This window comes from Salminus brasiliensis, chromosome 3 (assembly GCF_030463535.1).
Source record: "Salminus brasiliensis chromosome 3, fSalBra1.hap2, whole genome shotgun sequence".
NCBI lineage: Eukaryota > Metazoa > Chordata > Actinopteri > Characiformes > Bryconidae > Salminus > Salminus brasiliensis.
This window is the reverse complement of record NC_132880.1, coordinates 345,711-416,355: the sequence shown is the minus strand read 5'-3', so window position 1 is coordinate 416,355 and position 70,645 is coordinate 345,711. Positions and strand designations below refer to the sequence as shown.

Below are 70,645 nucleotides of genomic sequence, written 5' to 3'. Positions count from 1 at the left end.
TGACAAGATCCAGACTGTGATGTTCTAGATAACTGGGTCAGAACATCCCCAAAACATCAGGCAGGTCTTGTGGGGTGTTCCCTGTATGCAGTGGTCAGTACTTACCGTAAAGGTTCCAAGGAAGGACAACCGGTGTACTGGCGCCTAGGTGCCCAACACTCACTGATGCTCATGTAGGCCCCGCCCACCTCACAACCTACAGGACGTAAAGGATCTGCGGCTAACGTCTAGGTGCCAGATACCACAGAGCACCTCGAGTCAGAGCTGTTTTGACCACTTGAGGGGGATCTATATAGTATTAGACAGGTGGTTTTAATGTTATGGCTGATCAGTGTAAACAATCACTCCGCAGCACCAGAGCAGCTCAGAGGAAACAGAGCTGTAAATGGAAAAGCACTGACTCCAGTATTATGTGTTCCAGTGTGTGAGGAGCTGAGGGTGGTTCTGCTGGGGAAGAACGGCCTGAACAGCAGAGTGGGGAACTTCATCCTGGGCCGGGACGCTTTTTATACTGAAGCTCCGCCTCCTTCAGTGGAGCAGCACAGTGAGAGAGCTGGAGGAACGGTGGAGGGCAGATACATCACCCTCATCAACACACCTCACCTGTTTGACCCTCAGCTCTCACTGGATCAGATCACAGCACAGATTAAAAAGTGCATGACTCTGTGTTTTCCTGGACCTCATGTTCTGGTGCTGGTTCTACAGCCAGACGACTTCTCTGAGACAGACAGACACAGACTGGATCACATATTTTCTCTGTCTGAGGAGCCTCATAGACACACCCTGGTGGTGACAACACAGACACTGCAGCCAGGCATCAGTGTAGACCCATTTCAGGCAAACCTCATGAAGAAGGTCCTTGATGAGTGCAGCAGCAGGCATTTTCAGATAGACAGGGGGTGCAGTCGCACTGCTCTTATGGAGCTCATGCAAAGGATGGTTGAAGAGAATGGAGGGAATCACCTTGTCTGGGAAACATATGAAGCAGCTCCTCTTGCAAAAGACGAGCCAAAGTCTTACCAAGCAGAGCATGGAGGAGAAAAACCAAAGCAGGAGACTGTCCAGGGCTTTGGGACACGTTTTCCTGGTGAGCACTAATGTCTATTTTAAATGTCTCTCATATTTGACACACTGATGGCTTGCACTTCACACAGATTTGCACACCAGCTACTCAAGACTTGCTCCAGACTTGTTCTCTAGAGATCTGACTTGTAGACCAGTAACTCAGGAGTTGTTCCAGACCTAGAACTGAACAGAGACTTGGGACTTGACCAAAACTGGTACCCTGGAAACGTGCATTAGAAACGCACCCCAGATATGTAGGACCCAGATTTGTAGTCTAGATACTTGACTTGGAATCGCACACCCAGACTTGTACTCCAGAGACTCTCAAGTCAGAGATTCTGATTTCGCTATAGACTTAAGAGTTGGAATTGGACCCGCCTCAGAGACTTATTACTCATAGCTTGTGAGACTTGAGACACAACCCACCAGAAACCCATCAGAAACTTGGGATTCGACTTGGACTTGATGAAGCAGTGCTTGTCAGTGTATTACAGCAAGACAGTAACTAACTGCATTCTGCAGTAGCATGATCTTTTACTGAATATGTAAATGAGGAGTAATTCACTGATTGAGTAGGCTGGTCAGTTTTGAAGCCAAATTAAAAATTCAGAAAGACAGTCTAGAAAAGCTAAGACTGATTAATACTGTCTAATGCACACGTTAAGTACACCATGCTTACCGAGTTAAATAGTATAAAGAATAAACATTTACACCAATAAGCCATAACATTAATACCACTTGTTATAATGACACCTGTCAAGAGGTAGGAAATATTAGGATACTTGGGTTAAAAAAATTGGTTAACATAAAACCTGAGACACTTTGACAAGAACCGGACAATGATGTTCTAGACAACTGGGTCAGAACATCTCCAAAACATCAGGCAGGTCTTTTGGGGTGTTCCCTGTATGCAGTGGTCAGTACCTACCGTAAAGGATCAAAGGAAGAAGTGCTAAAAGTTTGTGTCACTATGGTAATGTCAGATTAATTACATTTGCATATTTTTCATCTTTTAGAGTCTAAGGTGTCTGCCTCCACTTCTAAGACCCTGACATCACAACTGACCCTGTTGCTGTGTGGGAGGAACAGAGAAGTAAAGGCCTTGTTATTAGACCTCTTGCTGGACAGAAAGACCATTAAATCTCAGCTTGGTCAGAGAGAGCTCAGTCCAGAGTCCAGCTCAGTGTGTGTGAGGAGGGAGGGAGAAGTATGTGGACACCTGATCACCCTGGTGGAGCTTCCAGCTCTCTACAACTCCCAGCTCTCAGAGAAGGAGGTGATAAAGGAGACTCATCACAGAGTTCCTGGAGTTCATGCTTTTCTCCTCATCGTTCCCACTGGGCCTCTTACCGATGAAGATAAAGGAGAACTGGAGAAGTTCCAGAGAACCTTTGGCTCGAGAATGAAGGATCACACCATTGTTATTTTTGTAACTGAGCACAGCACTGATAAAAGTGCAGCAGCTGCATGGTTAGAGCAAAACTCCCAAACCTTGCAGCTTCTCAGGAGGTGTGGAGGCAGATACAAACTCTTGGAGAAACTGGAAAACGGAAACCTCCAACCAGTGCCAGCTCTACTGGATGAATTAGTGAGCATGGTAACCAGCAACAGGCCTGCTGGACCTGCTGACTCAGAGGCTCTGAGAATAGTCCTGATTGGGAAAACGGGGAACGGGAAGAGCGCAACGGGAAACGCTATTTTAGGAAGACAAGCATTCAGGTCCAGCGCGAGCATGACTGGTGTGACCACAAAGTGTCAGAAGGGTTTCAGTAAAGTTCTGGGAAGGTCTGTCGCTGTTGTTGACACTCCAGGACTCTTTGACACCACTCTCACTAATGAAGAAGTTACGGAGGAAATTGCGAAGTGTATCTCACTGTTGGCGCCCGGACCCCACGCTTTCATCATAGTGCTGAGTGTTGGAAGGTTTACAAAGGAGGAGATGGACACGGTGGAGCTCATCAAGGACATTTTTGGGCCAGAGGCTGTTAGGTTCAGCATAGTTCTGTTCACCAGAGGTGATGAGCTGGGAGGTGAGACGATTGAGGCGTACGTCGAACGGAGCAACCACGCGGACGTGAACCAACTGATCACGGACTGTGGAGGTCGAGTTCAAATGTTTAATAACAAGGACAACAACAGCACCCAAGTGAGGGACCTTCTTAGAAAGATTGAAGACATGATTGAGTTCGACAGGAACAACTACTTCACTAATGAAGTGCTGGAGTTAGCAGAGAGGTCCATACAGCAGAGAAAAGAGGAGATTCTGAGACAGAGGGAGAAGGAAATAAAGACCAAATACAATAAAGAAGTGGAGAAGAAGGAGTTGCGTCTGAAGAGAGACAGACAGCGAGTAAAAGAGGAGCGACAGCAAAGGGAAAAGGGGAGAGAAGGACATCAACGGGAGTTTGATGAGACACAAAAAGCTCTGAGACCAGTACACAAGACAAAAGAAGTGGAGAGAGGTGGATGGAAATCTGGGACAGCACATTTTCTAGAAAAGAAAAGGGAGGAAGGAGAGAGAGAACCCCGAACCAGCCCGAGACCTGCTGCTGAAGAAGTGAGAACATCTAAAGGAAACCTGAAAAAAATCATAGAAATGTTTGAAAGAAACACAAAGCAGGACAGACATCCACAGCAGTCTGAGACCGAACACAGGAGAAAGGTAGAGAGAGACCCGAGGAGGAGAGAGAGCGAGGAGAGCACATTACAAACCACGAACGAGCTCGAGGGCGAAGGAGAGGAGAGAAAAGTCTGTGTGGAGGAGAAGGAGGAGGAGGAGAGAAAAGTCTGTGTGGAGGAGAAGGAGGAGGAGGAGAGAAAAGTCTGTGTGGAGGAGAAGGAGGAGGAGGAGAGAAAAGTCTGTGTGGAGGAGAAGGAGGAGGAAGAGAGAAAAGTCTGTGTGGAGGAGAAGGAGGAGGAGGAGAGAAAAGTGCTGGAGAAGCTGGAGCTGGAGAGAGAATGGCAGGAGGTGCTGAGGAGGAGAGCGAGAGAAGAAGAGCGATTGAGGAGAGAGAGAGAGGAGATGCAGAAGCATCTTGAGAAAAGCCTAAACGACCTGAAGAGCAAGTATGAGGCGGAGGCAAGAGAGCAGGCCGAGCTGTTCAGTGACGTGACAACTCTTCTGGAAAGCGAAGTATCAGAACTGGTGAAGAACCACAGAGAGAGGAGGACAGGATCACCAAGAGGTGGACGAGCTGGTGGTAGGAAAGGTCAGTGTGCTTTCCTCTGAAGGCCTCAGAGCAGAGAGCATGTAAACAGGAGACTTTCAGGACTGATAGGATTCTACTATTAACGACACGTTAACGTTTATCTAGACTTTAGACTTTGTTGTCATTCTTCATATTTTCTAAATTAAAAAAGTTACCTTCCACTCAAGGGTATCTCTTATTGTGTATACTGATGTCTATTCCTGGTGCTTCATTCACATACTGCCTGATACGCCTAACATACAGTAGATGGCGCTGATAATGCTTAATTAATATTTATTTCTTCTATCATTTATGGCAATTTATTTTTTGTTTTTTATTATTATTTATTAATTTTATTATTGTTTATTGATCACTTCCGATATATGGCAAGACAACATTTTATCACTCATTTAAAACTGTCATGGCAACAGTAATTATAATAAGTTGTTAAATAATACAATGTTTATTATCAATAATACATGAAATTACAGGAGCTGAATCAAACACAAAGGCAGATCAAATTCTGAATCCAGAACACTGCAGCCATTTTGGAGTCAACCCTGAATGGTTCTAAGTGATTGGAATGAGTTGAGTCGGTTCCAAGAGACGAGGCCACATAATTTGTTAAAAAAACATAAAGATACAGAGAAGAAGATCCAGCAAAATAAAGGTGCTATTTTTATAAGGGATCACATCATTCTCCAATCCAGCCAAACTGTAAAATAATTCAGGAGGGATGTTCTGTTGTGAAGCTACACCCCCCGTACTCCTCTACTACTGACTTACACAGGGTCCTGAGTAACATCCACCATCTGTGTGCTCTCAACTCAATCAGTGACGCTAGGAAATCAATGCGTGTTGGGATACAGTGCTCGTCAGAAGGGCTGGGGACCTCACAATTCCCAGGAGGGCACTATGAGTGTGGAAGAAGGAGAGAACCGTAGCCGTCAGTGGCCGATCACGCAAATGCTGACGTTATGAGGGACACAGGGAGAGATGGGGGCCACCTCCTGAAAGGGTGGAGAGGCTCTGAAGTGTTCTGAAGTGCTGAAGGGTTTTAGGCCTGCCATCGAGTTTCGGGTTCAGCTTTCCAGTCCTCAGTTTCTATCCGCTCTGTGGAGTGTGTGACACACTCTCAGTGACAGTGAGCTCAGCCACACCTGTATGTGGAATGTGTTCTGCTCAGTTTCTGAAGGAATGTAGACGAACATCACACACAAACAGGTGAAGCGAAACAGTTTACAGAATTCATTTGATCTGAAAAAAAAAACTCTTCCCCAACACACACACACACACAATCACACACACACACACACACACACAGAAGGTGATTTTGTGGCCAGACACACTGCTGATGTCATGTGAGTACAATGTTCTCCGGCTGGTTTTCTGTTTGTAAGGGAAGAGCAGAGGATCAGTCCGGAAAGAGAAGGGCTGAGTAATACAGGTGTGTGATGTGGGGTGATACAGTGCAATGGCGGACTGTCAGAGGACTGGAAGAGAGCTGTAGCTCTGGCTCTCCTGATTACAGCGAACCTGAACTTTTCTAAGTGAAGACTCTGAGGACGGAGACAGGGGAAACAGGTAAGACTGCACTGGAGGGGAATGGGGGTAGGACATAGGAGGAGAAGGTTTAGAGCTTTCTTCTTCTTCTCCTCTGGATTTAATGTTTACTTGATAGATCCTGATAAAGTGTGTTTGATTTAGAAACAGACATCCAGAACCAGGCTGAGGTCTTCAGGGTTGGGTCAGTGGGTGGATTGGTAAAGTAGGAGATATTTTGTAGCTCAGTGGGAAGAACTTTATCTCCATTTACCTTAAGATTGGAATCATGGCTTTTGTGCAACAACACAACAAACACAGGGTTTGTTCAGATGCAGAGGCTTTTAGATGAGAACACTGTGAACATTAAAGCAGACTACTGACAGCTACTGAACCCATAGAACTACAGGTGAAGCTACTGACCCTGCAGAACTACAGGTGAAGCTACTGACCCCATAGAACTACAGGTGAAGCTACTGAACCCATAGAACTACAGGTGAAGCTACTGAACCCATAGAACTACAGGTGAAGCTACTGACCCCATAGAACTACAGGTGAAGCTACTGAACCCATAGAACTACAGGTGAAGCTACTGAACCCATAGAACTACAGGTGAAGCTACTGACCCCATAGAACTACAGGTGAAGCTACTGAACCCATAGAACTACAGGTGAAGCTACTGAACCCATAGAACTACAGGTGAAGCTACTGACCCCATAGAACTACAGGTGAAGCTACTGAGCTATGATGTGATGCGATATGATATGATATGTTATTATATGGTGTGATATGATGTGATGTTATGATATTATGTGATGTTATGATATGATGTGATACAATATGATGGGATGTTATGATATGATTTGATATCATATGATGTGATGTTATGATATGATGTGATATAATATGATGTGATGTGATATAATATGATGTGATGTTATGATATGATGTGATGTTATGATATGATGTGATATGATGTGATATGATGTGATGTTATGATAAGATAAGATAAGATAAGATAAGATAAGATAAGATAAGATAAGATAAGATTTCTTTATTAGTCCCGCAGTGGGGAAATTCCCAGAGAGTAGGAGAGCTGTCGTCTTTAAACAGCAGAGAGCTCTTTGACGTGTTTGGAAGATTCTGACCAATCATATCATGATATAATATGATGTGATGTTATGATATGATGTGATATAATATGATATGATGTTATGATATGATGTGATATGATGTTATGATGTGATGTGATGTGATATGATATGATATGATATGTAATGATATGATATGATATGATGTGATGTGATATGATGTGATGTGATATGACAGGATTTTCACTTTTCTTTCAGGGATGGAGTTTCTCAGTTTGACGCTGCTGATTTTCTCCTGGTTTATCACAGCAGGTATGTTCTCTGGACAGTGCTGTGGGAGGGTATGCTTGATAAGGCCCTCCACCTCATTTCCTCATCCTCAAATGAGTAACACTCTGTTCATAATAACTAAAATAATTACTTTATACCCTACAGTAGTTTAACTGTTAAATAATGTATAATAATAATAAATGAATACTGGTGTTTTAAAATACTATTAGGGTTCAATCAGTTAAAAGGACATTCTTACACATATTTATAGATTATCTGTTGGTGTATTAAAATAAAGACAATACACAGATTTACAGCTAAAAGAAATGATGAACAATGAATCAACCAAACAGCTTCGTCTGCTGAAAATGAGATTGTGCTTATTGGAAAAATATATAATAATCATAAAAATATCATATTTCTGGTACTTTCTATAAATATGATCATAGACAAAATGGTCATAGATTTAATGGCCACAGACTAAATGGTCATATGTTGAATGGTCATAGACTGATTGGTCATAGACTGAATGGTCATACTGAACAGTTGCTATCTCTGGATACTTATGTCACGTTGGAGAGGAAGGTAAAGCCTGTCTGGTTGATAGGAGGTTGTGTTATCATTGCAGAGCACTCTAAGGTGGTCGGCTCAGCTGCTCCTCTGGTTGTTAAAGTTGGTGAAGATCTGGTTCTACCCTGTTCCATACAACCCAACGTCAGTGCTGTGGATCTGACCGTGGAATGGATCAGAACAGACCGGACTGATACCGACAGACTAGTGCATCTGTATGAAGGCCGTAAAGACAGGAACGAGAAGCAGGTTAAGTCTTACAGAGGGAGGACAGCCCTGTTTAAAGAAGAGCTGCAGAGAGGAAACGCCTCGCTGAAGCTCTCAGCTGTGCGGCCGTTTGATCAAGGGGGTTACCAGTGTTTAATTGAGGACAGATCAACACCCTTGTATGAAATCACTCTTCATGTGGTGGTTAAAGGTGAGAACCATCCATTTCAGTTATAATTAACTTCACTATGAACTAAATTGTTACAGAGAATTGGTCTATTACAAGCTTAATAAAGCAGCAGTGTTATTATACACTATGTGTTTATGAACATGTGTATAGAATAGATATAAAAAAGTAACATTTAAACCTACTACATGTCCAAATGTTTGTGGACACCCCTTTTCCCCTGCTTTCAGCTACTTTAGGTTGCATCCATTGTTAAGACAGATGTGCAAATGCACCCCAGCTTGTCTAGTTCCTGTAGAGAAGTACTGCCAATAGAATAGGACTCTCTGGAGAAGATCAACATGACCCTATTAGCCATATGCTGCCTAATGCCAGGCGTGGGCTAGAGGGTTATAAAGCCCCCCAGCATTTAGCTGTGGAGCAGTGGAAGAACTGCGTTCTCTGGGAAAAGTCAAGGAGTTGGGGATGAAGCAGGGTGGTGATCATGATCCAACATCCTGACCTCAGTAATGCTCTTTTTGCTAAATGCAATCAAATCCTCACAGCAATGCTCCTCCTCCAAAATCTAGTACAAACCTTCTTCTCTGGACAGTAGAGATTGTCCAGAAGAAGCAGTGAATAAGCAGATGTCCCAATACTTTTAGGACATTAGGACATAACTGTTTTGTATTTGAGATTTTTTTTCTTCTAAATCCAGGGAGTTTAAAGGTTGTTGGTCCAGCCGCTCCTCTGGTAGTTGAAGCTGGTGAAGATCTGGTCCTGCCCTGTTCTATCCAACCCAAAGTCAGTGTTGAGGACATGAAAGTAGAGTGGTCCAGGACGTATCTGACGGAAGCAAACACACTGGTGCATCTGTATGAAGATTATGAAGATAGGAATGGGCAGCAGATGGAGTCCTACAGAGGGAGGACAGCTCTGTTTACAGAAGAGCTGCAGAAAGGAAACACCTCACTGAGACTTTCAGCAGCCCGACCTTCTGATGAAGGAGCTTATAACTGTGTTGTTGAGCTGTCATCCTGGTATGACGACACAACTGTGCACATTCAAGTCAAAGGTAAGAATGTGAAGTTATCATTGTTAGTTATATAAGCAAAGGATTAGCAGTAGTGAATATAGTTGTATTTGTGTATAATTTAATAACCTTTGGTTAAAAATGCTGTACGCTTTAGAACCATGGCTCTAGATGAGTTCACAAGAAGACAAAGTTTTTGGAAACAACAGAAAGACGTATATAGAGAAAAAGAACATTATTTTACACGTAAAAAGCTTTGGAACCTTGTTAGGATACATGTCATCATGATTAGCATTTCCATCAGTACAGTAAATCAGAACAGTGTGGCACAACAGATAACACCACTGCCTGCCAGTGAGCTACTACACCACGTGGGAGACTGGGGTTTGATTCCCGGTCTGGGTGACTATCCTGCGCTACACCAATAAGAGTCCTTGGGCAAGACTCCTAACACTACATAGCCCCTCCTCTGTAATACGAGTAATCGCTCTGGATAAGAGCGTCAGCTAAATGCCATAAATGTCTTCAAGTTAACTTCAAGTTTGGGGTCAGTGGTTTGACCCAGTCAGGTCATAGGAATCTGCCGTAAACATTTGTCTGATTTTTGTTTCAGGAAAAGGTTTCCATGCCTGGAAGATTGTGATCATCTGCATTTCAGTTTCAGTTGTTATTTTAGCTGCATTTACAGTGTGGATCCTAAAAGGTACATTTTAATCATTTAGTCATTTCCAGAAACATCTTCCAATACTGTGCTTTTTTCCATTAAATTATAGATTTACATTGAAAAAACACAATACAGTACAGCTTATTTGTCACGACAGCAACAATATTGTACTATTGTGGTATTGACAAATTGCCCCCCCCCATTTCTTTATTTAAAAATCTTAATAAAAATATAAACTCACTGGAAACCTGTAAACATCTGAAACACATAAATATTGTTATAAACTAAAGCCGACTTCTTCCATAGAGGTAACACCCTGACACCATTTACTTTGGGGAGCATTCAGATCAATCATTTGGTCAGAAGGTTACAGTGACTGGACGACAGCAGCATCTGAAGATCTTCCACTGATTCTCTCTGATTCCAGAAAGATTCTCCAGAAAGGAACTCTCACCTGCACAGTGCTCAGCCATCGCCTACCTGCAGCTCCAATCAGAGACCCCAAGGAAAGAAATGGACCTGAAGAAATACAACACATCAGAAGAGGGTTACAGGAGACTCCTCCCTGCCGTCACAAACTACAGCAAGGCTCGGTGAGTGTTCACTGAATATTAATGAATCTATGTTAAAACAGAGGAATGCATTACACATGCATGCCACACACACTGTAAAGACAGGCCAAAAGAGTGTGTGCTATCCCATTCACGGAGCTGAACATTTTTCTTAGCCTGCATGCCTCTGGTGATCCAGAATACGACTCCTACCCAAAGTTCAAATACACTCAAGTACATTGATGAAGCAGTCAAAGATCCACTGTGCCGCTGGTCCCCAAATGATCCCTGGTTCGAGTCTGACCTTCAATAAGCCAACTGGTATTTTATATAATATATATAATATAGTGTCTTTTTGCTCCACTTTTTAAGCACAGCAGAGCATAGTTAGCTGGATATCATGTTATATATGTTTGCATGTTTTGTACTGGCAGCGTTTGCTCTTCATTTTTAGGTTTGCTGGCTGCAATCTCTCTGAACAGTCCATCACAACTTTGAGCACAGCTTTACAGTCAGAAAACTCTTCCCTGAAAGAAATGGACCTCAGCCTCAACGACCTCCAGGATTCAGGATTAGAGAAGTTCTCTGATGGACTGAAGAGGCCACACTGCAAACTGCAGACACTGAAGTGAGTATTCATGTTTATGCTATGTCTAATTATTTATAATAACAATATTAGATTATAGAATATATCTGTTACACCTAACTCAATTAAAACGTCTGCATTTGTGGATTTTGTGAGATCTGTTGCTGTTTATCTCCGTTTATAGACTGACTTTGTGTAAACTTGGTAATCAGTCCTGTGAGACTCTGAGATCAGCCCTGCAGTCAGAACACTCCTCTCTGAGAGAGCTGGACCTCTGTAAAAATGACCTGCAGGATTCAGGAGTGGAGCTTCTCTGTGCTGGCCTGAGGAGCTCCCACTGTAAACTGGAGACGCTCAGGTGAGAGTTCTGTGTGGTGTATTCAGTGACACACTGTGCAGTGCAATGTAATGTTGTAATAACCAGCATAAATATGTTGTATTTTATATATATAGTTTTTTACAGTGGAGGATTTAAAAGGCTGAGAGCTGCTGAGCTTTCTGTGGGATTTGATTAAACAGTATTCTGTGTTTCTCCTCTCTGTTCTGCAGATTAGCCGCCTGTAACCTCACTGTGAAGTCTTGTGGATTTCTCACATCAGCTCTACAATCAGAAAACTCCCCTCTGAAAGAACTGGACCTCACTCACAATGACCTGCAGGATTCAGGAGTGGAGAAGCTCTCTGAAGGACTGAAGAGTCCTCACTGTAAACTGGAGACACTCAGGTAAATCTTCTGTGAATTCATTCATTCATTTGAAGCTGTGAAGGTCCTGAAAAGCAATTTGACAAAGACCAGCACTTCTGGACTTCCAGAAAAAATGATTCTGTAGCTTTGTTTAGTAGATAAACTCTATATCTTCAGAAGGACACAGATAGGTGATGACCACTAGATGCTTATTGGAGAACCTAAACCCTAAATCTAACCAAAAACCTATCCCCAGCCTTACTGATACCAACCCTAACCCTAATCCTAACCCTGAACATAATCCTAATTCTAATCCTGAACGTAATCCTAGTCCTAATCCTAACCATGTGGTGTGACCTTTTCTATAACCATCAAGTCCCCAAGATCATACTCTGTAGTTGTGTTGATTTAAGCATGATAGAAATGAACGGTATGTCTTCCAGTAAGAGCTGTAGGTGAACTGTAGGGTCTGATGGGTTTCCTCTCTCTTTGCAGACTCGCTCTGTGTAATTTTGGGGAAAAGTCATGTGAAAGTCTGGGCTCAGTTTTAAAGCTGGAAAACTCTCTGAGAAAGCTGGACCTCAGTATCAATGACCTACGGGATTCAGGAGTTGAAAAGCTCTCTGAGGGACTGAAGAGCTCACACTGTAGACTGGAGACGCTCAGGTAAATCTTCTGTGAATTCATTCCTGAAAGGAAAATGTTCATCTTTTAAATTCAGTGATTCTGTAATTTTAAGTTCAGTTTCTTACACTTTTCCTTCCATACTTTTTATAGCAGACTCCCAAAACCTCACTAGACATTAAAGAGACTTCATTGTTTCTTTGTAGACTGTGTGACTAGTGTAGACTGTATGACTAGTGTAGACTGTGTGACTAGTATAGACTGTGTGACTAGAGTACACTGTATGACTAGTGTAGACTGTGTGACTAGAGTAGACTGTATGACGAGTGTAGACTGTGTGACTAGTGTAGTCTGTATGACTAGTGTAGACTGTGTGACTAGTGTAGACTGTGTGACTAGTATAGACTGTATGACTAGTGTAGACTGTGTGACTTGTGTAGACTGTATGACTAGTATAGACTGTATGACTAGTGTAGACTGTGTGACCTGTGTAGACTGTATGACTAGTGTAGACTGTATGACTAGTGTAGTCTGTATGACTAGTGTAGACTGTGTGACTAGTATAGACTGTATGACTAGTGTAGACTGTGTGACTTGTGTAGACTGTATGACTAGTATAGACTGTATGACTAGTGTAGACTGTGTGACTTGTGTTGACTGTATGACTAGTATAGACTGTATGACTAGTGTAGACTGTGTGACTTGTGTAGACTGTATGACTAGTGTAGACTGTATGACTAGTGTAGACTGTATGACTTCAGTATAACACTCTTGTATGACATCCACATACACCAAAATACATACTGCTTGACCATCACATACCATATGTCATGCAGGATCTGAACACAAGTAGCTGTAGCTATAGATGATATGACACATGATAAGTAGTTTGCTAATTCATCATCAGTCTCTCTGATTTCCCTCATTCTGCAGATTATCTGGTTGCTTAGTGACAGAGGAGGGCTGTTCCTCTCTGGCTTCAGCTCTGAAATCAAATCTTTCCCACCTGAAAGAACTGGATCTGAGCTGTAATGACCCAGGAGAGTGTGGAGAGAAGCTGCTCACTGACACACTGCAGAGCTCACACTGCACCCTCAGGTGAGGAGACACAGAGAGAACGGTCAGAGAACACTGACCACTTTCACAGTTCGAAAGACCATCAATGTGTTTTTCTTTCAGGGTGGGAAACACAGGGAGGATGTGGATTAAACCAAGTCTGAGGAAATGTAAGGTCACACACACACACACACACACACACACACACACACACACAGTCACAATTTTTTGTATGTTTATAAATGAGTATTTTAATGTGTTTGTTTGTGTAGATCTGTGTTGATGTTGTGTTTAGACAGTAGTTTACTGTGTGTGTGTGTGTGTGTGTGTGTGTATTAATTGTGTGTTTACTGTGTGTGTGTTTAGATGTGTGTGATGTCACACTGGACCCAAACACAGCAAACCCGTTCCTGTCTCTGAGCGAGGGGAACAGGAAGGTGAAGACCACAGAAGAGGTTCAGCCATACCCAGACCATCCAGACAGATTTGAGTACTATGGTCAGGTTCTGAGCGCGGACAGTTTAACTGGACGCTGCTACTGGGAGGCTGAGTGGAGCGGTAGGGCTGCTGTAGCCATGTCTTACAGATCCATCAGGAGAAAAGGAGGTGGTGAGGACGGCAGGCTTGGGTTCAATAAACAGTCATGGAGGCTGGAGTGCACCAGTAACAGCTACGCTGTCAGACACAATAATAAGAGAACCCCCCTGCCCCCCCACCTCCCCCAGAGTAAGAGAGTAGGGGTGTATCTGGACAGTCCGGCTGGAACGCTGTCCTTCTACAGCATCTCCCCTGATACACACACACTAACACACCTACACACATTCCACTCCACATTCACTGAACCGCTCTACGCTGGGTTTAACCTCAACCCTGACTCCTCATGCTGTGTGTGTGTTGTAGAGTAAGGGTGTATATGCATGTAGACCATGTCCATCTGGGAGGTTGGGTGTGCATGGCTGGAGCAGAGGTGGAGTTTGGACAGTTCAAAGTCCTGCTGGAACCAGCTAAATCCTTTTGGACCATTCGAAAGAAATCTGGCAATTTGTCATTGTACAGAAGCAGGGACTCACACATCCCCTCCATCCATCACCTGCCTGTGCCAACCTATTCTCGCTTCTATTGGTTGACGAGCCTCCACGTCAGGACCCGTTGTAGCTAAAGTTGATATGGTTTGAGCTTTTTCAAAGTTACAGAGCCAGGCAACCACCTACCCACTGAAATACATTGGGGGTCTGCATTTCTGACGCATTGTCAGCCTCTAGTGTGTAGGCCCCCCAATCTCTCTCTCTCACTCACTCTCTCACTCACTCACTCACTCTCTCACTCACTCACTCACTCACTCACTCTCTCACTCACTTTCTGTTTGGCAGTGATGTAGAATAAGTGTGTTGTTTGTAATAAACTCCATATTAAAAAATCATGCTTGACTTTTGTTTGTTTATGTTTGGTTAATATGTAATGAGGAGATATTAGGAGATGTTTATATGTAATATGATATGATTGCAGTGGCTGCGTTCCAGTTGCATACTGTTAATACCATATGGTAAATGCTACATACTTACCCTAATTGTGTCATAGCGAGCTTGTAAGTTTAGTACATTAAATAATGACATACTACATTAAAAACATTAACATACTAACTCCTTTTGAGTGATGGAGGGTTGCTATGCCAACATGCATCACTGCAAGTTCTGATGCCACAGTTGCTGCTGCACTTCATCATTGTTAAAAATTATATTTATTATATTTATTTATCTAATTATTTATTTCAGTTTTTCCAGATGTGATTTGCTCCTTTCTTTCCATTTTGAACTGACCAATTCTAAGTATGTGCCTTGGAGTCTTGAGTGCAGCACCTATTACAACACCAGAATGCCAACTTCCAAACCAGAGCCTGGAAACAGAAGTAGCATAATTTTTAATTATGTCAAAAACAGAAGCAGAAATGAACATTTATCACATTGTAACTCTGATTAGACAGTTCCCCCACTATCACCAGACTACAACCCATATTCAAATGACATGTAGTCAGTTATTAATTATAAGCACATTATTGACGTATGAGATTACTGAGGTCTTTATTTCAGGACACACATTGAGCAAAGTCTTCTTTGTCTAGGAAAAACTACAGAGATATTGATGAGATATTGATGGGATCTCCTTTCTGTTTTTGTTCTCTCTGCTTGGTTGGTTGGTTCTGAGTTCTTTTATTTTAAGGGTCTGGTCAGTTTGTTAATTAAGTTTCTTTGGTCAAGTTTGCTTTTTGTGCCATTTGTAAGAAAGGCCTTGTTTAAAAGGAGTGACCACAACATGGCCCCTTTTTCAAAGAATAAACAGCAAATCATTGAAAACTGCATGAAATTGTAGATAAAACAGATGATTCAGGATCTTATACAGATAACACAGTTTATGCAGTTTACCACAGGTCTAATTACAACAGGCTCATTCCATGCACTATTCATATTTTGTGATTAGTGCACAGACTTCCAAAATTTGTATTTTCATTTTTGTATTTCTTCCTATTGATGAACAACATTGTCAACTGTTTTGGGATATATATATATATATATATATATTTTTTTTTTTTCCATTTCTGCATTTCCATCTTCTGACGTATTTTTCCGTTCATTTTAGTTTTTTCAATTAAAAAAAAAGTTTGGGTGTAAAATCTTTGTATTAAACCTGATAACATAATCTATGGTCCTAAATTTGGAAGCCTGTGTTCTCCTTTAATTCACATACAATAAAATAAAAATACAAACTCTGTTCTGCTGTGAACTGAACTGTAGTTGAACATAAATTATTTCTGTTCATATTTGTATTGTGTGAGAAAATGATTATATAATGTTGGTCAGATCAAAACTGACCCAATAAATAACAGTTGTTTCAGAGGACTGGATGCAGCAGATTTGGACTGTTGTAGTCTAAACCAGTGGTTTCCAACCCTGCTCCTGACGACAACCTGCCCTGTACATTTTAAATGAGCTGATCAACTGCACAGGGGGGCTCCAGGACCGGGGTTGCATCCACTAGACCACAACAAATTAATGAGCACAGTATTAAAAAGCTGCACTCTGAAGCACCTTTTGTTAGGTACCGGTCGGGGTAGCCCGATAACAGGGTACTTTGCCATCATGCAGATGTTGGATCTGGAGGTTCCTCATGCTCCCTAAGGTTAAACCCATGTTTTTCTAGTTTGTAAGCCTGACTAATCAATTAAAAGGAACAGGGCAAAGTAGGAAAGGAGTCAGAGGACGGGAGCAGTAGAACTGCCTGATTACTGATGAAGAACCGGATTCTGGGTGAAATCTGTCTTCTCCTAACATGGTGTTCCCTGCAGAGCTAGCTCTTTCCTACTCCAGACTAAGACAGTCTAGAGAGCAATTGGCCAATGCAAGCTTAAAAATGTAAAATATGGGTCGAGGCAGGCTGCATGTGCATAGAGGTCTACAGCAATGCTCATTCTGTAACAGTGGCTTCACAAAGAGCACTTAAAGCTGAGGCGCTGTGGAAGAGCCCTAATCAGTCCAATCATGACCTGGAGACCAGGTCTCAGGTGAAGGAAAATTGGGCACATGATCTGTGCATGATCTCCCCACTGAGGCCAGCAGAGGATGTTACAGAGAATATCACACTCAGCAAACGAGTGGAAATGAGAATCCTTGAAGAACATGTTTCTTACTAATGTTTCTAAGAATTTCTAATAAAGAGTTTTAGGAAATAATGTTAATGAATGCAGCAGTTTAGAGTAAAACCCTGATCTTCCCTGTTGAGTTCTGGCCTACTTCCACACTGGGCGTGTCTGACCCTCTCACTGACCGTCAGTGTGATGGTGGTGAAGTAGTAAGTTAGTATGAGTAACAGAAACAGACAGTAAGGTAATGTGAACATGCAAGGTTGCAGAAGCTCAACAATTAAGACTCTTAAGGCGATTTAAGATGAAAATAAATTAATTGCGTTTTTAATGTATTTTACTTTTAAATTCGCCCCAACATCTTGGAAACGTGCTTACCACCTGCAGAGACGCAGCCGTCTTGTGATTGTAATTCCAATAATAAAGACGTTATTGATCATTAATCCGAGGTAAAACACGACAACCCCCCAATCAGCAGCCTGTCCCTGATCATGTGTGCTGTGAGGGGTTTCCTGGTGCACGTCTGCGGAGGGCTCTCTGCTGGTCTGGACTGAGCTCGAGCGCGACAGAACTCACTGTGGCCGTGGACCTGTGGGAGAGAACATGTCGATTCCAGGTAGACTAATATAATCTAATGTCTGTAATCTAAACTCACACTTACAGCAACTTTCTATACCTCATATTCACTAATGTGGGAAAAGCGACGCTGCAGTTTTACTTTCGATTTCAGCTGGTGACGAACAACCTAACCCAGGTTTCTGAAAAGATCTGAAATAGTGTTGAGCTTCTGGTCTCCTCAGCTGTCAGAATAATAAAGCTGGGTATTGGGTGTTGGGTAGAACAGAGCAGCCAATCTAATCAGTCCAAGTTTTGAGAGTATTGTGGTCTCTTATGTACAGGACGGACATCAAACGCAGTCCTACAGAACCACACACACCCCAAATACCAGTTACATGTATGGATGTTTGTTCTTTATTATAGAAGAAAACTGTTAATATAGAACATTTTCTGCTCAGAGAGTCGCGTGCATGATCACCCCTTACTGTTTTAGATCTGAAAAGTTCTGCGTTTTCTTTTCCTTCAGTAAAGGATAAAGGCTCAGAGGTGCAGCCATCTGGGAGACACAGTCCTGAAGGGATTAGACCAGACTGTAAGTGACCCTACTTTATCAACCACACACACACACACACACACACACCCACACACACACATTGGGGCTCATTTCCTACATGTTTTCTATTTTTGTTGCCTTCCATTTAATAACCGTCCCTTTATATAACAGTTAATATCTTTTATTATTATTGATGTGCAAACTTTACAGCACCGTGTCTCTGTGTTACCTGAGATAGGCCTGTCCTTAAGAGTTCATGGTGCTTATGATGTTTTCACTGTCGCTACTTTTTACTTTTCTAGCCCACAGTCTGCATTGGGCATAATGACTGTAAGGTCAAATGCATATGGCTGCTGTGGAGTTTGGACATTGTGCGATTGTGGAGTACGGCCTCTCTTTAGAATGAGAGTGAGGCCCAACAGTCAAGGATGTCACCAGATTAACTAATCAATGATTATAAATAATTATCATAAATAATTAGTGTTAGAATCTGTGTCAGTGCATACCTATGATTGTGGGATAGACATGGGATTTGTATGACACGTAGGCCGTAGCTTGTGCTTCATATGATCTGGCCAGAGCTTTTAGTGACGTAGATGAACAAGTCTCCAATTTATCTGTTGCTTAGACCCGTCGACCCAAGATGTCATGACCATCCTTGGGGCTCAGAACATATTATCTATTATCTATATTATCCCATCACATGATTACGTACTGCCTATGTGTGCCTCTCCTCTTCTCTATGTACAGTGAGGAAAATAAGCATTTGAACACCCTTCTCCCACATAGAAATCATGGAGGGGTCTGAAATTCTCATCTTAGGTGCATGTCCACTGTAAGAGACATAATCTAAAAATTTTTTTAAATAATTTATTTGTGTGTTACTGCTGCAAATAAAGTATTTGAACACCTGCCAATCAGCAAAAATTCTGGCCCTCAAAGACCTGTTAGTCCGCCTCTAAAAAGTCCACCTCCACTTATTACTCTAAATTAGAAGCACCTGTTTGAGGTCGTTAGCTGCATACAGACACCTGTCCACCCACACAATCAGTAAGACTCCAACTACTAACATGGCTAAGACCAAAGAGCTGTCCAAAGACACCAGAGACAAAACTGTAGACCTCCACAAGGCTGGAAAGGGCTACGGGGCGATTGCCAAGCAGCTTGGTGAAAAAAGATCAGCTTTTATTTATCACAATTTATCCTCCTGTTTCTCCAGTGTCTCTGAGGATGGTGTTGGTGGGGAAGACTGGAGCTGGGAAAGGTTCTTCAGGAAATACCATCCTGGGTGAGCAAGTCTTCAGAGCTTCTAAAAGTGGATCATCTATCACCAAAGAGTGCGGGAAGGAGACCGGAGAGGTGGCTGGAAGAAAGATCACACTGGTGGACACTCCGGGTCTGTTTGACACAGATCTCTCAGAAACAGAACTGAAACAGAGGATCAGTAAGTGCATTAACATGACGGCTCCAGGACCCCACGCCATCGTCCTGGTCATACAGCTCGGACCCTTCACCAAAGAAGAGGGTTTGGCTGTGGAGAAGATCAGAGCCATTTTTGGAGAGGAAGCAGACAAATACACCATCATCCTCTTCACACACGGAGACGACCTAAACAGTACAATCGAAGAATACCTGAGTGAAGCAAACACGGAGCTGAGAGATCTCATCACTCGATGTGGGGAGAGATATCACGTTTTTAATAATAAAGAAATCCAGGACCGTCTGCAGGTTCTGGAGTTCCTGGAAAAAGTTGACAGCCTGGTTTCTGCAAATGAAGATAAATATTACACAAATAAGATTTACCAAGATGTGGAGAGTACACTGAGAACACAGGAGGAGAAGCTGAGGAAGTCCTACGAGAAGAAGCTGCAGGAGAAGGAGAGAGAGCTGGAGTCTAAGTTCCAGGAAGAAAAGAGAAAACTGCAGGAGAAAATTGAAGCTCTAAGAGAATCTAATGAAGAAAAAGAAAGGAAAATCAGAGAGCTACAACATCTGGATTTACTGAATAAGACCAGGCTTATTGAGTATAAGCGCTACTATGAGGCCAGACTAAAGGCAGTGAGACAGGAGGCAGAGCAAACCAGAGTTAGTGAGGAAGTGCTGAAGCAGATTATGAGCAAGTTAGAAAACTTCAGCATCTAAAGATAATGTGCATTCCTATATCATTTAATCAAAAAATATTCTCCTTCATAACAATTAAATAACATCTGCCAAAAGCGATTTTATGGAGAGCATAGTAACATCTGCACTGATTTCAAACTAAAAGTTTTTGTATCTAAGTTTGGAAACGTTCTTTATGTGGTGATTTGTTTGATCTTTTTCTATTATGTGCCTATTTTTATACTTTTTAATAGTTTTGAATAGTCTTTTGAATACATAACCATCCACTCCCTATGACTATGCGGACGGTGCGTATGTAGAATATATTTTAAATTACACAATAATGCAGTAGTTTGTTTAGTGCAGTAGGTAAACTGAGGGTTGATTCTCTAATTGTGCATTACAATTAATGTGCTGTCTTAACACTACATATATAAAGACCAGACAGTAAAAAGTCCCATGCCATTTTAGGATGACTTTCATCAGAAAATACATTGTTTGATACACATTTTAATTAGATTACAACATATTTGTAAAGCAAGTCATTCATTATTGAATTTGTAATTATGATTTCATAATGACTTAAATTTCATTTTTTCTTATTACACACAAAGCACACAAAGGCTAAAGAGGGGACTTTGATGAGGTAGGATGTTTGGAGAGTGATCAAAGAAGTAGAGAAAAGTGGGTGGTGGGTGCTTTTTAGGATGTCTGTCCAGGAGAAGATTTTTTAATAGTCAAGGTTGGAGGTTTTTTTTCAGAAATGAAACCAGTGATAAGTGGTGTTCCACAGGACAGTGTTGTGGGTTCTTTGTTGTTCTGATTGTATATTAAAAATATAATGATCTTACGTCACTGTGAGGTTCTTCTTTATGCTGATGATTCTGCATTACTGATTTCAGATAGGAATAAGGGAATATTTAGGTAGAGGGATTTTGGACAATATGCTAAAAGCATAAAAGTAAAACAGAGACCATTCTATTTGATTAAAAGGCCTGAATGTTACTAATAACATTAATAATAAGATAAACTAATAGGTAAGGTAGGAGAATATTTTATAACACCTTGAGCCTCTGTAAATTATCCTAAATGTTTTCTGCTAAATATTTTAAGTTGAGTAAGCATGGCAATGACTGAAACATTACATACCAAGCCAAAGCACCTGGCTAACCAAGCACAGTTGGTCAGTTGGTCAATGATTGTCTGCTGCTGTTGGCTTTAAGCTTAATTTCATAAGAAAGTACAGTTAGCACAACATAGCTGATTAGACTGGTCAAATTCAGAAATGTGACTGGCTACCACAATTTAGAGCAGTAAAATAGTAGATTGGGGTTCCCAAAGTACCCGAAAAAGTATGCAAATACAACACACGGGACAGCACTGCTGATCCTACTTTAGTTCACTTTAATATGACTGTCTTTGAGATGTTCAGGTTAGTGTGAGTGGATCAGGTAGTATACCTGTTGAGGTCAGGGGTTTTCCTAATCCTGGAAGTTTTAGAGAGAGAAAAAGATGTAGCTTAAAATAAGATCAAATATTTTATATATATATATATAGTTTTGTAAAATCTTGATTTATTTGATTGTATGTAGAATTTATACAATAGATAAACACGGACAGATTCAACTTTGTCATTGCTGAACTGGTAGCCTACAGGGCAGTTAAGTTAGCATCTACCAGAAGTACATATATGGTGGTAGCAAAAACAAAATGTGCAAAAATATAAGAATAAATATATATTTATAAGGGAAATATAGATACACTAAATGGACAAAAGTATTGGGACACCTGCACATTCACTGCTTCTTTTGAAATCAAGGCTATTTAAAGAGCAGATCCTGCTTCTGTTGGAGTAACTGTCTCTACTGTCCAGAGAAGAAAACTTTCTACTAGATAGAGGAGAAGCATTGCTGTGAGGATTTGATTGCATTCAGTGACAGAAGAATTAGTGAGGTCAGGATGTTCAGGATGATCATCACTCCACCTCATCCTAAAAGTACTGGATGGAGCTCCTCCGCCACCATCATTCCAGAGAACACAGTTCTTCCACTGTTCCACAGCTCCTCAATGTTGGGGGGCTTTATTATACCCCTCTAGTCCACGCCTGGCATTATTAGGCAGCATGGAGCCAATAGGGTCATGATGTTGATCTGCTCCAGAGAGTCCTATTCTATCTGTGCAATGGGTGCAGCTTACAGTAGAAGTCAATTAGAAGGGGTGTCCACAAACATTTGGACACACAGTATACCTCTAAACCTAGATACTGCCCAACACAAAAATCGGTGCTGATACTCTTATATGACTCTTACAGGCAACAGCTAGAGACAGTCCATACTATACACTACACCTGAACCCCAGAGGCACCAGAATCCAATATCGAAGAGCACCGAGCTTCAATGAGTGCAGGATTAGATTAGTGCTGAATTAAGAGCTTTTGAATTAGATGGTCCAGTCGGCTGTTCGGACAAGCAGGGGAAGTGTTAGTGTTAGTGCTATTGTTGCATGCTGTTTAATCTGGACATTTCCATGGAAAAGTTGTTTTTGCTGTAAAAAGAGGAAGACGGTAATGAACCACGCCCTGCAGCAGATGAAGAATGTCCAGCGGCTCCCTACTGGGTTCGTTTCACAACAGACCCTTACTTCAAACAGACCGTGCAGAATCTGTCTACTATAGGGCGCGAGACATGGTTCAGGAAGATCAGAGAAAACGAAAGTATGCGTGTCATTAACCCAGAGAGCCGCTCCAGAGGGCCAGCCAGCAGTGGCCAGCCAGCAGTGGCCAGCCAGCAGTGGGCAGGCAGCAGTGGCCAGGCAGATACCGCAGGGTAAGTTTCAGCCATGGTCTACACTGTTTTATAGTCCATATACTGAGATGGTAATACTTATCTAGTTTCATCAAACGGTTGAAACGATCAGCTCGTATTTCAGAACCGGATGTAAGCTTTGATCTTGCTAAAATTGGATGTTCAGCGCATACATCAGCAAACTGTATCCTAAAATATCAGAAATGACAGAAATCTCGATGAAACTGTATCCTTACAGTCATTAAATCTTCTCTAAATTCCTGATCTATATGTATATGTATATTTATTCAACACCCGTGTCGAGTTTTGCCACCCAGCAGCTCTGCGCATGCGCCACTTCTGAACGTTTTCGTGCGTTTTAATGCAATCTAATGTCACAGTGTACATGTGCAGGTGCAGCCCCTGCAGAAGGATAGGGAAGATATTGGGGTTGTATTATTGGCTATTTTAGAGCTATTATAGGGGGATATGATTCAGGGTTTACACCTTTAAAACTTTGAATATTAACAGTAAGATCCGATTGTATGAGGCGCGCGAGAAAAAGAGAATTACCACATAGAAACGCATGAAAACATTAAACATTGTGGGTTCGCTAGGCTGGACATTTCCATGGGAAGCACAACTCGACAGAACACAGGGACCGAGGACGACAAGGGACCGTCTGTAAAGTGCGGACACTGTTTGAAAACGAAAACCTAAAGGTAGTAATGGAGGAAGTGAATTCTTATAAGCAACAAATGACTACTGTGACACAGTGATGTGTTTTAAAGTAGCTTTTACTTTTATCTAAACATGATCTGGTAGTATAATTGATTTCAGAACATGAACAATATCTCAAATCAATCAATCTCAAATGACTTAAGCTAGTTAAGATGACTACAGGTGTATCTGACTGGGCGGCATGTTGCAGGTGCATGTTAATAGTGTGTAAATAAATCTGCAATATGTTTTATTCCATTATAATTTAAAGCTCTGTGTCTAATTAGTCTCACTCTAAGCAGAGGTCTTCTTCTGATTCTAAAATAAATTAAAGACTGATCTCCCAAAACACAAAATACATTTATAATAAATTACAAATATGTGAATTTTAAGATTTTACTTAGCTATATACCCACTTGTATTGTGTATGTGTATTGCTTAGTAAGTTGAGATACTAACATCCTGGGCATGTGTGTGGCTTCACTCTGCAGAGCAGTTCTGTTTAGAAGTCTGCGACACTGAAAATGGATCAAAGAGCTGTGAAGCAACCCACCTGTTTTAATTTCGTCTTGTTGGGAAAAACCGGTTCAGGAAAAAGTGCAGCAGGAAACACAATACTGGGGCGGAAAGCTTTCCTCTCCAAGAAAAGCCCTACATCTGTCACTCAGGAGGTTCAGGTAGAACATGGCACTGTTGAGGGACTTAATGTCACTGTTTACGACACTCCAGGATTCTTCGACACGCAGCTAAGTGACGAGAAGGTCGGAGAGAAATGTCAGCAAACAAAAAACACACAACAACAGTGAAGCACTGAACTCAACATTATCCAGTAGACGTGCTGTATCCTAATTCCTGCTGATTGAGCTCACAGTGTGTACATATGACGTTATGATTATTACATGCCGTTAAATAATAATACATGCTCATAATTATTAAGAATCATCCACTTTCTGCAGAGCTCCGTTAATGAATACCTACTGAATCTGATGATTGTGTTGCATAATTTCTTCAGCAGACACCGAACTTGGGAGTTGTCTTTCTTGTTCTTGTTGTTGAAGACGTGGTATCTGTTCTGGTATTTCTGCACTAACTTCTTCAGCTCTGGTGACTCACTGATGAACTCTTTTATAGTCTGATTTTCTTCCTCCAGTTCATCACCCCTGGTGAAGAGGATCCAGGTCTTCTCCAAACGATTCTCCCCCAAGAGCTTCTCAATCTTCTCCACAGTTCTTCTCTCCTCTTCAGTGAACCGGTCAGCCTTCATGACCAGGAGGAACACACAGGGGCCTGATTCACACCTGCTGAAAACACTCTGACATTTCTCTCCGACCTTCTCGTCACTTAGCTGCGTGTCGAAGAATTACAAAGAAATACAATCTAATAATAAAGGATAAAGGATAAAGGTGCACGTATTCGTCACTGTACAGTGTGGACTGTACAGCGAAATGTGTCCTCCGCATTTAACCCATCTGGTAGTGAACACACACTCACACACACACACGTGTTAGGGGCAGTGAGTACACACACACACCCAGAGTGGTGGGCAGCCAACTCCAGCGCCCGGGGAGCAGAGAGGGTAAAGGGCCTTGCTCAAGGGCCCAACAGTGGCAGCTTGCTGAGCCCGGGAATCGAACCCACAACCCTGTTATCGATTTCCCGGCGCTCTAACCGCTGAGCCACCACTGCCCCGATAACCTGCCCCGATAACCCTGATAATAAGGGTGGTACTGTATATATATATATATATATATATATATATATATATATATATATATATATATATATATATATATAAGTAGTCCAGGCAGGTGATGTTACTCAAAGAATTTAAGCTGTTAAAGATTTTTAGTCATGTTTGAGGTTTATTCTGTATTTAATTGTCTTATTTCCCCTTCAACAGGTTCTGTGCTAAAGAGAAGAAAACAGGTGGAGTCTCGGAACAGCAGTGCAGCTGAAAGAAGAGTGGTTCTGATCGGGAAAGCCGGCGCTGGGAAAAGTGCATCAGGAAACACAATTCTGGGGCAAAAGTGCTTTAGATCTGAGTTTGGGATGAAAGCAGTGACTGCAGTGAGTGCAGTAAAGACAGGCAGTGTTGCAGGCAGGGAAGTGTCGGTTGTTGATACTCCAGGGCTGTTTGATACAGGTATAGATCCTGAGGAGTTGATGAAAGAGATAGTGAGGAGTGTGTATTTATCCAGCCCTGGACCTCACGCTCTTCTCATCGTCCTGCCACTGACCAGAAGGTTCACAGCACAGGAACAGGAAATGATCCAGCAGATTAAACTGTTGTTTGGGGAGGAAGTGACACAATATGCAGTCCTGCTTTTCACAAATGGTGATCAGTTAGAAGGGAAAAGCATAGAGGAACTGATTAAGGAGAGCAGTGCTTTAAGAGAGCTTGTTCAGCAGTGTGGAGGGAGATATCACGTCTTCAATAATAAAGACCATGAGAACGCAGAGCAGGTCACTGAACTTCTGGAGAAGATAGACAGAATGGTGGAGCAGAACGGAGGAAGCTGCTACTCTAATCAGATGTTTGAGGAAGCAGAAAGATGCAGACGAGAGGAAGAGGAGAGGAGGAAGAGAGAGGAAGAGGAGAAGAAACAGAGAGAGCAAAGCCAGAGACAAGATGAAATAGAGAGAGTTATAAAAGAGACAGGGGAGAGAGTCAGAAAGGCCATTCTGAGTGAGGAAAGAGCCAGAGAGGAAAAGAGCAGCTGCTGTATCAGTTGAAGTAGTGAAGTGAACTCTTGCAGTCTGAGGTTATGGAGTTCTCAGCAGAGAGGGAAGATGGTGGAGGGTTTGCTGTTTAGAAGAGAGCCTTGTGAGTGCTGAACAGCAAGGAAGTTAAAGGTGCAGATGGGATTCAAAAGATCAGCAGAGACCTCTGGTTCTACCCACTGTTGCGAAGATACACACTCTTCTGCCAACACTGGACATCAGAGCAAAGGTCAGAATGATGACCTGTCACATCTGATTCCATAAACACAATTTCATTTGACAGAGACAAGTGAGAAAGGATGATTTGATACGTTGCATGTTTTTCTTCTTGCTGTGGTCAATGGTCCCTCTTCTCTCACTCACACATAAACCCATGCTCAATCAAACTGGAAGAATTATTTCCAGTTCTGCATTTATGGTAATTTAACAGTGGTCAACAATTGTCAGTCCTCTTTCTCAACTGATGCAGCCCTGGTTTGTTTAGCCTGCTAAGTTGGTTTAGCAATAGTGGGTAACCCCACCCTCCAGTTGGCATACTAGGATTCAGTCTTCTGGCTGGGCAAGCACACTACACTAGGCTTGGGCAGTAATGTAAATTTAGAATTACTGTGATAAACAATGAATTGGTGACTACACTGGCTAAACTGACAACACATGCCACAAATTCATAGGTGCAAATTCAGCTTCAGAGACGCTGCAAATCCACTCACAACACAACACAGGTGTCGTTTCAGCAGAGACTGTGATTACCATGCTTCATCGTAGGTATGTGATACAGAACCAGCGACTAATTCGTGCACTGTGTTAATACACTGGTGTGAAGCTATTCACGTGTCAATGATTCACAGTGACGTCATCCACACTTCTGAATCTGAACACACATGTATGCTGATATTACAGTAACTGAACACAGAGTGAAAAACACCCCAAAAGCAGAGAGGACAGGGAACCTATAACATGTTTAATTCATACACACAAGCACTGTAACGATGCCAATGACTGATTACATCAGCTCACTGCATAGCCAGTAACATGCAAAGGAGTCATACAATAAATGGAAAGAATGTTTTAAAATTGCTTTATAAGCACTGAGCAGACTTTACACTAATGTTTCATATTTCTGAAGAATTTGGCATAACGCTACAACAATTTCACTTCATTTAGGAGAGGCAGGCCATTGCAATCAGCATCGACATTTCAGAGAGATTTTACTGTACTTTTAAAATAGATTCATGCTGAAAGTGTTTCATGTGTCCAGATTTCTTTTAAGTAAGATGCCAAAACTGTTATGACACAGACTGCCAATCTGAAATGATGGGGGGATTGTTGTCTACTTTGTAGAAAGTGACAGAAAATGAAATGAGCAAATGTTAGGTAAAAAGCAGGCTTGCCCGAGCCATGCAGCACTGTCAGTAGACTACTGAAAAAATGATGTTCTAAAACTTTGTGTACATGTATCATATAATAAAAAATGAATATAACGGAAATATATTTCCAAACATGCCCTCATGTTACTCCTTTAACGCCTACCACCGAAGGTCGCTACTGTCTGCTGAAAATGAACACATTGTTTTCAGCCATGTGTGTGTGTGTGTGTGTGTATTGTGTGCTAGACAGCTGCTAGTGAACAGAAGATGGGATGTGGTGTTTGATATAAACATGACAGTGACTTGCTGTCAGAACACTGAGGTCCAGATGTTGGTAGTGTCATAAGGGTTTTTAATGTGTAATTATGTGTCAGAAAATGTCATTGCATAGATCAGATGGCATCACCTCCTAACTCTACATTCCCCCACCTGTGTAACATTATTCACATGTAAGAGCATCAGATAAATGCTGTAAATGTAATTGAATGAGTCTTACAGAGTGGGTACAGATGATCAAGTTCAGCATGGTTTAGCAAGTTTTAGCATGCATCATTTTATTTGTTAATCATATGAAGATGAACAGCAGTGGTAAAAGAAGTATAAGCATTAGAAGAGAATGCAACAAAATAACATAAATCAGAGGTGAAACGCTGGCTTTCTCTGTAATACTGATTTTTTTTTTCCAATAAATTTTTTGTTAATTTGATGTTATTTTATTTTCTAAAGCTTTTTCCTAGTTAACATTCATATTCTTCACTGTAGCCACAGGGGACATTCAGAAGAATGATGCTGTGCAGAGAAAATCAGAGTTTATGAGGCAGACTGGCCTGTACCATCTGTTAACAGCATGTGAGTAGTCCTCTGAAAGATACGTGGGACCTGGTCTTTTTTTGTTCATTATCTCAATAGGCTTGTCATGTCTTTAAATTATTTGAGAGAAAATGTATTTTCTTTGGCTTGATCTGTTGTTCCTGAGGGAGTTGTATGGATCATGTATGGATCATGTATGGATCACAAGCAGATAGTTCTGCAGTTTTGGGCAATCAAGAACATCAAGAACAAGAACATCTGCTTTTCTAAATAAAAAGGTACAGTATATCAACCACCTGCTGTAAATGTTTGGTAAACTATTGCTAATTGTGTGTGTGTGTGTGTGTGTGTGTGTGTGTGTTACAGATCTTTATAGACTGGAATGCTGTCCTGGGACTTTACTGAAATTCTATCCTGACCTGGTGCTTCGCTGCGATTTGATGTGGAGAAAATGTTGCTGTGCTCAGTTTCAGCACAACGCTTTAATAAACACCCAGAGTCATAGAGTCCAAAGTTACCCGTTGTCTCCCACCATCCAGCTTCTACGGGTTTAACACCTGGCAGAGTTTACTGAAAATCTTTGTTATTAAAAGCACTTTACATGGTAATAAAACTTGATTATGATAGTTTATTATTTAATCATCCACTAATAATATATTTCTGTTCATTAGCAATACTTTATTTTACCCTAGAGCTCTTTCATTTCTTTTTCAGTTTCAAGTTTTTTGTTCAGTTTTAAAAAAAATGTATAGCATATAGTATTTTTTCATATTGAATATGTTTTAAGTATAAGCTATGTCTGTAATTGTGAGTATTTGTTAAGTGTGGCTATTTTGTTACATTACAACCTGTATTTAAATGTATTGTTAATCCGAACTGTATGTGATGCATCTGCACAAAATAATCTAAGTTGGCGAAGTGAGAAAATGAGAAAACGCTCTTTGCTTTGAAAAGTGAAATGAAGTCCACTTGTGTGCAATCTAAGTGTCACATGATCTGTCAGTATATACACATCTTTTCTGAAAAGCCTCTGACGCTGCAACCCCGGAGCACCATCAAATCCATTATCATCAAATGGAAAGAACATACCATAACATACCTGCCAAGAGACTCTCCCAAAACTCTCAGACCAGGCAAGGAGGGCATTAATCAGAGAGGCAGAACAGAGGGCAAAGGTAACCCTGAAGGTGCTGCTCCTGAGTTCCCGGAATCCAAATATCTGTCCACACACCTTTACTTACAGACAAAAATAGGAAGGCTAGTTTTGAGTCATGCAGCATGTGGGAGACTCCCCAAATGTCTGGAGGAAGGTGCTCTGGTCACATGAGACTAAAATTAAACTTTTTGGCCACCAAGAAAAAAAACGCTATGTCTGATCTCGTCACCCCAGATGGTGCTAAATTCAGAGATATTCTCGAGCAAAACCTGTTTGGGTCTGTCATTGATTTGAGACTGGGATGGAGGTTCACCTTCCAACAGGACAATGACCTAAATCTTACTGCTAAAGCAGCACTCGAGTGATTTAAGGTGAACGTACTGGAATAGCCGAGTCAAAGCCCAGACCTTAATCCAATTGAGAATCTGTGGTCAGACTGGAAGATTGCTGTTCACCAGCAGAAACCATTGAAGGAGCTGGAGCACTTTTGCTTTGAGGAATGTGCAAAAATCCCAGTGGCAAGATGTGGCAGGCTCAAAGAGACTTCTCCAAAGTGACTTGCAGCTGGAATTGCCGCAAAAGGTGGCTCTACACTGAGGACTGACTTTAGGGGGATGAATAATTCTGCACACTGAAGTTTTGTCCTGCACACTGTTAATTTGTCCTATTTGTTGTTTGCTTCACAATAAAAAAAATCGAATGTTCAAAGTTGTAGGCATGTTCTGTAAATAAAATGATGCAAACCCTCTAATAATACATTTTAATTCCAGGTTGTGAGGTTACAAAACACCAAAATGGCCTTATTGTAGAAGTAAGAGAAGTTATTGTAAGATCAATTTAATACATTTATAAATTATTTCTTTCTAAAGTATAAAATTATCTTTAGTTGCAAAATCAGTTGCAATGGCATCCCAAGTGGTTGCAGTGGGGTTGCTAGGTGGTTGTTGTGCTACTGTAAGTGGTATTCCAGCTGCCGTTGTTATAATGCAGCTTTATAGGATCAGTAAAAAGCTTAAGCTAAAGGTGACAGTGTGACGTAGTAGATGAATGTGGAGGGAGGTACCATGTGCTCAATAATAAAGACCCAGGTAACAAGGTGCAGGTTCCTGAGCTACCGGAGAAGATAGACATGATGGTAGCTGCTAATGGCAACAGCTGCTACACACTGGAGATGTTCCACTCTGCCCATTCACTCACAGCGTACTGTAAAAGAGTGTTCCAGGCTGTTCTGTGAAGGGAATCACAGTATCTGTATGTGAGGGGTTATGTGCCTTTCCCAGGGGAACTTTAGGACTGTACTGAACTGTACTAGACTGCTTTAAACTTATTATTATTTGAGTATACTCAACTTTAACAGTATTATGCATATTACATACTACACAGTAAAAAAACAGGTTACAGCACTGGGCTGTTGATGACAGGGTTGTGGGTTCGATACTGAGCTCTGCTCTCAAAGTGATGCAGCAATGCTGTCCACCGATCCAGGCATGGTTGTGTGTGTTCTCTGCACAGATGGGTTAATGGCAGATGGCAAATTCCATCTGTGTTCAACACAAGTGGGGAATTGTCTTGTCTTGTCAATTCGTTAACCATGTGCCTTCATTTCAACTCCAGAAATGGTCAAGAGATGTGTCTAGGAAGACTAGACCCTCTAACATATAACTGTGTATATGCATATATAACTATATACCCCTGTGTTTTACCTCATAAAAACATTTTTTACATATAGGAAGTCATTTTAACCCTTCATGTATTGTAGGCAAATGATTACTATCTAGACAAGTTATTTTTAATTAGTTCTTTAATTAATTCAATTAATTAAAAATGAAAAGCAAATGGAGTCTGATACATCAGTATTGCATGGTGTGGGTTGGGGGGGGTTTGCTCAGTCTCTGTTGTTTAAAAGTCTGACTGCTTGTGGGACAAAGCTTTTGCAGAGCCGTGCAGCAACAGCACAGATTCTCCTGTACCTTCTGCCAGACAGCAGCAGTGAAAACAGTCCATGTGAGGGATGAGTGGAGGTCCTTCACAATGCTGATGGCTTTACGGGTGCAGCCTGTGGTGTGAAGGTCTGTGACAGAGGGGAGAGAGACCCCTATGATCTTCCCAGCTGTCCTCACTATTAGCTGTAGGGTCTTGCGGTCTGAGGTATTGCAATTCCCAAACCAGGTAATGATGCAGCTGCTCAGGATGCTCTCCACTGCCCTTCTGTAGAACATGGAGAGGACTGGAGGAGGAGGATGAGCTCTCCTCAGTCTCCACAGGAAGTAGAGGCGCTGCTGGGCTTTCTTGGCTATGGAGCTGGTGTTGAGGGACCAGGTGAGGTTCTCTGTGATGTGGACATCAACGAACTTTGTGCTTTGGACGATTTCCACAACAGAGTCATTGATGTTCGAGGGGGGGGGGAGGGGGGGGTTTAGCACAAAAAAACACAGTATAAACCACAGTATAATTTGACACCTTGATGTTTCATGTCCACAGAAATCATGTGTTCTTATGATAGTCTCCTATATATAATAAAGACAGTAAATAGCAGAATGTTTACTGTATATACACCTACAATGATATTCAATATTTTACACTGTAGAGAATAAAGAAGGTTCTTAAAGTTCTGGGCCACAGTAAGGGGGGTATATACAGTTCTGGGCCAGAGTAAGGAGGGTATATATAGTTCTGGGCCACAGTAAGGGGGGTATATATAGTTATGGGCCACAGTAAGGGGGGTATATAAAATTATGGGCCAAAGTAAGTAGGGTATATAAAGTTCTGGGCCACAGTAAGGGGGGTATATACAGTTCTGGGCCACAGTAAGGAGGGTATATACAGTTCTGGGCCACAGTAAGGGGGGTATATACAGTTCTGGGCCACAGTAAGGAGGGTATATACAGTTCTGGACCACAGTAAGGAGTTCCATAAGGGGTCAGCTTTTGACCACCAGACTGCTGTTAGGTGAACTTTTCTCAAACATAGAGAGGGTTGTTTTTAGAAACCCAGCAGTCTTTATTTTAAAGCCATTTCCAAAACAGGACACATAAAACCTGATGTAGCACAGGCTACTCCATCCCAGTGCTGTTCTATTGTTCACAGTAATCACTGAGGTGAGGAATGAGGACCTTCTCTACACTGGTTCTTGAAGACATTATTTCATCAACAGTGTTCTGCAAATGATGAATCATATCTATGACCTTCCAAATGAAGCGTCCTGCCCTTGATTCCAGTTCATCCTCCTGCACGGCGGCTCGCTTTTTCAGCCGATCAAAATCTGGTAGTGCTTTGGTATCTTTAAAGATACTAAAATCAAAGGTATGGAGATGAGCGGACGTGTCTGGACTGATGTTTTCTGCTGTTTCCAGAGTTCCTGGTTCAGGTTCTAAAAATCTCTGCAGGTGTTCAGGCGTAAACAGTTCAGCGAGCTCTGATAAAGCACCTGCACGCTTTCTGAGACCTTCTTGCTCATGTTTTAGCAGAAAAGAGTGCTCCTCACTTTGGTTCTGCAGAATCTTCTCAATGAGGCTGCAGATGAGGTTTAGATGGTTGGTGACTGAATCAGCCGTTGTTCTGAAAGTGTTCAGACCCTTTTTGACCTTCTCCAACAGATCCTCCACTTCTGCTTGTGTGCTTTTGTTACTTCTGTAGCTCATATATCCACCAGCAATGCCTGTCAAAGTTCCTCCCACAGCACCAGCTGTCCATGCATGGGAAGCTCCTGTCCCCGCCACAGTTGCTGCTGCTGCCAAAGAGACCCCAGCAGTGAAAGGAGACAGAAAGAAAGCTGCTGCTGTAGCTGCAGCTCCAACTCCTCCTGCTACTGCTGCTACTGCTGCTACTCGTCCTCCTCTACTCACTCCAGAGGCTTTGGCTAAGTGATCTAGACACCCATCAATGGTCACCTGCAGCTGGGTGATGATCTGCTGGAGTTCAGGCTGATGTTCCTCATGAAGTCTAATGAACTCATTGCTGCTCTTCAGAAGATCATCTACAAGAACTCTATCATCAACAACAAGGTCATAAATATTATTACAAAAATGATCAACAATTATCAAATTGAGTTTATTGAGCAAATCAATAGTTACACTGACCTTTCCTCAGCAGAGAAGTCTGGACGTCCTTCAATGCTGTCATCGCTGTCAGCACTGTCCTCCTCCACTCTCCGTGTTTCATTTGCTGCCATGATTCAGTTCCTCTGCTCATCAGAACTTTATGAGTTATTTGAAGAAGTACAGAAAATAATGGAGGACTTTTTTCTCTACAATTTAGTCCTTTCCTGTTTCCCACTATCTACAACCACCCCCCCACCCCCCACCACCACCACCACCACCCTCAAACACTTGATGCTACCCACACTGGGAGGGTGAAGGCCAGAAGTTCCTTCAGTACATTTTAGTACCTCCCATGTAAAAGGTGCTCAGTAGTGCTCTGAGTTCCCGCTCTGAGTTAATCTTTATATCATATTTATCATGCTGGAGTGGTTTGGGTGTAATAAAAGAAATATTGTAGAGACACGTAGAGAGCAAAGTCCACTTCTAACACTTAAAACCTGAACTCTAGCTTAAACAAAAGGTTTAATGAACGTTTATGAAGTTTGATTTGCAACAATAATAGAACATTTTAAAATGGAGAAAAAAGAAGAATAATCAACAACAGCTTGTACTGTAAAGGTCACTGTACAGTTATTTGAGTTGTCAGGGTTCTACTTAGAACCATAGCTTGTACTACAGGACCCTAGAGCTCTTTTTAAGGGTGTGGTAAAAGGTCATATTTTACAATAGAACAGGAATTTAGCAGTTTGGGAAATTTTGTGTGTGTCCTGAATCAAATCTTAATCTGGCAGTAATGCAACAATTCTCACCTAATTTTATTGTAATAATAATATTACAATAAACTCACCAAACCTGCCGTCCGTCTCACTCCTGCTTGGTTGAGAGTGTAGAATCACAGAGCGATGAACTTTGAACTCATCAGGTGACTTTAAAGCAGAGGTGAGACATATCACACTTAATCCATTACCAGTATCTCCAATCTCATCCTGATGATAATAAATCTATGAAAGCATGAATACTAAAGGAATATATGTATAATAATATGATCATCTACAGGAGATAGATCGCTTACTTGATGCTCGGGACACTAAAATGACAGACGTCCCAAACGTTTGTTCCAGACTCTCCTTCTATCCGACTACAATCCACTGTAAAATCAGACAGGAGCAAATACACTCCTCCAGAACCAGGAAGCATGCAGAGGAAATCATCACCAACCCATCAGACCCTGGTCATCAGCTGGGTCAGCTCCTCCCAGAATGCTCAGTGGTGACACTGAATGGTGACACTGGAGATAGTGCTGGTAGATTTGATTTGTGCTTTCATTAAAAAAACACACATAAAACTCAATGTTGTCTTTATTTCAGACATTAATCACTCATTTATAATGAAGGATTCAAAGCAGAAATAAAATCTCTTCACTTTATTGAGAATCAGTTTCACAACTGAAACACAACCTTTACACACATTTTCTATTTACTTACTGAAACACATCAACCATAACATATCTGAAGCCATTACATTAAATAAAAAAAGATAAATAAATCTGTTAACTGAGTAAATAAACAGTAACCGTGTATTAGAGTGTCCAGGAGTGTCCCTGTAGAGGACGTGACTTATTTACACTCACAACATCAACTATACATGGAGTTTAACCAGGGGGGTGACCAACACTGCATGTGACATAACACTCCATAACATCATCCAGTAAATCATCATCACACACTTGTGCTTCATGAATATGAACATGATCTACAGCCCAATCAGCAGAATCTGAAAGAAGCCTTCTCCTCCTGCTGTCCTGAATATCCCACTGCTGCCTTCAGTCAGATCCGTTTTTATTGGTAAATGCTCATTAAGTGAATACTGTCAGAGGCGTTATGGGAAGGGGGTTTGGGGTAATGGCTCGTATTCATCAAATCTGCTTACAGTTAAAACAATTTTCCCCCTGACAGTTTCATCTTTGGTTGAGGAGTATGTCAATCTGAGTGTGTAAATTTAAGTGGTTATAAACTCCACATACGAGGACAGCCAGTGGCTCAGGAGATGCTGAATGCTTGCTTTTTATTGGCTCATGGTCAAAACAGGGCATGCTTCATGTAAATTAGAAATCTAAATAAGTTATAGATCATTATATTTAAGTATAATTGGCATTTGCTAATAACCTTAAAGAGACTTTTATACCCCCCCTAAATATCCTGTGATTGTTTTTCTGCAACTTTGATGAATAAGGGTCAACATGTTCATCATACGGCCATAATTTATGTGCAGTTTCATTAATACTGGAATTGTTCTGTCTGCAGAATCTCTCATTATTGGTGTGTACATGCCAACATTTGCCTAATTAAATATATTCCTATGCCTAAGCTTGAAATTGCATCAGATCGAGTTAATACCCTCCATTCATCTGGAATCTTTCCTCTACCAGTGAAGGTTTTCTTGTGGTGATTTACAAGATTTTCCTGGAATTCACAAAGAAACCATTCCCAGTACGGCAGCTCAGACAAATCAGTGGAGATGCTCCATTTAGCAAACTCTCCTCCTGCCGTCCAGTACTGCTTGAAAGGGATCAAAGTTTTAGAATTACTCTGTGGGTAAAACTTCTCATCACTTGCTATTTTAGTTGAGCAAAATTCTATGATGTATTCTGTCGTACCTAAAAAATTCCTTCCAGCCATTCCACCTGAGCGATGGAATTCAGCCCTGTGTTTTTCAGGGTGGTTCTCCTGACTGTTGGTACAGACAGCTCCACAGAAGGGACACTTCTTCCAGCAGCACCTGCAGAAGTGTTTGATCAGGATCTCCTCAGGCTTTTCTCTGAACATCTCCACTCGCAGGTCTGAAAGCTTACAGAGGCTTCCTTTCAACTCCTCAACAGCAGCTAAAAGCTCTTTTTTAATAACATCTACAAGAACATCACAATCAGTAACATCCTCAGTGTCATCACCACTCAGGTGAACTCTAGTATCTCCCAACTCGTCTACAAGACTGTTGGAGAAAATGTCCAGCCACAGGTTCACATCTCTACTGATGCCTTCATCTTTTTTCTTGACTTCATCTCTGGCCATTTCTGCTGCACTCATGACAATTCGATGTATATATTCAATGTGTTCTCTAATTGCAGAAACTGCCTGAGGGTTTTCTGCTGTCATGAACCGTCTAACTCTGTCTCTGATGAAATTTTCAAAGTGATACTTTGGGTAGTACATGTATGTTAGGAAGCGATTAAACTTCTCCTCCTTATCCCCCTCCTGCTCTGCCAGAGACTTCAGAATGTGCTTTTCCAGATCACCTCTGTTTCCATTAAATGGAGGTTTTCCTCTCAGTTGTCCACAGATGAATTTAGCGATCATGTTGTACACACTCTGCAGCATCGTCCCTTTCAGTTTACCACAGATTTGGTCTCCAAGCACTGCTGCTGATGTTGCTCCTTTTCAGTAATTATCAAATAATTTGAAGTACTCAGACCTTTTCTTCTCAAAGTATAGAAGTGGATCATTTGCTTCTTTGTATTTCCTGTGAAGTTCTACAAAGTGTGTCTCTGCCTGTTCACACACATAAAGAGAGAGATTTGTACTGGGCAGCCCTGTATTAGTGTAATGACAATAAAGTATTATTAAATAAAAAATTAATAATAGCTTGATGCTTCTGGAATAAGCTTTCCATGGCTTTAAATATTTTTTAATCAAATAAATACATTATGTAACATAATGAACCAAATTGTGGTTTGAACAGTTGGAACAGGCCCATGATCTCTATCTAGGAGTGTCACAAGGATAACTCCAGAGTCCAATATTCTTACGTTGTGAAAAAACACATACACTGTGAACACTAGAAAGAGTCATTTACGGTCACTGGTTCCCGGGCACAGAACAGGTTCTCTTTAACAGAACTGAGTTGTTGTAGTGTACATGAAAACACCCCAACACCTCAGCCAGGTTCTCCTCAGTATTACATCTCTGTGAAAATGGGGTTAGATCCAGGTTCTCCAGTATCCAGAAGAATCTGCTCTACAATAAACCATGGAGCACAGGAACAGAGTGCTGTTATTCTGACACAGATGTGAATAAAAATATTCAGAGCTCAAAGACTTAAACATAAAAGTCACTGCACATGTTCTTTATTACAGAAAGATATTACAAGTCTGCCCCTCAGGTATCTAAGCGTAAGGATAAGAAAATAAAATCAATAAATGATGTGATAAATGATAAATTATACAAGAATGAAAGGTAAAAGGCAAACAGAAACTGAAGCAGAATTTAGACTCCAAAAACATCTGATCAATTACATCTGGGGTAAGAACCTTTTAGTAGAGATAAGATAAGATAATCCTTTATTAGTCCCACAGTGGGGAAATTCTTAGTGTCACAGCAGATTATCAGTCAATTATCAGCATTCAGCTGTTCAGAATACTGGCTACCCTGCATATATACTATAATATGTTTTAATAAGAAAAGATTAAGTTATTATTACTAGTAGTAGTTGCCTAGTTTGACACATGTTATGACATGTTCTCTGACACTGACCATTTGGAGGACAGAGTGCTCTCCTGCTGCAGCTCTCAAATAAAACAATTAAACTGACGAACGGTTTGCTGAGTTGTAGTAACAATATCCCTGCCATTTTGACCTTTCATCAAGGAGTACCACGGCCGAGTAGTCAGATAAAAGTTTTTCGATGATTTTTTCCTTCACAAGACCTTTTGTTTAAATACAGCGAACATGTTAGTCACATTTATGTAATGTTTTTGATGTTTCCCCTCTGCACTGCAGACCAGTGTTCTCTTCGTTACATCCAGGGACGAGTCAACAGTCTTTGTTCCCTTCATTTTCTTTTCTAAATACAAAACCGCCAGCCTCACACACAACACTGTAGCTATGATTAACACTTCCTTGACCCTCCTCCCCAAGGTTCCACAAGCTCATGCAAGAATGTGAAAGATAATGGTGTAGCATTGGAACACATTTATGGCATGAGTTCTTAATCTGACATAGTAAACATTGTGAAAATCGTGTGTAGTCTTGAGCTTGTCATAAAGGCCTGACAAAGCTTCTGAAGGGAGGAAACTCTAACACATGGGTAAGCATTTCGTCTTACCCATGTGTTCCAGTCACTGACACCACATTTGTTGTAATTCCTAAGCTGTTAATGCTGTTGTTAAACCCTTGAATTGTAGCTGAAAGTATGAATTTCAGCTACATCTTGATTGCTTTATTTCAAATCCATTGAGGTGGTGTACAGATGCAAAATTCTAAACACGTAGGCAGGTAAGGTAGGCTTATGGACCTGACTGTATTTACTGTATATTATTGCTGGTGACTGATTTGGTGTGTGTGTGTTGTCCCCTTTACTAGAGTCCTCAGAGGACAGTGTGTGAACTCCATAGGTCAGTAGAGTGTGGAACTGGAGCTTTCTGTGAGCAAACGTATTTTGTATCAATGTACAAAAGAAACGCTTGCTGCCTTTTTGTTGGATGAGATTCATGAGAATGTCTGAGCGAGTATGTGCACACACTCAGAACAGCACTGAACTTCGTGGTGGAAACAAATATAATAGATGTGTTTCATCAAAGGAACAAAGAAATGCCACTGAGGTATATATCTTGGTACCTGTTTAAATTGAAGTCACACAGTACAGCAAGTTCAGTGTCAAAACATTTATTATTCTTAATCTCTCATTTTCACTTTTCTCTCTCTCTCTCTCTATTTCTATCTTTTCTCTTCTTTTTTTACAGTATGTTTTGCTACAATTCCCCCTATACTTGCTCCTACAATTCCCCCTATACTTGCTCCTACAACCAATCCTACACAAGCTGTCACTATTTTCCCTTCCACTGTAGCACCAGCAGGCCATGCAAAAAAACCTATTAACGCTCCAACTAAAGCTCCAACTATAGCACCAACTACAGTCCAGACTGCTAAAATCAAATGCCTCTTTTTTCTCTGTGTAGATCTACTGATTGGCATTTTCATCCCCATTTCCACCATGACTCTCGCCTCCTCCCCCTCCTCTCTCAATAGTGCCTCACTTTCCTCTCTCTTTCTCTCCTCTATTTTATCATCAATGTTTACTACTGCTTCCATGTTTTTTGTCTTTTCATGAACCATCTTAATGTCTCTCCTCTCTCTCTCCTCTTCCTCCTTTCTCTCGATTTCCCCCTCCATTCTCTCTGTCTCCTTCTCGTCTCTCTCCTCTTCCTCCTTTCTCTCGATTTCCCCCTCCATTCTCTCTGTCTCCTTCTCGTCTCTCTCCTCTTCCTCCTTTCTCTCGATTTCCCCCTCCATTCTCTCTGTCTCCTTCTCGTCTCGCTCCTCTTCCTCCTTTCTCTCGATTTTCCCCTCCATGTTCTCTGTCTCCTTCTCGTCTCTCTCCTCTTCCTCCTTTCTCTCGATTTCCCCCTCCATTCTCTCTGTCTCCTTCTCGTCTCTTTCCCATTCTTCCTTTCTCTCGATTTCCCCCTCCATTTTCTCTGTCTCCTTCTCGTCTCTCTCCTCTTCCTCCTTTCTCTCGATTTCCCCCTCCATTCTCTCTGTCTCCTTCTCGTCTCTTTCCTCTTCCTCCTTTCTCTCGATTTCCCCCTCCATGTTCTCTGTCTCCTTCTCGTCTCTCTCCTCTTCCTCCTTTCTCTCGATTTCCCCCTCCATTCTCTCTGTCTCCTTCTCGTCTCTCTCCTCTTCCTCCTTTCTCTCGATTTCCCCCTCCATTCTCTCTGTCTCCTTCTCGTCTCTCTCCTCTTCCTCCTTTCTCTCGATTTCCCCCTCCATTCTCTCTGTCTCCTTCTCGTCTCTCTCCTCTTCCTCCTTTTTCTCGATTTCCCCCTCCATTCTCTCTGTCTCCTTCTCGTCTCTCTCCTCTTCCTCCTTTCTCTCGATTTCCCCCTCCATGTTCTCTGTCTCCTTCTCGTCTCTCTCCTCTTCCTCCTTTCTCTCGATTTCCCCCTCCATTCTCTCTGTCTCCTTCTCGTCTCTCTCCTCTTCCTCCTTTTTCTCGATTTCCCCCTCTATGTTCTCTGTCTCCTTCTCGTCTCGCTCCTCTTCCTCCTTTCTCTCGATTTCCCCCTCCATGTTCTCTGTCTCCTTCTCGTCTCTCTCCTCTTCCTCCTTTCTCTCGATTTCCCCCTCCATTCTCTCTGTCTCCTTCTCGTCTCTTTCCTCTTCCATTTTCTCTGGAGGATATTTAGAGAAAAACAGAAAAAAGAAAATTCAATGGATTTTGTAAATGTTGCTCAGAGATTCCATCTACAGTTGTTTCTGTTTTTTCAGTCTCTTTCAGAAATCATAATGGCCTAGATACACATAACACAGTCAAATAAAAATGAAAATAAATAAAGGCAGGAATTATAAAAAATTGTATTTTTGTCAACCACTGATTCAAGATTTGAAACATGAACTTGAAACACATTGTGAACAATTCATGACAGAAAGCTAAGAGGCTGCAAAATGTGTAAAAACATGAGAAGGGCTACTTCCATATAATGAGTACCTGTTAAAATATTTAATCTGTAGCCTAATCTAAAGGATTACTATAGTGCTGTGAAAGGTATCTCCCATCTCTCTGATTTTGTCTATTATTACACATCACAGTGAATGGTTTCAGATATTTAAAGAGCATGTTCTTTTGACTGTTTATGAATTATGAAAAACAGTGTCTGCTTGCCAACGAATAGGAAATAGAAAAATAGTCTCAGGATAGCGATATGTTTAATTCACATTATTAGGAAAACGGCCAAACTGAGACTGAAACAATCGATTATCTGCTGAAGTTAAAGGCGGCTGGACTTGACTGCGACCCATCCAAATTACTAAAGAACCAATCTGTTTGTTTCTCTGATCTTTAGCTTTCAGCAGTTTGTAAAAGGAAGTTCTGAATTCCTGCTAAATTTGTTTGTACAGTCAGTCACACAACAGCTATTTTTTCGCTTGTGTTTTAGCAGCATTCTCACTGGCTACTAACACTGCCACAGTGTTTTTGTTTTTCAGTGGGTGTAGCCACAGTGACTTCCGTTACCTCTGACATCGCGGGCATACCCTTCATTAGCAAGAGAAGCATTTCCCAAAGCCATTGCACATTGTAGTGTTTCCCTGCTTCCCACCCAACTGATCAAACTAATGTGTTCCATCACAATCTCGACCCTCAGCCAGACTGCATAAAGCGCTTGGCTCTAGAAATGCTATGATCCACGCTGTTGCATGAACCTGGTGGAAGAAATCGGAGACACCGAAAGCAGGAGGAGGCAGAAGTGCAGAAAGAGGACATGCTAGGCTAATGGCTGAGTCTCAGGAGGAGTTAATTAGGTTATTAACAACCCTTTAGTTAAATTGAGTAGCGGTGGCTAGCTAAGACAACGGCTAAACTTGGGAAACCACCAAACCATTAGTTACATTGCTGAAATATCATCCAAAAAACTAGATGGTCTTCTCTTCTATCACAAACATAAAGTAGCAACTTGGGCTGTGTTCTGACGAGTTGGTCAGAAAACCTTACCCAGCTTTACCCACAACCTAACCCTGATCCTAATTTTTACCCTCACCCCCTTAATCTCAGTCTAATCCAGTTGGTCAGTTCCAACAGCAGGTCTACAGTAGCTGGTTGAGGATGGTGAGATGGTCTGTATTAGAGCTGTTAGATGATCAGTGATCTCTCAGGTGACTGTCTGACTCTTTAAATAAAGTGAAGAACAGAATTCAATGAAATATTATAATTAAATTGTATGTATGCAGTTAAAAGTCTCTTGATAATCTACTGAATATTCAGATGCTGCTGATATGTCACTGATTTAACTGATGTGTTATTGATCTGTTACTAAGATTCAGATCTAAAATGAGATTCTGCTGATAAAACACAGCCTATCTTGAACTCAGCCAGTCCTGCTAAATGTAAAGCTCATACTTAACGTACACAGTGATGTAGTTGCCATGAAGCACTAACTGGGTTCTTCAACAAAACTATTCTAAAACATTTACAGAAAATACTGATTCTAGATTTTACTCAAGCTCAATGTGATAATTATATGTTTTTAAGTCATTGACACATTGGATAATATTGTTCCATAAATAAGTATAGTGACATTTTTCAAAGTAAAGTGACATTAAGACAAAGTGACATCTACAAACAAGTAAAGTGACAAGATCGAAAGGGCATTCACTGTGAAAAATATGTAATAACAGAGAATGTGGGAAAGGAGTTAAGCACTTTCAAGTAGATTTTGTAGTAGAGCATGGCTGTTACTTACTTTTGTAAAGCAGCAGGCACGCTGAGTCAGAGGTAAAGATCTTTTCAGGGTTTCTGTTAAAATAGATTTTTGTTCATTTCATTATAGGTATGACATATACAGTCATGGCCAAAATATCAGGACCCCTGCACTTCTTTCAGAAAACATACCAACTCTCCAAGAAATGTGTTATTGTTTCCAAAGTGTGGACTACCTAATATTAATTATGTTTGACTTGTGCAGTTGCTGACTTGTGTAAATCTATGAACACCCTTCACAGTTATGCACTGAGCTCCTTGAGCATTCCAATTGTACTGTGTTGGCCAATCCAATGAGTGTTGTCAATCAAACATTTTTGTGTGTTGTACACAAACTCTTCCCCTGAAAAAGGCAGTTTAGGGAAGCTGTGGAGATCTTAATGAGATATGGAATACAACCCTTGGATAGAAGTGCTCATATGCTGGTAAGACAGGCAAATCCATTGACTGTCAGGAACCTGCTGGAAGGTTTAGCTGAGGATGGTGCACTGTTTCACTGCACAGGATGGTGCATATAAGGATATAAGGATAAGGATGGTGCACTGTTTCACTGCACAGCATTGCTGGCAGAAACATAAACTTCCTGGAACAGTGATAAAAAGGAAACCTTACCTGTGACCTTCTCACAAAAATCCATGTTAGAAATATACCACAAAGTAACTAAAGAAGCCAGATGAGTTTTGAAAAGTGCTGCGTCAAAATGATGATGTCAAAATAGAACTATTTGTCTACAATCAGCACTAAAAAAAACTGCATTTCATAGAAAGAACATCTTGCCAACTGTGAAGCATGCAGATCTATCATATTTGGGGCATGATTTCTTAATCAAGGTCTGATGCATAATCAAATAAATAAAAAATAATCTAAACTGCTACACAGATTTTTGGTTAGCTACATTAATTAATATTTGTTAAGCTTCAGGGGCTGTTTACTACTGCTTTTACTGCTTTCACTGTTTCCCAACTGTATAATTCCATTTTTTCACGTAATGTGAATCTAGCATTGTGTTAATATCATGATGAATGGGTCAATAGAAATGCTCCAGAATTACTTGGAATAAAAGCATTTTGCATTGACTTCCATTGAAAGAGAAGAAGGTCTTTTTTTTCATTTAGAGAAATTATTAAGTTTTTTATGGTACTTGTTTTTATCAATGTCTTGCATCAGTTAAATTCAGATCACATAGAAATATCATTTACATTTGCATTTTGTTTAGTGAACAAACTGGCAAACACTACTTTATCTTATCATTATTTTAAAGGCTTAATTCATTTTAAAATATATTACTTACTCTGAAACTGAAATGGTTTGATGAGGTGATGGACTGATAATTCTGACTATTTCTGGCTGTGGAAAAAGAAATAAATACACTTATTAGTTTATTGATATTGTGTATTAATATCCTTAAACTTCAGACTGTCCAATTAAGCCTAATGGCAATTGCAGTAGAATCCAGAGTATTTACTTGACTAATTTTCACAGGAAAGAAGAAATACACAATATAGGCCAAACCAACCCAAATCAAAACACAATAAATAATGAAGAATAAAATAAATGCTATGCAGTTTCTTCACACTGACACATCTAATAAAATGGCTCCTTCATTCAGTAATATTAATTTTAATATTATAATATGTATGTCTTTGATAAGTTTTTCTGTTTTCTAATGCCTACATCCCTCTGTCCTAAATTTGCTATAATGCATATTATTTACTCTGCTCAGTTCTTATTCAGGCACTGTGTCATCTGTTCCCTTCTTCATGGTTTTCTGATATGTTGTCATTCACATGTTCATTTCAATTGTTGGTAGTATCTTTGGGTCTTTGAAAAGCACTTTATAAGTATAAATATAGTTAATTATTTTAATTAGTTAATTTTTTATTTATTTATAAATCCATTTACTTATAATAATTATTATTTATTTTTTAATTAATATTTGTTTTATTGTTGTTGTTATTATTATTATTATTATTATTATTATTAATAATAATAATAATAATATTTTTTTCAACAGATAAAATATAAAGACAGTTTACCTGCCACAGATCCACGGTAGAGTCATTGAACTCATACCACAAACCGTCTTCAAATGACTTGATGCTAACATAGTAATGTCCACCACGGAGAGAACCAGTATGATTCACAACTGCATACAGATCATATGTGTGTCCCTGCAGGAGAAAATTATGTGACCTTTTGTATTAGTAGTTTTTCCTTTTATTGCAGTTTTAACATGTATTAAACTATATACAGATCAATATGTCATATTTGCTAAAGACAGCAATGGAAAGCCCATGTAAATACAAAATTTAATACAAAAATATCAAATATAAATATAAAATTCTATTTCACAGCCTAGTCAACAGGAAAGTTGTAACTGATTTTTGTTACCTATGCAAAACACAAAATACAGAATATGTAGTTTAATAATTCACTATCTATCAACACTGCATCTTTGAAACTTGATTATTGAACTATATTTATCTCATCTAATAGTAGCAATGCAACTTGTGCAAATTGTAGTCCCTCTTTTGCACTACCACAGTGTGGGAATTATTTCCACTTTGAGATAAGATAATCCTTTATTAGTCCCAACTGCTGTATTGTTGTCTAATGTACTGTGTTTTTATATTGTTTTTTTGTTTGTTTCTTTATCTCCTACATGTAATAGATTGTGTATTCATCTTCTTGTCTAATGAATGCTATATATAAAACTCCACACACAAGACTCTTGTTCTGTATTTTTTATATTTTAAAATACAGAACCACAACAATTTTAATATATAAATATTGTATTTATAAATGTATAAATGCCCTGACAGTGTTGTGCAAATAAATAAAAAAATTGGTGACTTTGGTGGATATTAGGTTTGGTGACTTAGGTTGGGATGTCTGTGTTTTATAAATGTGAAATATTTGTCAGTTTTACAGTTCACTGATGATAAACGTAAGCGTTTACATTCACCATGTTTATCATCATACAAGCCTTGCTGTGTTCAAATCGCTGAATCTGATTAGAACTTAAATGTATTTACTGATTGATTGTATGTACAATGAGTATTTACTCATTGATAAGATTCTTTATGCATAATATTAAATTTTGTTTAAGGTCTGAAATAAATGATTATATGAAATGTCTTTCTAATGGCAAAGGTTTACATTAGAATGTGCAGAAACTATACACATTCTTGAAATACTATTGAAACACCTTTTTAGCGCAGCCACTTTAACAATAGGACATCAATTAAGTTTAGGGACGCACCTGTTTAATTAACAGGAAAGGGATGTTCACTGGACAATCCTTTTTTCTGTAAGTCATGATGGTGTAATCGAGGTAGAACCTCTTCAGGTGCAGCACCAGGATCTCTGGGAATTCACTCAACTCACATCTCTGTAAGACATTTAAAATTAATAAATATAAAAGTAAATATACTCTTACACTGGCACACAAGCATGACAACTGGAAACATCTCAGATGCATTACAGATCAAGTCTACAGTGAAGAAGGCACTGAGCAGATGTGGATAATAATGTTCTACATTTATTCTTTGTTATATTTACTAGCTAGATTTATTTGTACGGTAAACATTTTCTTTTCACTTTTGTCTACATTCTTTTTGCTGCATTTTTAAATAGTTTTACACATGTCTTTCAAACTAGAATCAGAAAACTCCTAGGTTAACAGTAATGAATGGTGTAAATAGTACATTGTAAAACTTACTATTTCATGATCAGCATCTTCTTTACAGATATGGCAGTAAAGCTGATTTTCTCCATCCATCACTTCTACATTGAAATGAGCATCAAAGCAACTTTTCTGGAAAAGAAAGGAAAAACTGAAACATTCTGGCTGCAAATAGTAATTTATTTTCAGAATGCTGCATACTGAATGGCGTCACATAACATACATGCTGCATTAGCAGTACAAATTTAGGATTGTTTGTTAAGTACATAAGAAACTAAGTATAAAATGTGCAGCTAAATGTCATTATAGTTACTGTAGAGAAACTGTTCACTTATTTACATGCAGACCGTCAACAACACATGGATCACATAACCAGCTCTCAACAAGGATTTAATTAACAGTGTTAAATATTCTACTGTTATATTTGACTCATTTGGCACTGTCCTCATATTGTCATTGTTGTATTTGAGTAGCTGCTACTACATATGCTGTAACAGGGTCTGGCGAGATATTTTGTCCACTTAGGTTTGTCCACTTTTGACTGTTTGTGTGACACAATATTAGATGCTTATTTCCCCCTTCTCCATTTAACATCACATTATACAAAATAATATACTGCTATATAAGTTAATTTACAAATTTATTCCAGACTAATTCCAGAATATTTCAAATTGATATACACTCAGCTCACATAATGCACATGATTACATTTTACCAATCAAATACCAATATGTCTAATTAAACATTCTTCTCTAGTCTTCCTTTTTATTTGAATGAACTTAACAAGTCAAGTAATCTAACTAACAGACTTTAATATAAATCTGTGGACTGGGGAGAAGATTGCACAAATAGTTAACAAGTAATCTGTAATTTGTACCAGAATAGTGTTTTAAAATAAACCTGCTCCAAACTACAGCAAATATGTTCTTACTCACCACATCAATTACATTATGTAGATCTGCTTTCAGACTGATGGGTATAGAAAAAAAAGGAACCATTTCATTCCATTTGTTTTTGCAATTGCCTAAACAGGCTGTGCGGTGTGTCTCCTCTCCCTGGAACATCTTGAAAATCATCAATTGAAGTTCATTATCAAAACCCTTTGATTCCTTTAAATTAGCATTTTAAATACATCTGGGTCAGATACAGGGGCATGCCTAGACTGTGCAGGTACCCGGGTCTCTGCCCGAAAAGAAAATCTTTTTTTACCAAATGTTCATGAAATTAAACTCAAAACTCATCAAACCCATTTTACTGTGAGAGGCTTCGCTATATTGGTACAATTCTTCTAAAACTGTATAGAGGACTACTGCACTAGTTGTACTAATATATTTAGTGTACAGTACTGTGTGTTTGTGCTTAACAGTGGCATAGATTTCCTTTTAACTTTTTAACAAAATCAACCAAACCATTTGAGTAGTGTTAAATAAACCATGGGATATGTTACACAAGAAATGCAAAAAAATATTCATTTGATATTGCAAACATCTCACCTTCAATATCTGCAGTGCCACGTTAGTCTGACCTACTTATATATTGAAGCGCAGTGCAGACACTGGGTGATTATGTCAGATTGCCAGATTTCTTACATTATCATTAACAGGTGAATTTTGGTGAAAGATGGAAAGACATGAAAGATGGTGAACATTTCTTCTCTGGCTGAGTCCCGGATCTCTGCGAACTCATGCCTGCTTTAAACAAGCTAAACAAAAACATTCTGAAAAGAAACTAAATGCAAATAGAGGTTTGAACACAGCTGTGTGATCAACCTCTAGTGATTTTATTGTCATTTGGATGTGAGTTGTATCACTGAGGAGGCATGTAGAAAATTAGACGCTCTCCTCAAAGTTCACCCAATAATGTGAATTTGGTATTAGAAAAGACCAGGGGCTACAGCCCAATAGCCACGAGCTAAGCACACAACCGATCAGATGTAAGGATGTTTGTTTGGAACAGATTCTGTGTATAATCTACTGCTATGAAAAAGTATTTGCCCCTCATGATTTCATCTGTAGATGGCACTGATTGGATTGCTACTTTAGTGATTCATGACAGACATTAATGTGTGTTTCTTTAAACACACATGCGGTGCAGATGTTAATCAGACAAGTTCAATCAAGAGGGCACAGCTTACCTTGGACATCTTAGGAGTGATGGATTTCAGTATCTTCTGCAAATATACTGCTGCATCCTGCTGCTCATGCTCTTTTAATGAAGAAATACATACAAACGACACAAAGTGCATTTAATTTTACCATTAGTTAAAAAAAAAGTTTAAAGAAGATCACATAAACACTATAATGAAAACACACTTTACCATAACTGGAATATAAGAGAATGCACTGGGGGTGATATGGTGAAAATCATATCATATCATGATATTTAAATACATTTTGACAATACACAATATTTTTGCAGACATGCAGACATGCATCAGTATGGGCATATGCTTAAAAACTTCTTGAATACATTCCCATACTTAGTACAGCAATTGTTATTCAAAAAGTGCTGCACTTCATCCAGTTAAACAGCACTAATTACACTCTCTGTAATGAATTTTCACTGCTAGTGGTACAGTGTATAACTGTGTTTGTGACAAATAACAGCTGGTCAGTGTTCTTGACAGTATCCACAATATGCGGACAAAAGTATATCAGGTATCACAATAACAATCAATCAATCAATAAATAAATAAATATACATACACACATTACAGGTAGGAATGTCATGGCAATAATGATTTTTGAGCTATTCTTTTTTTGGGGCAGAATGAGTTACAAGTCAAAGCAGCTCAGTGCAGATCTGTGAAGAAGTTTTGTAGATTTACACAAATCAGGAATGCCTTCTGGATCTATTTCTAAACATCTGCAAATTCTAAGATTCATCAGTGGGGATTCTAGAGTCTTTTGATAGGGACAATGTTATAGTAGCACTACGACTACTTTACACCAATACAATTAACTTGCATCTAATTTTCATAACTTAGCATTCATCATGTCATGCCCAGAAAAACAAAAGAAATAATGTGATGCTAGTGAAAGTTACATTATTCCAGCATCTGAAGTGTTACTGTGTTTGAGGACAGCGAGCGTTGGACACCCAGGGGAAGTTTGTCCCAACACTTCGGTGCAGGACAGAAAAAAGTCTGGATCTTAAGGACCAAAAGAATGTGTCTGACAGCAAAGCAAGGATTCTGTCAGATTTGTATGTTGAGAGATGTTCATTGGATTAGAGGCTAAACTAAATTACTTGAGGAGTTTACTGTACCCTACTGAATATTGTTTTTGAATAAAAACACTGTAAGTATCACCCTGAAGCAATAACATTAACAGGTGAAGTATGTATGATGTATTTACTTTGAATTTAAAATATTGTTATATTTCGTATAATTCAAATGTATTCTATTAATATTGAATTTGTGTTATTTTATTAGGTCAGCTGAGTAACAACTTGTGTTATCCCTGTTCAAATAATTAACGTAAACCTGTGGAATGTTAGCTAAAATCCTTGACTTAAGATTGAGCTGAGATGAATATAGTTATTTGTGTGTGACACCTTTTATTAACTGGTAATTGTGAAATAATGTTAATTTGTTTGTTCTTGGTTGTTGTTGTTGTTGTTGTGTATGTTGTGACTCATTCTGCCATAGAAAAAGAACAGTTCATAGAAATCACTGAAAGCCCAATATTGCCATGACCTTCCTGTCTCTGATGAGTGTACTTAAACCTCCCTACACAACTGTATGTGTGTTAGATTTATAAAATCACCATTTTTAATGTGTAGAGTTCTGATGATTCCACTTGTAGAAGCATTTCTGTTCCCAGCTTTCAATTCCATGAATAACTGCTGAAGTTCATAGGAAACGCTGCTCTCTGTAGGCGTTTTTAAACTGTAACAGAACATATATTAAGAAGACAGCACATTTTTAAAGACACATCTAGAACTTAAAATAACTAAAATAACCATCTTACCTCTCAACAGCCTTCCTAAAATCTTCTGTCATGAAGAGAGTTTGAAGAACTGTATTTAGGTAACATGTAGCCCCCTGATTCCTCAGACCCACATAACCTACAGAGGCTTTTGAAAAAGGGACAACTCATAGTCATATCATTCTTTGTGCCATGTCTTCAGTTGTCCATGCACTTGAGGACTGTAAAATAACAGTTTTAGAAGACATACTAACACACATTCAGTGATGTTTACACTAAAAGTTTACAATGAGAGGTAAGCAAACTATTCCACTAGATATTGTTGTAGTTTAGAAGAGCCCATGTGTTTGATGTACAAATATTAGACCATATTGCAAAAAACTGAAGCTGTGTGCTGGCCTTATGAGGTAGGGTATATGGTTCAGTGGCTCATGTCTCCTCTGGGAATACCTCACATCATTAATAACATACAATACTAATAATAACAATAATAATAATAATAATAAAGGTCAGAATTATTTATATATTTTAAAACACTTAGTAGTGTAGTGTGTATCAAAGATTCAGTTAACATTGTAGTGATCCCTAATTAATCAGTAGTTATGAATGTCTAACATTAATCTAACATTTAAAAAATCAACACTACAACTAATCATACAGTTATTTACATATTCACATTAACATCAATCACAGATCTAATCTCTCTCCCCCTGATCAGATTATTCAGTGTTGACCATAAGAGCATGCGTTACCTTTTTGAGTCTCGGTTCCTCTCAAGGCTTCTTCTTCCTCTTGCTCTGAGGGATTTTTTGCTTCTTTTGCCACTTTTGCCACTGGTTCTTTTACTAGTTAAGGGAGGAGAATTTACTCAAATGTATGTAGTGTGTACAGTGTGTGTATAGTGTATGTAGTGTGTATAGTGTATGTAGTGTGTACAGTGTGTATAGTGTATGTAGTGTGTACAGTGTGCGTATAGTGTATGTAGTGTGTATAGTGTATGTAGTGTGTACAGTGTGTGTATAGTGTATGTAGTGTGTATAGTGTATGTAGTGTGTACAGTGTGTATAGTGTATGTAGTGTGTATAGTGTATGTAGTGTGTATAGTGTATGTAGTGTGTACAGTGTGTATAGTGTATGTATAGTGTATGTAGTGTGTATAGTGTATGTATAGTGTGTGTAGTGTGTGTAGTGTATAGGGTAAATTAAAGTGTATTGATTCTGTATTTCTTATTTTTTGTATATATTTGTGTTTATTGTGAGGGACTATACACATTAATACAGACGTTAATGTGAAGTAATAATAATCCTAATTTAATTTGCTAGATCAATAATAGTAATAGAGTTCCCTTTGAATATTAATTTGTTTCATCAAGTCACCACTCATTGCCATGATGATATCTGTGTGTTTCTGATCTATGCTGGAAGCAGGAATAATGTACTTACTGTGAGAATCTATCCCAGTGTAGGAATGTTCAGAGAGTCTTTTGCGTAGATTACACTGTAATACAAAATACAAATACTACCATACACATTTCACTATAATACACAATAGCCCAAATCAGAAAAAAAATCTTCATTGTTTGCGTCAAATTGTCGAACAAATGTTCATACTTTTAGAATAAATGGTAACGGTTATCATGGTGACCTCCTGAAAGACATGCAGGGATGAGATGTTCTTTATTTGCTGACAAAAGTCTACCATTAAGTGGCTGTAAACCAACACTAGGTATCTGGATTTGTTTTGGTTTATCCTCTGGTTTAACTCACCTGATTGCCACTGTTGGATCCAGCTGAACATATGTTGTGGTCAGACCATTGTGGGGTGGATTCATGTAGCTCCTCTTTTCCTGATTTAAACAAAAACCTTTCATCATTAGCACAACTGTGTAAAAGCATTCTCTGACCACCGTGTGGCGCTGTCGGTATTAAGCTTTTGGCACTTAAGTACTTGAGTAAAGAGGAAGTGCATAGACTGTGCTATGAAAAGGCATTGCCTGAAAAGCCAAGCTGTGAAACTTTAAGAGTGATTCCAAGTATTTTCAAATGAGAATGTTTACACATGATAACAGCATGGCGTAATAGTATTTTCACTTGTTACAATTCTCCATGATAAATACTGCATATTTTAGAATACTTGTTGAGCACTGTATTAGCCTCATCTGTGTCTACCTCTGATGCTACTCTCATTCTTTGCGATCCATTGAGAGACCCAATCAAGACTGTCAGACTGTAAAAAGCTAGCAGCTGCAGGCTTCAGTAATTGTACTGACCGAGTCAGTAGCTGGGAGTGTCAGAGAGATCAGAGCAGTCCGGTCTTTTCGGATAAATATTTCACTTATATCGCAAATATTTGACTAAAGTATTTTACTGAAACATGAAAGGAAACATGATAATTAACGTTATGACTCAACAATTTAACAAGACCTAACATTATGGCTGCGAAAACAGGGCTGAAATGTGAAAAGCAGGTAAGCACAGTATGCTGAAGATCATGAGGTTCACTTACGCTGACTGGTTCGGGACATTGTCCTGCTCTGTGCGAGCCTGTGCTGTTCGTAGAAGGCAGATATGAGCAGCTCTCCTGGGCGGCTGCCCATGTAGCCTATACCCTAATCCGCCACAGGCGGCGCTATTGAACCAGACCTATGCTCGGCGGTTCCCTCCGGGGCACTGAGTGATGTTGAGGGGCAACTACTGCCAATAATTCATTAACTTTATATTGTTCTCTGAATTACAAGGAAGAATTACTTAGAATCTGTCTCATAACTATTTGGACACATTAGTTTAACCTTTGTACACCAGCTACGTAGATTTTAAAGAACTGACTTTCAGCTTTAATCCAAGGGTTTAACAAGAATATTGGATCGTTTATATGAATATAGGCTATAGGAACTACAGACATATTTACATGGTCCTTTTTCATAGGCTGTTTTCAAACTGGAATTCCCCCATGACGACTCACAGGAGCTCTAACTACTGAAAATGAAAGCACTGTGAGAATCCAGCTGCTGTACATCGAGGGCTGCATGTTCTTCTTTCATTTTGATGAAGTTTCTACATTGTTTAGAGGTTAGGTTTGACACTGATTGGAAGAACAATGATTTTTCAAGTGTATCTTCAAACTGAGGAGAAAAAAAAGCGCATTAACGTGGCAAATACAAAGGAAGAAGCGATGGCAATGCGGGTTGAAGACTTCAGAAAGTTGGTTATGAAGTTTATTCCAGGCTTAGAAGGTAGGAATCATTCATATTTACAGATTTGATCCAGTTTGCTTAAGCGTGTGTTGGATTGTACACAATAACTCTCTTTTTAGATCTTTAATTCTAGTTCTTTTACTTTTGATTAAAGCCCAGACACACGCATACGTCACTGCTTGTCTGCTTATTTGCCAACACACAATCTTAGTAGTCAGTAAACACTTTTAAGAAAATTAAAATCACACTTTTATTTGATGTTTTAAATACAATTATAATGAAATAATTTATATTCAGCTTTTCCTCTTAACTTTATTTTCATATTATTTAGTTTTTAGTTTATAGTTATTTGTATTGTTTAAATGCAAGTTTTAATTTTAAACTAAGGGTATGTACGGGTGTTCCCTAAATAACGTTACATACACTTATAATAATAATAATAATAATAATAATAATAATAATAATAGTGATAAACAATTACTTTATTATATATTATATAATAACATTTTTATCATATTATTTTGTAATACATTTTTGAAGATCCTGAACAAATAACGCTGATCTTTGGAAATGAGCATATGGAAGATGGCAAGCAACTTCGTGATTATCATTTAAATCATGGCTCTACTATCACCTATGTAATGAGGATGCCAGGTGGAGGTATGGGTTTCAGCTTTCTTTCAGTCTTTGCAAGTGTGCTTCAAAATAGTAATTACATCTTTAGAAGTATCTTTAAATAGTTTTTTTTAGCTCTTGCCATTTGTAAATATATAAATAAATATCTATGATCAACTAAGCATATTGTCAGGTATAAAAGTTAATGCGCTTTCTTTTCTATTTGTATTTCTTATAGTTGTGTCAACTTAACGGAAGATGAAGACTACCCTGCTACAGACCCAAATTATATATGCACAGTTTATGTAAATACTTGCTGAATATATGTGATTACATGTTACATGCTAAAAAGTAAATTGATAAAGAAAAGAATGTCCCCCTTACCACTTTCACAAAAAAGCAAGATAAGTAATTGATAAATATTCAGAATTGTTTCAGAAATGTTGTCTAATAAACACAACCCTTCTTTGCGTGAGATGTGTATGTGTGTGTGTCTGTGTGAATATGGAGAAGTCTCCTGAACATAACATTAACTTTATTGTTAAAAGTGCTACTGAAAAGACATTTCCTAATTCTGGAAGCCTGCCTAAAATCATTGGCCGCAAGCAGAAATACCATGAATAACAGGGTGCCAGTCCATCACTGGGTACCACACACATTCACTCAATTACTCCTAGGGACAGCCAATTCACCTAAGTTAAATTCAGAACATGACAGAAAAGGATATCTGATTCACAGAACAATGCTGTGAAAATGCCTCTTCCTTTTGTTATCTGTCACTGTCTTTATTAATGGATTGACGGCAGAGAACACCTGAACCGGTTTGGCATGTTCTTGTGAGGTGAACAATTTATAACAGATGGATGATGTGAGCATGGACTTGTTGATTGCTGTGTAGAACTGGATCATCAGGGTTTGCAGTAGATTCATTTCTTTCAGGAAAAACATCCTCGACTGTGCTTTCTCTTTGCCGTAGAGGCCATGTTTCCCTCCCATTTCAAGTCCCTGCTGCACCAAGACACCAGCTGTTTTCACAGATTAAAGTAAATACCAACATTCAAACATGGTAGTGGTATATATAACATATGACATAGAGAAAAAACTAACACAAACAAATTGTAAGGACATATAAGTGAACAGTCAGTTCTTGAAGGTGTCTCAGGAAAAATGGACAGCATTAGAATCTGAGACACTTAGTGGGTCAGAACATCTCCAAAACATCCGCCAGATTTTGTAGGGTGTTTTTGGGCACAATGAAAAGATATTACACTGGGCCCCTCCACAGCACTACCCTGGTCATGCCAACCATGGTTGATGTGGTGTAATAGATAACACCACTACCTGCCAGTGAACTACCACACCATGTGGAAGACTGGGGTTCAATTCCAGGTCTGGGTGACTATCTTGCATTACACCAATACAAGTCCTTGGGCAAGACTCCTAACACTACATAGCCCCTCCTCTGTAATACGAGTAACCATGTAAGTTGCTTTGGATAAGAGCTTCAGCAAAATGCCATGTAAACCATGTAAATGTAACAATTTGCACATAGTTTAATTCACTGTTTGATGTAAGACTTATATGGGACAATGTAGCTAAATAATTTTGAAAAAGTAAATACAGCTTGTGTATTTGGTCACTGCCTAAAGTAGCTAGCAATTTACAGCACTGTATAACTGTAGAACTCATCACACCACAAACACCATCTCAATCACAATCTCTCCTGTCCCCAAACAAAACTCACCATGGGTGATCTGGCTTTCTGTTCTGTTGCTCCTTGCTTGTTGAATGTTCCTAAGATATATTTATTATTATTATTATTATTATTATTATTAGCACCGTATAACTAACAATTCTGCCAAAATACTCAAAACAAAGGCATAACTGTGTTAAATCATTACACACATAAAACACCATACTAATATGTTTGACAACAGCAGCATAAATAGCTACCAAGTAAAGGTTTCCAATTGCTAACACACTACTGACATGCACAAATACTTAAACTTGCAAAGAGCAAACCCCATTCTCAAGTCTCCAAACCCCTAATCAAATTTTCTGCTTTACACAAAATTTGCTATTCAAAATGACACTTTTTTAAATGCACTGAACATGGTTCTCTGCATAAGACACAACAATCTGACAAAAGGTCACATGTTTGTCATATCAAAACACTGCCACTCAAAATTGGCCAATATTTGTGCCACCTGGCCAAACACCTCAATGGTTAATACCATCAATCCAGAAATAAGCACTATAAAAAGACCACGGGTGAGCATCTTTTTCTTACAACAATGGAAAATGCTGCAGAGAGAGGAAGAGGGAGGGTGAGATGGGGGGTGGGGGGGGGGCATGGAGTGAGAGGTAGGGGCAGATCTGGTGAGGAGTTCATGTCTAAAGAAGACAATGACTTTCAAAATAAATCAGAGCAGACTTAGTTAATCATGTCATCAACCATGAGCTGACAATAACTTGAGCCCGGACATCCGGACATTTAGACTGGAGAGCAGATGTGTAGTACACCTCATGTCAGTGTAGCAGTTGGGTGACACCTGTTTACTTCATGGATGGCTGATGTCATACGTTAACTGTACATATTTCCTGTAGAATTTACTCCACTGTGGGGGAAATATCTTTAGGCTGCATTGTCTAAGCCCTATGTTTTAGTTTTTTCTAAAGGACTGAGAGACACAACCATGTTGGGGTAAGGGGCCAAAACTAAACTAAGAGTTAGAATCTAGCATGTCTAACTAGGCTAAAATTAGCTGGCTGGCTGACAACTAATTACATTACATTCAGATAGAAAAAATGGCCCGGGGCTGTATTGTCATTGAAACATATGGGGATGAGCGTAGCTACACGTCATACTGCAACCACCCAGCAGAGGCGCCAGATTAGTGCTGGCTTCACTTTTGAGAGGCGTTGCGCCTCTTAGGCTTTTCTACAATCACTGGTTCAGCCAGATTGTTTACATACTCTCATCAATTCTCGATTTAGAGATAGCTATTAAAAAAGGTCACATGGGTCAAGGAAGTATATTTTGATTGTGTGTGGGTTATTATATGCGTGTATTATACAGTCATACAAAATAAAGAAACACTGAAGGAGCACCTACATTTATTGTTTATTGTGAAATCAAGGATATTAAAAAAGTGTTTATCCTGCTTTTTCTACTATCCACAGAAGGCTTTCTACTATATATACTTCATGCATAAATTGGACTTATGTGGAAAATGAGACATTAAAATAATATTTTTCATTATAATGTAATTATTTCATAAAAAAATTTTACAACTATGCAATTCTACAACTATGCAATAACATCAATACAGCAGCACAGCTCTAAGCTAGTTTGCATAAGGTTAGCTACACTAATAAATAAATGAAAGCTATAAACTCACCTCCTCATATCTTTTGAAGTCATTTAACCGACAGAGGCAACAGAACAGCCCCTGTAACAACACTGTTATTAGTGTGACCCTCTAGGCAAGGCTAGTGTGTTCATATTGTCTGGTTTTGAATTCTCTGCTGTAGAGCTGCAGGTAAAAAAAAATAAAAGGGAATGCTTTCACAGTTTTCTAATTTTTCCATTTTTGCATCTTGTGCCTGAAGTGGTAGGACTATACCATCAGTTTGGAGGAGAACACTGAGCTCATTGCAGCTGGAGGTGGGGGACACTGGTGTATTGAGCAGGAAGGAGCTTTCTTTGTCACTCAATCAGTGGATTTTCACATTGCCACTGAGCATGTCTTACATTCCCTCGTCTTCTCAAAACTTACCACGTGCACCTGTAAAAGTCATTAAACTGAAGCTCCTGTCAGAGCAATATAAGCTTCAGGAACATAGACAGTTTAATTTTGTTAGCTACTTTTTATTCATTTTTTAATCAAATTAATTTCATGCCAAGCCAATAATATGTTAGTGATAAATATAAATGCCAATCAAACAGGCATGGCAGCAAAAATGAACAAACATCATGTGCTCCACAAAACAACAAAATGCAGGATAAACTCAAAAAACACAAAACACAGTAACTCAAACTACTGTAGCAAACATGGCAGAATGTTTTCTAAAACGTGTGTGTTTGTGAGACAAAGTTTTAGCCACTGTATATTAGTTTTCCTAGTTTACATGGACTAATCACATGACTAATGATTAAATAGACAACATATAGAACAATAGAATCTAGATAATAACAGGTGAAAATATTATTAGCATTAGTATTCAACCTGTAATCTGTGTTACATGTTCATTTTGTTATACATATCAGTCATTCCAGCATGGTATGGACGTCTGTCTCGGTGCAACACCATCTGAGCAAAGTATAAAATGTGTGCTGGTCTTCAAACACTCAGGAGTGAGTTTAAGACAGAGGAAGCAGAACTCTGTATAGCATCTACAGCACACAATATTTTTACATCCCTCTGTGTTGTGTTCATTCAGTATGCCACAGGTTGGGCAGGCACGAACAGCTGGACATTCTATATCTCTAACATCTGGTAAAGTAATGGTTTTACAGCTCTGCAGTAACCTGGTCAGGTCTTCATTAGTGCAGTTCTCATTATTACACCTATCAGAACGAGGACGAGGACCTTTCCATTCTCTCAGACACTGCCAGCAGAACTCATAGTTTCTCCCAGTTGTCTCACAGCACACTGTGCACTGCACACTCAGGTTCGACAGGTCAGCTCGCTTAATAAAGGATCCACATCCAGGGCACTGCAAGAGAAACAAATATAGCAAAAAAAAATAATTGTGAAAACATAATACTAAATTTATGATTCTACAAATGGTATGTTGCATAGTTTTTTGTGTTTTAATTTGCACGTTTTCAAATTCCAAATTGGTCTGTGGATTTGGACAGTTATTATTATTATTATTATTATTAATAATAATAATAATAATATAAATAATAATAATAAACTTGCTATTAGAATAAATGCAAACACATCATCTTTGTTGTTCAAAACAGCTGACTAGTGTAAAACAGTAGTTTTAGCAAAAATGTAACCAGTGCCTATCAGTAACTTTACTGACACATTCTGACAACTGACTCATATTACCCTGAAATACCAAAAGTCATGGGACAGCAGTATGTAAATTGAACATGAATTTACCTTAGGGGACAGTTTGGGAAACATACACACCTGGTTAAGTTATGTGGTGTTATCTTGTTGCAAAGGGCTCATGATCTTGCCAACTAGACTTTAGAGGTCTACCAACAAGTGGTGTGGTCTGATGAGTCACAATTTCGATTGTGACGGTAGGGTATGTGTGTGGCACAGACCCCATAAAGCCAAGGACCCCAGCTGTCAAGAATGCATTGTGGAGGTTGCTAATGGTGCCATGCTGGTGTGGGGTGTATTACTTGGTGACCATTTGCAGCCATTCATTGACATGCACACCCACAATGATGGGATATTCCAGCTGGACAATGCACCATGCTATAGGCCCAAGTTGTCCAGAATTGGTTTTATGGTGTATTCCCAGTAAACACGAGACTCTGTGGATTGAGGAATGTTAAATGCCCATACAAATTCGAAAATGGAATGTCCCAACCATCCGGCACCCACTATCAGGCCTTGCTTGAACTCTTGTCATCTTGCCATTTGCACTCTGGCCAGCATTCAGCCTCACTCACAAGATAACACCTGGCACAACTTATACATGTGTGGATGTTTCCCAAGCTGTCCACTGAGGTAACACTTCAAGATCAATTTACATACTGCTGTCCCATGACTTTTAGCATGGAGTCAGAGTATGTTATGATGAGTGGTATACAGTGTCTAACTGTCAAAAACTGTTTACATAAATTGTTTTTATTGTACTTACAATTTTGCAAGACATATGCTTCTTGCTGACATTCTTCCCAAGAGTTTTCTCAAAGAATTCTTGTTCTTGTGGTGTAAGTTTGGCTAACCTGCGGACTTCTTCATAAAGCCACTCTTTAGCACACAAATAGCATTTCAGTGTAGTTTTCCCCTAACATAAAAAAACACAGTTATAATGTGGTGAAAGAGCATTATTAAGAATGTCTGTTATTAGTAAGAATGTCAATTAAAACAATGGCAAAACATAGTGAAGTTTGTATCTGCACTGTGTCCACAAAAAGGACACAAAACATTTACTTAAAAAGGGTGTAAAAACATTTACCATAGATAAATTGCTTAACTATTTCCTCAAAAAGAGGCATGTAGAGTGTACAGAACACTGCAGTATTAGTAATGTACCAAATATTTTATGAACACGTGTAGCCAAATCATCTAATACATGTAATCAGTTACATTAACTATTAAAGGCAGCCAATTCTTTTGTTTGTTTTTTTCCTGTCTTTTTTGTTTTTATTATATTTGTGTTAAAATAACAACAAGTTATCCCTTAATTTGCACCCCAAAGATGTTTTTTTGTATTAAACTGTGCAGTCTCTGGGTTGTATTTTAAATGTTTTTTTTCTAATGCATTATATGGCATCAATAATGCCAAGTATAAGTCAGCATAATTACTTAGGGTCAGACAGACCTTGTGCTTGTGAGAGTCCCATCAATGTTGATGACATGAAGGTATGTCTTACATGTCTGTACTGTGTTGTGTTGTCTGTCTGCACTTGTATTGTGTTGCACTTGTGTTCTGTATGCACTGTCTATGTTGCTCCATGGTCCTGGAGGAACGTTGTTTCGTTTCACTGTGCACTCTGTATGTAGTTGAAATGACAATAAAACCACTTGACTTGACTTGACTTGACATATTGAGCATCAGATATAGAAATTACTTTGCTTTACCTTGTCTGCTAACTACTGCTTGTAGAAAACTGCACTTTGCACAGTTAGCAAAAGGTAAAAAGCACTGGCTATCACTGAACTTTTCTGTTGTTACCAACTATGTTAAACAAACCAGCTCTCTAAAACACAGGCTACATTCACATAGCAGGTGAAGTGACCCAAAGTTGAGTTGGATTGATGTAAAGGTGGCATGAATTCCGATCTGACTGTTCAGACTGAATGCATATTCTGTCAGATGTATCAGAATTCAATACCACATATAAAAAGTGACTCAAATCAGATCTAAAAGTGGCAGATTTTATATGTTTTTGCCATTCACACTGCCACACAGATAACTTTCACCTGCTGAGTGAACGTAGACAAGTCTCACACACTTGTCTGCTGGCTTGGGTTAAACATAAGGGTAAACAAAATGGTGGTTAGTTTGTGGAAAGGATGTTGAAATGTAAAAAAGTGTAATAAATTCTAAAATAATAATTATTTGTTGCTGTTATTAAAAGGTATGCAGTGACTGTGCTGCACACTGAATTTAATTAGTGTGAGTTCAAGTTTGTCTTTTAAAGGCTATTACTGAACAGCTGCCAGTCAACACTGTGCTTAAACCCTGCCCACCGAAAGCTGAAACCACTGCAACATCCAAATATGATCTTAAAAACTGACTAAATGATATATAAATAAAAATAAAAAATAAAAAATCTCTTCAGACAAAGTAAACAAATCTATCAGCTGATGGATATTTGTGCTGAAAACAATATTTTAACACAATGTAAGAACATTTTTAGAACAGGCAGAACATGCAATGTCAGCAATGTCATGAAACAAGCCAGTCTGCTCCTTTACTCACTGTACAGCTGCCTTTGATGGCCAATTGTTCAATATCAGAATCAATATTCGCTCAAAAGACAATACATATTTGTTTTCACTTAAATTGTTATCAGAACAGAAAGCTGCTTTATGTCCCCTAAAATTCCTGATAAAAGTAAAACAGGGCTTTTTTTCTACTTAGGAATATAGGTAGCGTTAGCAATGGCTTTAAGACAGTTTGCTAATCTAAGCTTTAACCATTTCCTGCATTGGCAAGTGCAATATATCCACACCTGATACCCAATGTTTCAGAAGGACTCTTTGATTGAATGAACTATGGAGTCTTTTTCACACCACACATTTTACTTTTGTTCGGTAAGAATTTATACCCACGCTAAAAGTAGCATTTTGTGCTCATGGGCTACGTCTACAGACGGAGAGTGTAATTCAATGCAGTAAAGACAAATCACACTTTGAGAGTGGGAATGACAAGAGACCTTTCTCCCTAATACAGTTGATGTACCATAACATGATTCTGATACTTATATTATTATAAATATGGCTTTAACTTCAATAAAAAGAGCTTTTCTCTCAAAATGTTACAATTAGAATGAGTTAGAAATGAGTAATAAACAATGCATCATTGAACACACAACTTACTTAAGTTGTATGCTTTGTGTTGTTTGTGAATTACCAGTTAGATGTGACTGCCTGTAAAGACCATTTATAATGTTCTACTTATGCAAGTTATTATGTATTGAAATTAAAGTTTTCTTAACATTTCAAACATGTTTAAAAAAAGCTCATGTTACTTAAAGCTTATAATGATAATCTTATTATCATCTTAGTCCGATTGATGGTCTCTGTGGCAATAGGGCAAACAAAAAAGTCCAGGTATCCCTGTACCCAGTCACTTCCACCAGAGCTTCCACGCCAGCCTGAAGATATTCCTCTAGCAACCAGGGGGGCATCCATATCAGATGCCCAAACCACCTCTGCAAAATCCACTAACATTAAAGGAGCAACAGCTCTACTCAAAGCCTCTACCAGATATCAGAGCTCCTCATCGTGTAACAGTAAAGTGAGCCCAGCTCCTCTTGTCTGCATTCACACTGTTTTCTATTTGTTTTTTAACTACACAACTGCAGTATAGCATGGTGTTTGCCATGTGTAAGAATGGCTGGGCTATCATATTGATAATACTTTTAATTATTAATTACACCAGGAGTGCTGCACTACAGCTAGATCTTCAGATAGGCCGACACATCTATTCCAAGGAAAATCTGCTACAGCTTCGGAAGTCTGTCCCTTGTAACACCAAGTCTTTTGGTTTCACACCAGCAGAAATACAATAAGAAAAGAGAGGATGTCAAGGAGGAATGCAGACAAGGCTGAGAAAGCCCCTCTTCCCTCCATCATCATGTACATCAAGCCTGCATTATTACCCTGACAGAAACCTGGCTTGGTGGTGAAGTCTCTGATGCACAGGTCAGCCTCGATAATTTTAACTTCTAAATGGACCTAGAAACTAGAAAATCTGGCAAGAAAAGAAGTGACCAGGTCTGTGTTTATGTAAGTACTAGATGGTACACCAAAGTAAAGATCCATACCAGGATACCTCAGGATACCTCAAATCTGAAAATGCTGACTCTCTCCCATTGTCTTTTTAATCTCCTGTGAGAATTCCCTTCTCTTACTGTAAACTCTGTATATGTCACACCCATCACAGCATATCTATAATACTCAGATGAAGCTATCTTGACTTAAAGACAAGAACTCAGTTGCAGCAGTATTCCATCTCTCATCTCTCATCTAACACAATAGCGATTATTTTCTGCAATTAAGTAATTATGACAAATTCCAACTGTTCAGCTGCCAGCCGGGGACTTGTGAGTATCCCTACGCCCACCTGGCACCTCTCAACCTGAGTAACCCAAGTAGAAAAGAGAACATCCCCTATTAAGGTGTTTGGTTTGGTTTGGTTCCAAAGCCTAAACTGATTTTAGGCATTTTAAGTTAATTCACAGACATGTTAAATGAGCTGTTTACCTTTGCAAGCTCAACTCTGCAAAATTCCATCAGCGTATCTGCACTTGTGACATGTCCACATGATAAAATTGCTCTGAGAACATCAGGATCATCATCATATGGATCTGAAAGGTACATACAGCATAATATTTAAGTAAGAATTATGAAGGTGAATGTTGTCAGGTCTGGAGTACATCAATGAATAAATAAATTACTGTATTTAATTATTTCACCCTTGTGTGTGAGAGGGTGGAGTTGTTCTATAGGAGCAAAAACAGCTCATTTGTTAATATTAGGTTGGTTTTGAAGAAATCCTATGTAAATCATGTATAATTAATAAACTGTAGACTAAGGCAGCATTAAAGACAATGTTAAAAAAAACATATTTTTCAAAAATGAACATACCTAAATCGCTGGGTCTCTTCGCTAGATTGATGTTTTTGTCCAATAAAGTGTACTGTTTCTTATCTGCAGAAATTAGACAAATAGGCATGAAAACAGTCTCTTGTTAATTTCAGTATAATGTTAAGATCTAAACAGAAAAATGTTACAAATGTGAGAGAATTATGTGTCTCTGTTTCATTATGCTGGCTACAGCAATTTAGCTCCACCAATTCAGACTACAGAAGTTTAGCTTCACCCATTCAGCCTACAGCATTTCAGTTGTGCCATTTAATAAAAACATGTATGTTGGATACTGTTACAAAAGGGAGTGACTCTTTATTCATGGAATATTACTGTAATAACAGCAGCAGGAGAACCACACTCTACACTGCTATGGATAAACTCTGGCTATCCAAGGGTGATCTGTTACATCACTATTGGTGGGCATCAGTTATGTTTAGAGTGCTCAGAGGCTGTTTAGAGGAGCCCATGGCTGGATTTTTTTTATTAAGCTCAAGCCTCAGCTCTATCCTTTGCATGGTACTCATTCCTTATTGTATTTTAACAAAACAGGAATATTACACTAATCTTGCTTGGATACTGAAAGCAACGTTTACATCTATCACATTTGACACCAACTTGTACATTTCATGAGCTATTCACATTAACAGAAGTGTGCATCAAATCTTATATTTTAATGCAGCTCAGACAGGAATACCCCATGATTATTTAAGAAGTAAATTATTAAATTATTAGTAAATTATTATTTACTTAATAACACTTGATGAAATAGCAACTTACAGATAATGTCCGATGCCTTTCTGATTAGTTCCATCACTTGGTCAGGAAGATAAGCTATGTTGTTGAAGACGTGGTATCTGTTGTTAAATCTCTTAACAATATTCTCCAGTTCTTTAGTCTCTTCTATGAACTCTTCTATAGAGAGACCCTCACTCTCCAGCTCATCTCCTCTGGTGAAGAGGATCCAGGTGTTCTGGAGGAGGTGATCTGGTATAAAGTGTTGAATCAGTTCTACAGTTTCTTTCTCTTCTGTAGAGAATCTGTCTATCTTCATCACCAGCAGAAACACCATTGGCACTGAGTCATCTAACTGGAGAAGAGGCTGCCATTCTCTTAATACTTCTCCATTGCCTGTTTCCGCGCCAAAGAGTCCTGGTGTGTCATAAACATCAAGGCTCACTCTATCAAAGGTCACACTCTCCCTCTGAACCTTTTTAGTTACATTTTTAAAGCTCTTCTTCGACGTAAAAACATTTTGTCCCATTATCGTGTTTCCAGATGCACTTTTCCCAACTCCCGTTTTCCCCAGGAGGATGACACGAAAACGTAAAGGCTCAGGTGGTTTCTGAACTGTTGCCATGGCCTTCGTAAGGAAAAGAAAAAGAGTCATGTAGGATATTCCAGTGTTTACACAGCATTGTACAAAACCACACAAGGGCATTAACAGGCGGATCTCCTCTATGCTTCACCTGGTGGACAGCTGTTTGTTATAAAGCACGTAGCAGACTTGAAAAATATATATATATAATAACTTTTCACACCAGGGGTTTTGCATCCCAAATATACTTTAAGCTATCTGAGAACATCTTATATGTAGTAACAAGCTATTCTGCACTTTAGCTCAAAGCTAAAATACTCACCTTTTGATGGATTTATGTTAGCTACCGTCTGTGGACTGTAAAACCGAAAGTAACCGAAAGAGTGAAACAGACGCTCCGCCCCCTTGTGATTTTGGGGGGATTTCCAAGATAGACAGGCTCAACAAGCACGCCTACATTTCTTCTTTCAGTATGAGGCCACAGATGAACTCTTTTGTTTGGTGCAGAGTCTCTATAGAAATGGTCGTCTCGCCTTACGGAACTCCCCTAAGTATTTGAAATGCTGCAGAGGGGGGCGGGGCACAGGCAGGAGGGAGCAATGGTCGGGAACCTGCCAATCATTTGCTAACGTTTTGTTGTCAATCACTTTTTATTAAGCCAATCGCTAACAGGATTGACCTGTCCATCTTTTTTTATTGCAGCCGCTCGTCTTCACAGTTTCTCCAAAAGAAGGCAGAAACTGCTGTGTTGCTTAAAAGCAAATCGATAGAAAGTACACAGGAACACTCTGCTAAACTGTGCTATTTCAATTCGTTCATTGATTACTTCAGCGATCTGTAAGTGAGCTCCAGTGAAAATATCATCACATACGATGTCTAAAAGACGGTCTAAACGTCAACATTACAATACTTAACTTATATGAAAAGTATGAGTAAAGACGCATGAATTTATGACATATTTTCATAGTATTCTACACCATAGTATTATATTTTCAAAAACAGAATACTATTTACATAGTTTTCTATTTGTCAGGACAAAATACATTCCAACTTTTGTGACATGTTGAGGAACCTGCTTTTGGATCCTTCTTGTTTTTTTTTTTACAACCTATATGTGTCTTAAACTCCTAGAATGTCTTATTAATATTATATATCTATATATATATATATATATATATATATATATATATATATATATATACAGTCATGCCCGAAAGTATTCATACCCCTGTCAAAGTTTGACTTAAATTTACTTTTATTTAACCAGAAATTATATTTTTGCCTGGAAATGACACAGGCATCTCCCAGGAGATAATAACACGATGATGTACAAGAGGCATCATTGTGGGAAAAAATATTTCTCAGCTTTTATACACATTTGAACAAAAAGTGGCATGTCCAAAATTATTCATACCCTTCTCAATAATTAATAGAAAAGCCTTTATTGGCTATTACAGCAATCAAACGCTTCCTGTAATTGCTGACCAGCTTTTTGCATGTCTCCACTGGTATTTTTGCCCATTCATCTTTAGTGATGAGCTCCAACTCTTTGAGGTTCGAGGGTCTCCTTGCCATCACCCTGATCTTTAGCTCCCTCCACAGATTCTCAATTGGATTCAAGTCAGGACTCTGGCTGGGCCACTGCAAAACATTAATGTTTTTGTCTGCTAACCATTTCTTCACCACTTTGGCTGTGTGTTTTGGGTCGTTGTTGTGCTGAAATGTCCACCGGTTCCCAAGGCCAAGTTTCTCTGCAGACTGCCTGATGTTGTTGTTGAGAATCTTGATGTATTGCTCTTTTTTCATGGTGCCATTTACTGCGATCAAGTTCCCTGGTCCATTGGCTGAAAAACACCCCCAAAACATTAGGTTCCCACCACCATGTTTGACAGTGGGGATGGTGTTCTTAGGGTTGAAGGCTTCTCCTTTTTTACGCCAAATGGTGCACACATCATTGTGGCCAAACAATTCAATTTTTGTTTCATCTGACCATAAAACAGAACACCAGAAGTCTTCTTCTTTGTCCAGATGAGCATTTGCAAAGGTCAAGCGGGCTTTTGTGTGCCTTTTCTGGAGAAGTGGTGTCCTCCTTGGCCTGCGTCCGTGGAACCCAGCAGTGTGCAGTGTCCGTTGAACTGTCTGCCTTGAGATGTCGCCACCAGCGGAGTCCAGATTCACCAGGATGGCCTTGGTGGTGATCCTTGGTGATTTTTCTTCACCTCTCTCACTATTCTCCTGGCCAGCACAGGTGTCACTTTTGGCTTCCGACCACATCTTCTGAGATTTTCCACAGTGCGGAACTTCTTGTATTTTTTAATAATACTTTGCACTGTAGCCACTGGAACTTGAAAACATTTTGATATGGCTTTATAGCCCTTTCCTGACTTGTGAGCGGCCACAATGCACAGCCGCAGGTCCTTAGTGAGCTCCTTTGTCTTAGCCATGACTGTCCACAAACCAACTGCAGAGAGCTGCTGTTTTTCTCCTGTTGAGTTGATTAAAACAGCTGTTCCCAATGAATCAGGGTAATTAGGATGCTTTAAAACAGCTTGGACTATTTGGAATGGTATAGAACTTTGGATTTTCCCATATACTGTGACAGTTTTCAAAGGGTATGAATAATTTTGGACATGCCACTTTTTGTTCAAATGTGTATAAAAGCTGAGAAATACTTTTTCCCACAATGATGCCTCTTGTACATCATCGTGTTATCTCCTGGGAGATGCCTGTGTCGTTTCAAGGCAAAAATATAACTTCTGGTTAAATAAAAGTAAATATAAGTCAAACTTTGCCAGGGGTATGAATACTTTCGGGCATGACTGTATATATATATATATATATATATATATATATATATATAATGTTTTGTAATTTGATCAAAATATATATTAATGTGCAATAAAGACTTAGAGCTAGAGTTAACATTTATATAGTAGTGCAAGGACACACAACTACCACCAAACTGTAGTGGTGTTAAATATTAAAAAATAATTATGCAAAAGACAACTGTCTACAACATAGGCCATAAGATGACAAAGAACACTGCCCACAGGAGACAAGTGAAAGAGAAAAGAAGCTTTGACAGCAATGTAAGGACACATATGAATAAAAATATGGTTGAGTATATATAGCTGTATCAGTACAGACTAACAGATGGCAGCCTGGTAAACATGTGGTTCACTTAGTGAGTACGTTCCACTGGGAGCTTAAGCGTCAACCCTAGGGCATCAAGACTGGTAAATGTTTTGTAAGGCTGTTGTGCTTTTGTTTTTTGATTTTGTTGAGTCTTTTGCAGGCATTGTGACTGGCAGAAATTCTTTAAGACCGTGAGCTCTAATGTTCTCACAACTTCCTGGAGAGCCTTGTGATCAAAAAAACTGGAAGAATTTTTTTTTTGGCATATTTATGTGATTAAGATTTATGCTTTGCAATCTAATACACGTTTTGTAAAATTCAGCGAATGTTTCATCAGGGTTTGTTTGTTCTGTGGTCTGTTTGCGTGCTGACCAACAAATATAACACTATTACAGCCAATCAGCAACAGCAACATTTGTGTTCATGCACAGGACAGTTGAAGAGGAGAGGCAGTGGCACTGTGAATCAGATACTGTGCTTACTGTAACTGTGTAAGCAGGGAGGGTGAAGGGCTTTTCTTAAGGGTCCACCTTAAGCCACATGCATTGTCAAGGAGAGGTGGCTAAGAAACAGCCAGAAAGGAAAAGATCTGACAAACAGACACTGAACAAAAGGTTCTTAGTTTGCATGGTGGAGCGACCTCAGGAAGTTGAAAGACATTTTAGCTGTTTTACAGAAATATGTTATAGGTCATTTTGTTTTTGTCCTGTTTACAAATGTTTGTGATAGACAATCACAAAGACAGAGATAAAAAATGATGGAATTTGATCTTTTGTTAAGGGTTTTATGACCACCAATATATATTTTAGTTTCGTTTTAGATCATTCCTGTTTTCTTTTCCTCAAGATTTTTTTGTTACATCTCGATTCATCATATGATTTATAGCGACAGCATTCAGCAGAGTGCTTTTGTAAATTAGTCAATTTTCAGAAAGTCATAGGTTACCCAAATATGTCTTAAATTGAGATGTAAATATTAACAGGAGTTAGTTATTTGTGTGATTTTTTGCCTGTAGACTTTACTGGAAAATTCTATTTATCAGCCACAAAATCTACATGACACCGCGATTTGCACCTGGAAGCAGGAGGAAAGTGTAACAAAAAATCTGAAAATCAACAGTTTTGAGTCCCAAAAGTGTCCAAATTACACAATTACTCACAAAACATCAATAAATTACATTTTTAAATCCCCGGTCACCATTTGTAAATGCCTTGTTTTGCTGTTTCTGACATTTCTTGATAAAGAGAAATAATCTCAAATAATAAATAAAAAATGTAGGACAATCCCTTTTTTCATTTTATGTGTGCTATTGTCAAGTATTATAAAGAACTTAAAAATATCATTGTCAATCAAATTATTACAAATAACTCAAAAACATTCTATTTCTGAAGTCTCTACAAGCAAAAAGTCATACAAATAACAAACTCCTGTTAACATTTACATCTCAAATTAAGACATATTTGAGTAACCTATGATTTCATGAAAATTACAGCATCTGGCTGTGACTGCCTTTTATAACAATGAGGCAACAGGATACAGAATCATGAAGCATTTATCTGAAGTATTGAAATGATGAAAAACAAAGATTAGGGATTTAATTAGCAGTCAGATTAAATGAGGGAAAGAGTCAGTGGTTTAGCCCTCAAAGCTATCAACTCATGCAATTTACCCTAGTTTTCTAAAATAAATATATTGATCTAGAGTTTCAAAATATCATGTAACCTTCAAATAAAACAATATTCCCTGCTATACAAAACCCTAATTA

The 70,645-nt window shown here is 39.2% G+C and overlaps 7 protein-coding genes and 1 long non-coding RNA gene across 10 annotated transcripts in view; 5 read left to right on the top strand and 3 right to left on the bottom strand.

Moving 5' to 3' along the window:
• The window catches only part of LOC140551012 (GTPase IMAP family member 8-like), a 6,482-nt gene extending 1,248 nt beyond the window's left edge, over positions 1-5,234 (top strand). The window contains exons 3-6 of the mRNA XM_072674383.1: positions 422-1,087; positions 2,082-2,216; positions 2,310-3,890; positions 5,089-5,234. Of these exons, the coding sequence (XP_072530484.1) occupies positions 422-1,087; positions 2,082-2,216; positions 2,310-3,890; positions 5,089-5,234 (2,528 nt within the window). The remainder of the gene's footprint in view (positions 1-421; positions 1,088-2,081; positions 2,217-2,309; positions 3,891-5,088) is intronic.
• A 1,912-nt stretch (positions 5,235-7,146) lies between these two features.
• Positions 7,147-14,602, top strand: LOC140551011 (uncharacterized). Its single transcript, XM_072674382.1, has 12 exons — positions 7,147-7,198; positions 7,785-8,144; positions 8,818-9,174; positions 9,746-9,835; positions 10,224-10,389; positions 10,802-10,975; positions 11,118-11,291; positions 11,483-11,656; positions 12,113-12,283; positions 13,175-13,339; positions 13,421-13,467; positions 13,664-14,602. Exons 1-12 carry the CDS (start codon positions 7,147-7,149, stop codon positions 14,200-14,202), a joined length of 2,469 nt encoding a protein of 822 aa, XP_072530483.1. The 3' UTR covers positions 14,203-14,602.
• Positions 14,603-17,444: 2,842 nt separating this feature from the next.
• On the top strand, positions 17,445-20,992 carry LOC140551593 (GTPase IMAP family member 7). Of its 2 annotated transcripts, XR_011979268.1 has the most exons (4): positions 17,445-17,547; positions 18,016-18,081; positions 19,262-20,511; positions 20,804-20,992. XR_011979268.1 is itself a non-coding variant. In XM_072675077.1 (3 exons), exons 1-3 carry the CDS (start codon positions 17,535-17,537, stop codon positions 20,182-20,184), a joined length of 1,002 nt encoding a protein of 333 aa, XP_072531178.1. In that variant the 5' UTR covers positions 17,445-17,534; the 3' UTR covers positions 20,185-20,992. The 2 variants fall into 2 exon arrangements, 1 of the variants encoding a protein (XP_072531178.1); XM_072675077.1 differs by having other exon boundaries at positions 19,262-20,992.
• A 3,218-nt stretch (positions 20,993-24,210) lies between these two features.
• Positions 24,211-30,407, top strand: LOC140551010 (GTPase IMAP family member 4-like; the record flags this gene model as incomplete). Its single annotated transcript, XM_072674381.1, has 5 exons — positions 24,211-24,322; positions 25,546-26,595; positions 28,496-28,582; positions 28,710-28,821; positions 28,910-30,407. Coding segments are annotated over 2 exons (945 nt in total), but the record flags the coding sequence as incomplete, so codon positions are not given.
• A 1,138-nt stretch (positions 30,408-31,545) lies between these two features.
• Positions 31,546-34,906, bottom strand: LOC140551592 (uncharacterized). Of its 2 annotated transcripts, none has more exons than XM_072675076.1 (4): positions 34,812-34,906; positions 34,587-34,665; positions 33,779-33,895; positions 31,546-33,686 (listed from the first exon to the last, which is right to left on the bottom strand). In XM_072675076.1, exons 3-4 carry the CDS (start codon positions 33,868-33,870, stop codon positions 32,774-32,776), a joined length of 1,005 nt encoding a protein of 334 aa, XP_072531177.1. In that variant the 5' UTR covers positions 33,871-33,895; positions 34,587-34,665; positions 34,812-34,906; the 3' UTR covers positions 31,546-32,773. The 2 variants fall into 2 exon arrangements, with proteins under 2 accessions (XP_072531177.1, XP_072531176.1); XM_072675075.1 differs by having other exon boundaries at positions 33,779-33,882.
• Positions 34,907-39,395: 4,489 nt separating this feature from the next.
• LOC140551584 (uncharacterized) lies at positions 39,396-53,158 on the bottom strand. The gene is made up of 14 exons (XM_072675064.1): positions 53,109-53,158; positions 52,370-52,449; positions 52,046-52,100; positions 51,355-51,447; positions 50,645-50,750; positions 50,441-50,562; positions 48,808-48,878; positions 47,609-47,737; positions 46,710-46,805; positions 46,251-46,379; positions 45,025-45,159; positions 44,280-44,335; positions 42,972-43,024; positions 39,396-40,904 (listed from the first exon to the last, which is right to left on the bottom strand). Exons 1-14 carry the CDS (start codon positions 53,125-53,127, stop codon positions 39,448-39,450), a joined length of 2,601 nt encoding a protein of 866 aa, XP_072531165.1. The 5' UTR covers positions 53,128-53,158; the 3' UTR covers positions 39,396-39,447.
• A 452-nt stretch (positions 53,159-53,610) lies between these two features.
• LOC140551597 (uncharacterized) lies at positions 53,611-54,844 on the top strand. Its single transcript, XR_011979269.1, has 3 exons — positions 53,611-53,835; positions 54,337-54,456; positions 54,650-54,844. It is a non-coding gene; the product is annotated as an uncharacterized lncRNA (long non-coding RNA).
• Positions 54,845-58,257: 3,413 nt separating this feature from the next.
• On the bottom strand, positions 58,258-66,143 carry LOC140551589 (uncharacterized). Its single transcript, XM_072675068.1, has 6 exons — positions 66,068-66,143; positions 65,208-65,790; positions 64,428-64,490; positions 64,044-64,147; positions 60,244-60,393; positions 58,258-59,130 (listed from the first exon to the last, which is right to left on the bottom strand). The coding sequence occupies exons 2-6, from the start codon at positions 65,785-65,787 to the stop codon at positions 58,678-58,680; spliced, it is 1,350 nt and encodes a 449-aa protein (XP_072531169.1). The 5' UTR covers positions 65,788-65,790; positions 66,068-66,143; the 3' UTR covers positions 58,258-58,677.
• Between the last annotated feature and the right edge of the window lie 4,502 nt (positions 66,144-70,645).

Bases quoted from the DNA above. Each gene is read 5' to 3' on its own strand.
- LOC140551011 (XM_072674382.1), top strand. From the start codon at position 7,147: ATGGAGTTTCTCAGTTTGACGCTGCTGATTTTCTCCTGGTTTATCACA. The intron at 8,145-8,817 runs GTGAGAACCATC...TTCTAAATCCAG, and splicing joins TCTTCATGTGGTGGTTAAAG to GGAGTTTAAAGGTTGTTGGT. The intron at 11,292-11,482 runs GTGAGAGTTCTG...TCTGTTCTGCAG, and splicing joins TGTAAACTGGAGACGCTCAG to ATTAGCCGCCTGTAACCTCA.
- LOC140551593 (XM_072675077.1), top strand. The intron at 18,082-19,261 runs GTAAGTGACCCT...CTGTTTCTCCAG, and splicing joins TGAAGGGATTAGACCAGACT to TGTCTCTGAGGATGGTGTTG.
- LOC140551592 (XM_072675076.1), bottom strand. From the start codon at position 33,870: ATGGCAGCAAATGAAACACGGAGAGTGGAGGAGGACAGTGCTGACAGC. The intron at 33,687-33,778 runs GTCAGTGTAACT...TGTTGATGATAG, and splicing joins GACTTCTCTGCTGAGGAAAG to AGTTCTTGTAGATGATCTTC.
- LOC140551584 (XM_072675064.1), bottom strand. The intron at 47,738-48,807 runs GTAAGCTGTGCC...ATGATTTTCAAG, and splicing joins TCACTCCTAAGATGTCCAAG to ATGTTCCAGGGAGAGGAGAC. The intron at 40,905-42,971 runs GTAAGTAACAGC...AATATCCTCCAG, and splicing joins GTGCCTGCTGCTTTACAAAA to AGAAAATGGAAGAGGAAAGA.
- LOC140551589 (XM_072675068.1), bottom strand. From the start codon at position 65,787: ATGGCAACAGTTCAGAAACCACCTGAGCCTTTACGTTTTCGTGTCATC. The intron at 64,491-65,207 runs GTAAGTTGCTAT...TAATTTCTGCAG, and splicing joins AAAGGCATCGGACATTATCT to ATAAGAAACAGTACACTTTA. The intron at 64,148-64,427 runs GTATGTTCATTT...TGTACCTTTCAG, and splicing joins GAAGAGACCCAGCGATTTAG to ATCCATATGATGATGATCCT.